The 56,504-nt window shown below is 48.7% G+C and overlaps 4 protein-coding genes across 5 annotated transcripts; 3 read left to right on the top strand and 1 right to left on the bottom strand.

The window, feature by feature from the left end:
• The first annotated feature begins 14,695 nt into the window (after positions 1–14,695).
• On the top strand, positions 14,696–22,758 carry LOC120674556 (serine/threonine-protein kinase ATM-like). The gene is made up of 11 exons (XM_039955722.1): positions 14,696–14,876; positions 14,961–15,957; positions 16,074–16,182; positions 16,495–16,584; positions 20,115–20,194; positions 20,282–20,360; positions 20,454–20,500; positions 20,630–20,729; positions 20,824–20,955; positions 21,065–21,157; positions 22,738–22,758. The coding sequence occupies exons 2-11, from the start codon at positions 15,800–15,802 to the stop codon at positions 22,756–22,758; spliced, it is 909 nt and encodes a 302-aa protein (XP_039811656.1). The 5' UTR covers positions 14,696–14,876; positions 14,961–15,799.
• Positions 22,759–24,486: 1,728 nt separating this feature from the next.
• LOC120675575 (serine/threonine-protein kinase ATM-like) lies at positions 24,487–25,379 on the top strand. Its single transcript, XM_039956772.1, has 4 exons — positions 24,487–24,534; positions 24,616–24,681; positions 24,908–25,048; positions 25,133–25,379. The coding sequence occupies exons 1-4, from the start codon at positions 24,496–24,498 to the stop codon at positions 25,208–25,210; spliced, it is 324 nt and encodes a 107-aa protein (XP_039812706.1). The 5' UTR covers positions 24,487–24,495; the 3' UTR covers positions 25,211–25,379.
• Positions 25,380–38,257: 12,878 nt separating this feature from the next.
• On the top strand, positions 38,258–42,073 carry LOC120676393 (RING-box protein 1-like). Its single transcript, XM_039957657.1, has 5 exons — positions 38,258–38,495; positions 38,596–38,646; positions 38,729–38,788; positions 41,470–41,541; positions 41,628–42,073. Exons 1-5 carry the CDS (start codon positions 38,342–38,344, stop codon positions 41,663–41,665), a joined length of 375 nt encoding a protein of 124 aa, XP_039813591.1. The 5' UTR covers positions 38,258–38,341; the 3' UTR covers positions 41,666–42,073.
• Positions 42,074–42,698: 625 nt separating this feature from the next.
• LOC120676392 (1-deoxy-D-xylulose 5-phosphate reductoisomerase, chloroplastic-like) lies at positions 42,699–49,192 on the bottom strand. Of its 2 annotated transcripts, XM_039957656.1 has the most exons (13): positions 48,917–49,192; positions 48,710–48,845; positions 47,466–47,647; positions 46,989–47,075; positions 46,716–46,841; positions 46,567–46,629; positions 45,650–45,799; positions 45,379–45,446; positions 45,192–45,303; positions 44,994–45,098; positions 44,632–44,753; positions 43,918–44,064; positions 42,699–43,285 (listed from the first exon to the last, which is right to left on the bottom strand). In XM_039957656.1, the coding sequence occupies exons 2-13, from the start codon at positions 48,735–48,737 to the stop codon at positions 43,117–43,119; spliced, it is 1,359 nt and encodes a 452-aa protein (XP_039813590.1). In that variant the 5' UTR covers positions 48,738–48,845; positions 48,917–49,192; the 3' UTR covers positions 42,699–43,116. The 2 variants fall into 2 exon arrangements, with proteins under 2 accessions (XP_039813590.1, XP_039813589.1); XM_039957655.1 differs by lacking the exon at positions 48,710–48,845 and having other exon boundaries at positions 48,917–49,190.
• Between the last annotated feature and the right edge of the window lie 7,312 nt (positions 49,193–56,504).

The raw sequence follows: 56,504 nt of genomic DNA, 5'->3' as shown, positions 1-56,504 counted from the left end.
AAAGGTTTGCTCTCGTGGCTGCCTGTTCACTAGAGCATTGGCCAGTGTCTCCAGTATGAGAGTCTGGTTATGGATTACTTGTGCCAGGTCCACGAAGGGTGGTGGTGGTGGTGGTGGCAGCTGTGCACCAAGATTTTCTCCTCTGCCCTGGCTCACTTCTTGCTCTTCTTGAGGATGGTTTTGCCCGTCAGGGTGTACTCCGGCATCAGCGGCTGCAGGGTCCCTGACGCGGGAGGCCCTCGTGATGCTCCGGGAAACCATCTGCAGATCGAGTGGGGTTTTTGTGAGATTGGGATTAGATGATGTTTAAGTTGTTTAATTCGCATTTTCGAAAAGGCAGAATTATCCTTCTGCCGAAGGGCACACACAACAAGCACACAACAAGGTAAACAAGCAACCTTCACTAAAGCAAGGCAGGGTACAACACGGAAACACGACTAGAACGCGTACTACACGTCCGGGTACAAAGCTTCAAAGAAAAAGGGGCACAACACTTCTTCGGACCACACGGCTTCATTCCTTGTCGGTTGCTCGCGCTTCAGGCAGACTCATTGGCTGGAGTGGGTTCCTCCCTTGGAAAGGAATTCACATCCTCCGGGGAAATGAGGGGTCCTGGCTCGCCGTCCTCTAGATCTCCATTTTCCTGGGGTTGTGCCGTGGCTTCTCTTGCGGCGGCGGTCGTAGACCTCCCAGGGTTCTCGGGTGGGGCTAGTGGGTTTCCGAACGAGCGGTCCCCATCCTAAGACGGGCGTCCCGAGCAGAACATGGTCTTCTCCTATTGCCGGGACTGGGGTTCCACTTCTAGTCCATTCCAACATGCGCTGGTCCCGGGCTTGTCTGAGGCTCTCCTGAGCAACTGCTTCACTGCTGGCCGCGGCTGCGGCCCTTGCCTCGGCTTGGACTGCTCGGATCTGCTGCAGTCTTAGCGCGAGCTCTGCTTGCTCGGCTCGATGGGTCTGCTCCCTCAGCAGGTTGGCCTGTTCGTCAAAGAGCTGATCCAAGGAGGCTAGGTAGGTAGCTACTTGGTACAGGAGGACTTCTTCATGGCGACGCCGTTCCAGGCTTCTCATTCGAGCTTCCCAGATTGGTGTTCTGATGGCTGGTGGGAAGAACCTCATTGGTGTGGGGGTGAGGTGTCTTTCAAAAATCCGGCACAAGTAACGAAGTGCTTTCCTGACGGCTAGGGGATAGGTGTCCTGGTGCCTAAACCCTGTAGCAGTCACTCGCCATGACAGGATGTCGGGGTAGCGGTCACTTCTGGCGACGACTAGGATCACCCTGCAGCGGAGAGTACCATGATGCTCGTACTCTCTGCTGTAGTACCTTGGGCGTTCCGAGACTCCAAGGCTTTCCAGGGCGTTGATCAACAGGCTGGGGAAACCAGGTGCAGCTTGGCAGTCGCCCTGGGTCCATCCTTCCTCAGCCATCTGAAAACAAAGATATGGTGAAAACTTGCACAAATATTTGAGGTACACAAAGAGGGTGGATGATTTTTATTTATGGCAACATAGTGGAGTACAACTTCATGGGTACATGATTATTATTAGAGCAAAGGTTCTAGCTTGGAGACAACTCCTATCATGGGGATTCTTCCTCAATCCTAAGGGAGCGCTTCTTCAGTGGAAGGTACTGATCCATCAAGTTATCCTCGGTCTGAGTACCTTTGTCCCAATGGGTTTCCTCGGGTTCTTCTTCTTCAGTTTGAGTTCCAACATCCCAATGGGTTTCCATGGGCTCTTCCTCTTCGGGTTCTTCTTCTGCGTCTTCCTCTATCCATCCTCCTATTCCCCAGCGAGCCTCATACCTCCGCATACGAGCTTGGAGAGCGGCTAGCGAATCCTCGGCGCGTGCGGCTCTTGCTCGCTGTTCTTCCAGTTCTTCTTCCTTTTCATCCATTTGAACTTGGAGGGCGGCTAGGGAATACTCGGCATGGAAAGTCCTCGACCGTTGTTCCTCCATCTCCTGGGTTGCTTTTTCTGCTCTGTGGACCTGCTGTTTCAGTTGTGCTGCTTGCTCGCGATAGAGCTCATCCAGGCCGGTGAGATAGATGGATAGGTGAGAGACTGTGTCTTCCAGGTCTTCTTCTTCTCTTCCAAGTCCTCTCATCCTGGCAATCCATGTGCGTCCTCTTCCTTCAGTCGGCGGGAAAAATCCCATAGGAGTACGCTGAAGGTGATGCTTGTAGATCACTCGGAGCCGTCGCAGGGCCTTTACGGGCGGCTTTCCGATAGGTATCCGGGAAACGGAATCCAGTGGTGGAGATGAACCAAGGGTCCACATCAGGGTAGCGGGTGCTCCTTGCTATGAAGATCATCAGGTCACACCGAAGAGTGCCCTTGGAGTCGTATTCCCGGTAAAGAAACTCTGGCGGATCCACAACTCCAATGCGTTCCAGGCTGAGTATCAACAACTTAGGAAGGCCGGGCTCTGCGAAACAGATTCCGCCGATCCATCCATCGTCAGCCATCTGGAACAGGGCAAGAACCAAGGTAAGTGTTTGTGTGAGGAAAGGATTAAGGATAGAAACGTCCTAGAGTGAAGGGTCCTGAAAACGGGTTTCGCTCCTAGGGTCACGTCCTACGGCCAACCTACGGCTCTGATACCACCTGAAGCGTCCCCTCATAAGAGAGAACTTAAATGTGATACAAAACACCAGTCCCAGGAGGCTGATGCCACATTTATTACATCAGATGGTTCAAAACCGTACAAACCTTGGAGGACACTCGATACAGATAATGATAACAAGGATTAACCAAGCTACGACAATACACCAGAGTGCTACTAATACGGGATCTAAATCAGGCTCAGAGTACTGCGACAGCGGAGGCATCGCGACAGGGCCGGTACCACAGGCAAGGTTGGGTGTAGAACGATAACCCTACTCGGCGTCGTCTGGCACGAAGTCTGGGTCTTCTTCTGTAAAAAGTAAAAGTGGGGTGAGTACAAACGTACTCAGCAAGTCCAACCACACCCACGGAGGGGGTTATAACAGAATAATATGCATAGGTAAATCAAGGATAAGGTTACGGTTTAATTTGCAGAAAAACGACATTTTATGCAGGGGTTTAATTTACGAAAAACCTTTTAGAAATCAGTTTTTGCAGTAACACAGAGTTCAGGTTTTAAACTGCTACCGGACTCCCCGTCCGTCGTAGCACACGGCACAACTGCCGGAACCAAATCCAAAACAACTCACACCAGCCCATCCCAAAGAAACACTAGTTATGTGACCACACCATAACTCGCCCAATACCGTGGGCACGGACTATTCGAATAGATTCTTAACTCTGCAGAGGTGTGCAACTTTACCCACAAGTAGGATACCACAACTCGAACACCGTCGTGTCGGTGTAGATCCCAACATAGCCATTACCCACCATAGCTAAGCCTGACTAGCCATCACGGGATGCACCAAGGGGCCATCGACCATTCACTTAGGTATAACCGGGCATAAGTCACTCTGGGCTTATCCCTTCTCCTTAGTCACCCGTTGCTCTCAGCTCTCCTGATGGCTATCACACCAACTAGTGGGATTTATGCTACGCCGTTGCCCATACAACGGTCGAGTGGTTTGCACGATAGTGGAGTTAGGTGAGATGACACACCAACTCGGTCCTTACATGCGACAAGATGGATATCTCCCTTCATTGCCCTGCCACACAGGCATAAGCACACCAATCGGCAATCCACGCAGAAATGCCGTCCATCTCGCCCATACTCATCTTTCGAAAATCCACATTTTATCCCTTCCCATACGCACACATTTTCTTTATAAAATAAAGCATATTATGAGTAAAGTCCTGAGTGTTCTAATATCGATTAACGTCCAAGCAAAATCAGACATTAATCTAGGTGGTCAAGGAATGGTCATCACAAATCAAGGGGTGGCTATCCAACCGTGTTTTCATGCAAGCAAAACATATGCAATTTATAAAACAGGCCATTGGGTTGTGTTTATAAAAACTAGGACAGAAACATGCATCAAGGGATGGGATTGAACTTGCCGTCTTCGTAGCCTTCGGGGAGGTCCTGTCCTTCGGGCTCGGGGTCGTGGAACGGGTCCTCGTTCACCTGCTCACAGCACTGCTCGTCAACGGGTTCTCCTTCGTTCACTCCGTGGTCTACAGCGCACACAAACAAGCACTCAATCAGAACAAGGATTTGTCGTCGAGCTCGAAACGGGAACACATGAAATATAGAGCATAGATTGTTATTTTTGAATGGTTTCTGAATGGTATGGCCAGAACTGAGTTAGGAGAGGCGGGGTAAAATTTTAGGTTAAGCCGAGGTCATTAGGCGCATAAAATGATAGGTCAGGGAAGCGCTTAGGCCCTAAACAGGGGTCCAGGGACCTAATTGTAATTAGGATTAAGTAGGCAGGGGCTTTGTTTATAATTTAGAAATTAGTTGGGTCATTCTAAAAGAGTCAGGGGTTTATTCGTAATTAAGTTTATATGGAAAGGGGGCTTATTTTGAAATAAGGTGAAGGGTGGGGTTGTTTTTGTATAAATGCCAAAGGGTGGAGGGATTCTTTAATGAATCTAAAAGAATGGAGGGGGTTTAAGGGCAAAACGCCCTTTCTTCCTCCTCCTCGCGTCCAGAACAGGGGAGGGGGGTGGGGAGCGCCGGCGGCGGCCGATTCGGCCGCCCTGGACCTCGACGGCGGCCCGGGGTAGAGGGAAAAGGGGGTGGGGGCCCTGCGGGGTTGATTCCCGGCCTCACCTTGGGCCGGGGCGGCGCTCAGGGGCGGGGCGACGCGAGCCGGCGGCGGCGGCGCCACTGAAGCGGGGCGGCGGTGCTAGCGCTGAGGAGGGAAGGCGTGGGGTGGCGGCGCGGTTCGAGGCTGTAGGTGTGGTGCTCGGGGAGGGCTCTACGGCCTCTTTTATAGGCGGTGGCGGGGTGCTGGCCGGCGGCAAGCTTGCAGGCGGGTTAATGGCGGTGGGGGCCGGCGTCAACGGCGGTCGGGCTCGGTGAGGCGACGTGACGCCCCAGGCAGGCGGCGACCGCTGCAGGCGCCACTGTGCCGAGGTCGCCGCCGCCTGTTCGGCGTCAACGGCGGTCGGTGGCGTGGCGTGAGCGCGCAAGGCTGGCTCGGGCGGGCGCGTGTGCAGCGGCAGTGCGAGCGGGGGGGAAAGGCAGTAGCGGCGCGCGCGAGAGCGGGGTCCCGGGGGCGTGCGTGCGCACGGGCGCTCGTGTGGGCACGGCCCGGGGGCGGTGTGCGCGGCGAGCTGGGCGCCGGGCTGAGCGGCGCGCGGGCGGGCCGAGCGGGGCGCGAGCGCGAGGGGGAACGAGGCAGGGCAGGCTGGGGTGCGCGCCCGGTGCGCGTGGCGAGCGGCGCGCGGGGCGTGCTCGGGCCAGCGCAGAGGGGGGGGGGGTGGTGGCGCGGCCGAGCCGTGCCGTGCAGGAGGAGGGGCCGGGGTGAGCGAGAGCGGAGAGGGAGGAGGGGCCAGGCGCGCAGGGTAGGAGAAAGGAGAGAGGAAGGAAGAGGGAAGGAAAAAGAAAAGAAAAGAGAAAGGAAATGGGAAAAAGAAAAGAAAAGAAGAAGAAAAAGGAGGGGAGAGAAAAAGGGAAAAAGGGAGAGAGGGAGAGATTTGCGGTGATCCCGCCGGTGGCGACAGCGACGCCGGTCGGGCACGCGCGGCTGTCGCGGCCGCGGCCGCTGCCAGGCGTGATGCACGGGTTGAGGGGAAAACAGGGTTCTGGATGCGGGTGTCGGGTCTTTGGGGAATCGGGAGATCTGGCGGAACAGGGAAGATTCCGGAAACTGGGGTTAGGGTTTCAAGGAGGGATCTCGAGCTCAACGACGAAGCAGAATTTTAGCGCACGATTTATTTAGGTAATTTTCGGGATGTTACACCTTGCTTGTCAATCCCACTCTTGGGCGGCTCGCCTCTCTCCAGAGAGAAGTGATCTCTCCAAGAACCATTCTTGACACTCACTTGAAACGAATTTAGTTGATTGATCAAACAATGGACTTGTCATAATGAGTAATTTTAGAGTCTGCTCTAAGTCCTTTTCTTTCTACTTGAGGTTGGTCTTGATTCTCAACTTGAGTACCAAAAGTGTGCCAAAAATACTTCTCAATCAAATGGCCTTGTACCCAATACTCATCATGCTTCTAGATCATTTCAAAACCAAACCTAGGTTCCTCAATCACTTGTAAAGATGATTCCAACTTGAGGACCTTTGTAGCTCATGATAAGTCTAGCTACCAAGACCCTCATGAAAACAGTAAGAGCGGACGGTCCGCTTGCCTTGGGCGGACTGTCCGCTGTTTACATTCTGATTTGGATAGAGTAGAGTTTGTTTCTGAGCAGATTCAACTTATCTCAGGCGGACCATCCGCGGATACTTGGCGGACCGTCCGCGCTTGCATAGTGGACACATCATCGGTGTAACCGAAGCTTACCGGTGCATCTGGCGGACCATCCGCGGTCTATGGGCGGACTATCCGCGCTGCAATTTTCTGCTGATCATAGCCTCTGGTGAAACACTTCATGAATGGCGGACCGTCCGCCTCTTACACGCAGACCGTCCGCGCTACCAAATTTCAGACAACCCAGAATTTTGCCAACTTTCATAATTTCAATTTTGAATTGGGATTATTGCTCAAATAAAATTCCTAAAATCTCAAAACTAGCATGAACACCATCCAAAGACTCATATGAGTGAGTAAGAATGAGAAATCAAAAATAAAACAAGTAAAATCAAGGAAACTCATAAATAGCCCATAAAAGCTTTGAAAAATCAAAAATTTGAAGCAAAGAGTGTACATAAGAACCAAATGTCATATGTACTAGTTTTCAAACCACATTTGAGAAGTAAATGACATTTAGCTCATTTTTCAATTTGCAAAAAGATTTTTCATCCAAAAGCAAGATTTAACACAAATAAGTTTGCAAGCCATCAAATATTTTCAATGAATCACCCACAATATGATAATTGCACTTGTATGTTGAAAGCACTTGGGACTTCATAAGCTTGTCATGGCATTGGGTTGTATACATGCAAAAAGCTTCAATTCCTTGATTCAATCATAAGATCAAAAATATGAATTTTATTTGAATCAAGCCTCCAATGCATTTGGTACCTATACACATTCATCCACATTTTGATGGTACCCAAACTAGGTTGGGTCCTCTCAAGTTAGGAGCAACATACTTTGGAAATGCCTTAGTATGAATAGCGGGATGTTTTGCAATAGTAACAAATGAGGTACCATTACCATCCTTTATAATCATAATATTTGCATCAATTGAAATAGTCTTAGAATTGTTACCTAAGGGACATGAATAAGCCATGTATCCCCTTTTCCGGCATAAGTAGATCTTCTCTTTTGTTGAGCCTTTTCTTCCTTACTCATTTGATGCTTCTCATTGTCTTGCTTCTCATTGTTTGTTTGAGCCTTCTTCTCAAGCTTGTTTGGGCAACCCGAAGCTAGGTGACCCAATATTGCACAACTATAGCACTTGATGTGAGCATGTGGATTCTTCTCTTGAATCTTGTTCTTGCTCAACATCTTGGCATCTTGAATATGAGTTGGATGCCTTGCTCTTGCCTTGCCACCCCTTCTTGTTCTCTTTTTCATCATCTTCAAGTCATCAACTTGATCATCATGGTTGCTCTTGACTTGAGGTTGGGGTGCCTTCTCTTGCTCAACTTGTGGCTTTGATTGAGGTTCTTGTTGCTTCACCAATTGCTTGGTTGGGCACATTGAGGTGAGGTGACCCCAAGTGCGGCACTTGAAGCATTTGACATGTTTAAGCTTCTCTTCTTCCTTCTTCAACTTAAGCTTTTTTTTGTTGGGGCAACCATTTGCAAGATGTCCCATCTCATGGCATTGAAAGCACATGAAATGAGATAGCTTCATTTCTTCTTGCTTCTTCATCTTCCTATTATATTTATTCTTGCCCCATTTCTTGCCTTTGGCTTTGCACTTGTTGGAACCAATGCCACTCATGTCACCGAAACTTCTTTGATTTTTTATTATGCTTTCAAGGGTGACTTTTGATTTTGTCCACCTCTCTATCTTGTTGCTCAAATACTTCACTTCATTTTTAAGTTCATTGTTCTCCTTCAAGAGTTTAGTCTCACAAGACATAGAAGTAGTACAAGCATCTAATTGTGAAGAACATAGCATAGATAATAGATCATCACATGAGGTGGATACATGCTTCTTGCCTACATCACAAGGGTTAGCAATATTTTGCAATTGATCCTTTGATCCATGTGATGAGCTCTCACTAGTTTTAATTCCTTTACTAGAAAATTTGTTAGTGAGTAAAGCATGGTCTAGTACCAAATTCTCATGAGCAACACTAAGCTCCTCATGAGTCAATTTTAGCTCCTCATGTGAACAACTCATGACATAAAGTAGATGCTTTTGTTGTTCACATGTGTCTTTGAGAAATAAATTTTCTTTTTCCAATTTGATTGTTTTGACTAATACTTTCTCAAATAATTTGGTCATGCTAGCATGTCTACTCAAGATCTCATCATATGAATTAAGATCAATCACATTGCAATTTGATACCTTTGTGTCACCTTGTGACATGAAGCAAAGTGGCGATGGAGATGAGCTTGACGTAACAATATCATCCGTGCATGAGCCAACTTGATCATCAAGTGTGCTTGGAGTAGAATTATAATTTGCAACAATTGAATCATCATCATCATCAATCATGTGAAGTGAACTTGTTGTAGATTGATTATCATCATCATCATCACTTGACCATGAGGAGGAGCAATCTTCCACAACCACCATGTCATGGATGTGCTCATCATCCTCATGCACTTCCTCCTTGGTCTTATAATCATCATGATCATCGGAGGGCGCCCCATATTTCTCATTTAGATAACTCCAAATCTCATGGGCAGTTTCCTTGTCCATGATCTCACCAAGAATGCAATTATGCAAAGATCTAAACAAGATGTTAGTAGCTTGGATGTCTAGATCTAGGCATTTTTCTTGTGTTGGAGTTAGATTTCCTTCATCTAACACATGAGAAAAACCTACATCCACCATCCACCACATTTGAGTGCAAATAAATTTAAAATTGCATATCATCCAATTTTTCCACCGTGCAAAATGTGTGCCATAAAAAATATGTGGACACTCAACATCTAGCCCATAAGTCGCCATCCTCTCGGGACGGTAAGTACCACAAATGAGAGACCTCGGCTCTGATGCCACTTGTAGGGTCGAGATAGCGGACTAGAGGGGGGGGGGTGGATAGTCCTTTCTTAAAACTAATTGCGCGGGCTAACCGAAACTTAAGCGGAATTGAAACTATTCACTTAGCCAAGACTTCACCCCTCTAACTATGACTCTAAGGCACTTCCAAAAAGATTCTACACAAAGAAAATGGAGTGCCAAGCTAGCAAGAGCTCTCCTAACAATTCTAATGCCAAGATACACAAGTCTAAGCATGTAACATCCCGAAAACTCACTAATTTAAATCGTGTGCTAAAACTGTTTTGCTTAGTCGTTGAGCTCGACTCTCTCTTAAACCCTGAACCCTAGATTTTCTCCTGAACGACCGACACCCAAATTCATTTTGCGTCCCATCTCTTCCCATCCAACGCGACGCGTCGCGACCGGCCGCCGCGAATCCCGCTCCCTCTTTTTCCTCCTTTTTCCCCCTGGCCGCGTGCCCCGTTCCCCGTGGCCCGCACCCGCGTGGCGACGCCACGCGTGGCCGACCGCGGCTGCAGTCGCCGCTGGCGCGCACCGCCCCCCTCCTTTTCCTTTCTCTTTTTCCCCTTTTTCCCCATTTTCTTTATTCCTTTTTCCTATTTTCTTCTTTTCCTTCTTTTCTTTATTCCTTCTTCTCTCTCCTTCTTCTCCGACGCGCGCCAGAACTGCTCCCAGCCCGGCCCGCCTACCCCGCGCGCGCCTCACCTCCCTCCCGCACGCACACACCCGCTCCCGGCTGATCACCGCGCCGCACCGAGCCGCCCTGGGCCACGCCCCCTTCCCCACTTCGGCCTGCCCTGCTCCACACGGGCACATCACTCCCGACCGCCCTCCCGCGCGCGCGCCCCGGCCCCAGCTCGCCTGCCTCGCCGCTGTGCGGGCACGCACGCACCGCGCCCCGGCACGCCGAAGCCGTGTACGCGCCCCGGGTCGCGACGCCCGCCCACGCACGCCGCTGCACGCCCCGCCGAGCCAGTCCACGCACGTGGACCGCGTGCTCGGAGCGCCGCCGCGCCGCCTGCCGTTGCCAGGCTGCCCGCACGCGCACGCCGCGGCCTCGCCGCCCGCGTCTCCCCGCTGCGCCCCGCCCCGCTTAGCGTCGCTTGTGCGCGCATGCACACGGAGCGCCGGGCCGTGACGAACGCGCTGGGCCGCAGCGACGTGAGCTCCGCCGAGCCCACGTGCACGCCAGGCCACGCCGCGCGACGCCCGCCGCTACCCTGTCCGGCCGCACAGTGCGCCACTGCTCGCCGCCTCGTTGCCCGCGCTACCGCCGCACGCGGCTCCACGACGAACGGACGCGGCCGGAGCACCATTACTCCGACCCGTGCCACTCGCCGGCTGCCTCACCCACCCTCACCTACCCCGCTCCGCCTCGCCGACCTAGCACGCCAATAAAAGAGGGCGCCGGCGCCGCTCCTCCCCACACCAAGTCGTCACAGCCGCCGCCCGCCTCCTCCCAAGCCGCAACCGCGCCGCCGCCGCGAACCGCGCCGCCCAGTGCCATCCGCTCCCGCCGAGCCGCCTCTGCGCAACACCCCAGCTAGAGGTGAGGATGGGGATCGATCCGTCGAAACCCTCTCTCCCTTTTCCCCCCGGTCCCGGCCGCCCCCGAGGCCCGGAGCGGCCGGATTGACCGCCGCCGATGCCCCTAAGCCGCCTCCTCTGTTCGGCATCGGGAGGAAGGGGATGAGTGGCCGTTTTGCGTCTAGGCCCTCCCTCTTCTCCCATTCTATTAAGGAACCCTTTCCCCTTATAACCCTTTTTCAAAAAGAACCCTGCCCTTTGTTCTAATTTCAAGTAAACCCTTTCACATAAAAACATAATTCTAAGTATACCCTTGACCCTTCCAGTTTAGTCCGAAGGTTTCTAGAAATTTCAAATAGGCCCCTGCCTTCTCAAGAAATAATTACCACTAGGTCCCCGATTCCTAATCTAGCCCCTGAACCCTCACAAAACCTATCATTTCATGCGCCAAAACAACCTCGATCGACCCCAAACTTTATCATACCATTTCTAATATAATTTTGGACCGTGCCTTTAGCAAACCACTCATAGATGTTACTTCTATTTCTATATTTTATGTGTCTCCGTTTCGAGCTCAACGATAAAACTTGTTTTTTCCTGTTTCTTGATTGTATGTTTGTTTGTTTGCGTCGTAGACCACGGAGTGAACGAAGGAGAGCCCGTCAACGAGCAGTACTGTGAGCAGGAGAACGAGGACCAGTTCCGCGACCCCGAGCCCGAAGGACAGGACTTCCCCGAAGGCTTCGAAGACGGCAAGTTCAATCCCATCCTTTGATGCATGTTTCTGTCCTAGTTTTTATAAACACAACCCAACGGCCTGCTTTACAAAACTGCATATGTTTTATTTGCATGAAAACACGGTTGGATAGCCACCCCTTGATTTGTGATGACCATTCCTTGACCACCTAGATTAATGTCTGATTTTGCTTGGATGTTAATCGATATTAGAATGCTTAGGTCTTTACTCATAATACGATTTATTTTTTTGTAAAGAAAAGGTGTGCGTATGTGGGATGGGATAAAAGTGGTGTTTTTGAAAAGAGAGTTTAGACGGGATGGATGGCATTTCTGCGTGATTTGCCATTTGGTGTGCTCGTGCCTGTGTGGCAGGGCAAAGAAGGGAGATATCCATCTTGTCGTGTCTAAGGACCGAGTTGGTGTGTCATCTCACCTAACTCCTCTATCGTGCAAACCACTCGACCGTTGAATGGGCAACGGCGTAGCATAAATCCCACTAGTTGGTGTGATAGCCATCAGGAGGGCTGAGAGCAACGGGTGACCAAGGAGCAGGGATATGCTCAGTGTGACTTATACCCCGGTTATACCTCAGAGTTAGGTCGATGACCCCTTGGTGAATCCCGTGATGGCCAGTCAGGCTTAGCTAAGGTGGGTAATGGCTATGTTGGGATCTACACCGACACGACGGTGTTCGAGTTGTGGTATCCTACTTGTGGGTAAAGTTGCACACCTCTGCAGAGCTAAGAATCTATTCGAATAGTCCGTGCCCACGGTATTGGGTGAGTTATGGTGTGGTCACATAACTAGTGTCTAATCGGGATGGGCTGGTGTGAGTGTTTTGGATTTGTGTCCGGCAGTTGTGCCGTGTGCTACGACGGACGGGGAGTCCGGTAGCAGTTTAAAACTTGAACTCTGTATTACTACAAAAACTGATTTTTCTAAAAAGGTTTTCCGTTAAATGGAACCCTGCATAAAGTATAGTTTTTTTGTAAAATTAAACCGTAACCTTACCCTTGATTTACCTATGCATATCATTCTGATATAACCCCTCCGCGGGTGTGGTTGGACTTGCTGAGTACGTTTGTACTCACCCCACTCTTACTTTTTACAGAAGAAGACCCAAACTTCGTGCCAGACGACACTGAGTAGGGTTATCGTTCTACACCCAACCTTGCCTGTGGAACCGGCCTTGTCGAGATGCCTCCGCTGTCGCAGTACTCTGAGCCTGTTCTAGACCCCATGTGGTTTGCGGTCTGGTGTTATGTTGTAGCTTGGTTAATTATTATCATTATCTGTATTGAGTGTCCTCCAAGGTTTGTACGGTTTTGAACCATCTGATGTAATAAATGTGGCACCAGCCTCCTGGGACTGGTGTTTTGTATCACATTTAAGTCTTCTCTTATGAGGGGACGCTTCAAAGCACTAGTACTTCACAAACCAGTGGAGCTCCTACACAATTCTAATGAGCAAAAACACAAAGCCAAACCTAAGCTCACTAGATGTTCAAAGGACAAGGATATACAATCCAAATCCAAGAGCTTCAACTTGCTTAGCTACATAATCTAAGCAAGAGCAACTAATTAAGCTACACAAGCTAACTAGTTACACTAGAGAGCAACTACACAAGCACAAGATATAGATGAATGTAAATACAAGACTTGTGATTTGGAGAATGCAAACCACCGAGAAGAGTAGACAAAATTGACACGGTGATTTTTATCCCAAGGTTCACTTGGTTGCCACCAAGCTAATACCCGTTGAGACAAGCTCCAAGGTTGCCGCCGATCCTCTTGCTAGTGGTGACTCTCAAGTCACACTCTCCCACATGGAGTGCTCACACCGAGCTCTAGCACATGATCCGGCCGAACCACTTGTTGCTCTTCAAGTCTCGCTCAACTAGAGTTGCTCTTCGCGGCTCCCGCGGGGTGAGCACAATACCCCTCACAATCTCTTCTCCGGAGCACCGCACAATCTTCTTGCGGTTTTCAACAGAGCCTATTGCCACCAAGCCGTCTAGGAGGTGGCAACCTCCAAGAGTAACAAGCACACAGGCTTGCAACACGATCACCTAGTGCCACTCGATGCAAACTCTCAAAGCAATTGCACTAGAATCGCTCTCTCACTCGATCGGATGATTACTATCAAGTTAGAGTGAGTAGAGGGCTCTCAAGCACTCTCACACATGGACACCAAGTCCCCAAGGTGCTCAGCTACCTCAAATGGCCAGCCACACCCTCTATTTATAGAGGGAGGCCCAAAACTAGCCGTTATACTCAAATCCCGTGAAAACAGAATTTTTGCAGACTGTCCGCCTCACAGAGACCGGACCGTCCGCCTTTCAAAACCAACGGCTAGAACAACAATGATTATGTGTCAGAGTCGACCGTTAGAGCCCCTGGCGGACTGTCCGCACCCCACCGCGCCGCCTCGTTCTGCCGCCTCCTTGGCCGCAATACCGCCAGGGTCAAGCCCGGCCACGGCCACCTCACGGGAGGTCATCAGTTCGTGCATTTTGCTTCGCTTTTGTCGCATCATTGCCTGATGATCTCTCGCTTTTGTTTCTGATGATGGCTGATGGTGTTTGTTTGCAGCCACCACGTGGCCACTCCTCATCCTGGCGCTCCTCAACTGCGTCAAGGAGGACATCTCTGGTAAGAAGTGTGGTGCAACCAAAAGTGCCACTGCCCGAATGCTCCGTGTCGCCATCCAGTGTGCCGAGGACGTCAAGCTATCAGGTTTTCTCTGATTTGAAGGGCTTCCCGTCTTCTGCAGTGCTGTATAATTTGCTGGTGTTTTGCCGTGATTTGATTGATTGAACTTCACCATCAAGGCGCTGCACGGCTTCCTCGGGCTCACGGGCTACTACCGCCGCTTCATCAACGGATATGGCGTGATCACGGCGCCGCTGACGGTGCTCCTCAAGAAGGAGGTGTTCATCTGATCGCCACTCGCCACGGAGGCCTTCCTCAATGTTGGTGTATATGTGTGAGTGGCCCATGTATAGCTTACTATATACCCACCCTTCTATGGTTTGGAGGAATATACAGAAATTCTCTCCTTCATGGTATCTAGCCTTCCTCTCCCTCCCTCCCTCTAGCAGCCGCCGGCACCACCCGCCACCGCCTCCCCTCTCTTCCTTCCCTCCCCTCCCCTCTTCCTCTCCCTCCTCCTCTGTTCCCGCTCGGGCAGATCTGGGCACCTGGGCCTTGCCGCCGGCGCCCGGCCGCCGCCACCCGCCGCCTCCTCCCTCCCGCCCTGGTGCTCCCCGGCCGCCGCGCTGGCCGTCATCGAGGCAGCTTCGTCCACATGCTTCGTCCACATGCTCCGGCATCGAGGAACCGAAAGGTTGTTGTGGACGCTTTTACTGGCGTCCATTATCAGCGCAGGCGCAAGAAGCAACAGGCGGCTGGATCAGGTTCTAGTGGCTGAATAATAGGAGCTGTTAGTCAGTCTATTAGTCATTTTGTTATGCGCTGAGATAAGCGTTCCTTTTTGTTAGGAGTCAGTTGTAAGTGCTTTGCTATATAAGCAGCACAAACAAGTTTGTTGAGGTTAAGCAAAGAGATAATTCAAGCCACATAATCAGGTTGTTCAGAGCCTCCGCAAGGAGGGCGAACACGCCTCCATTATCTCTCTGCAATCCCAACTTACCACAACAAGGTGAACACTATCAACCCAGCTAAGAAAGGTCTGTCATTTGTCTTCCTTGATTCTGTGAGCTTGAAGTCTTGCCTCCCCTGTAAAGTTTGAAAACCAGCCCCGGACTGTTGGTCTTTTCCCTTCAAAGATTAGATTGTTTCTTTGCTTCCATATGTGCCTGGTGGCTATTATGAATGCTTCCATGAAGAACCAGTGCTGAAAGTCCTGTTTAGCTTTCTTCATCATTGGTCCTCCAGTGCATGTACTAATTATCCTCTTGAAATGGCCCAAATGCCATGTTAGAGTATATTTGGTAGTATGGGAAATATATCGGGGAGTTGTCTTGCAAGTCTTGTACTTTATATATTCGTCTTCGAGGCTCAATGCAAATCTTCCCACACAATCTGTCCTTCCTACAAGCGCTCTGGTTTAACTCACTGGGCCAACTCATGTGCATGCATGCTCATGTAAAGCACAGGGGCATTTTTAACCAAAAACACAAAATTTACACTGGGAATCAAAGCACGCCTAACCATTCTGGATAACTCAAGCAGAAAATATGACCAACATAAGTGGACAGAGCGAGTATAAACTAAGAAGACAATTTTTTTACCTGAAAAATTTGCGGGGTGCATAACTTACACAAAGACAATAAATTGAGCATATGTCTTCATTATTTTTGTTCTTTACTTGAAGCATATGTCCCCATTTCAAATCATTATAGTTTGCATCTTTCTTTCATTTTCTCTTTGGCTTTATCAGGTTCCCGTTGTGACTGCTACAGTCCCAGTCGACCCTAGTTGTCAGTATGAAGTAGGTTCCTTTCCACATTTCAGTGGGTTGGCTGACTCTATTATGTAAGTTGGGTTTTATATTTTACGCATGACTTGAGTTGGGTTTTATGTTTTACACATGACTTGGTCATTGCTGATGATGAGTTGGGTTTTGTTGACTGTTGGCATTCTTATGGCAGGATAATGAATAGAATTAATGCCCCCAAAGTTATAGAATGTTTTGGCTCAGACGGTAACAAATACCGTCAACTTGCAAAATCTGGAAATGATGACCTGCGACAGGATGCTGTATGTTCTTCTCTTTCATTTTGAATAATGAGATTTCTACAATATATGTTTGGTATAAAGATTATTTTGGCATACTTAAGTAGTAATGCTTTATTAGATTCTCATACAAATCAATGATTTATTCACATCAAGTTCACTTAGCCTTCTCTACGATGTCATGTAATCTGATAAAGTTCCCCTTAAAGAATGTTGCCTGATAATGTCAAGTGAGTTGAATTGGCAGGAAAGAATCTCAGTGAGTTGCTAAATGAGAATTTATTTTGTACAGCAGATATTTTGGGATGACTGAGTAACGCCAATGTGAAATTGCAGGTGATGGAGCAATTTTTCAGTTTGGTAAATACTTTCTTGCAAAATCACAGAGATACTTCTCAAAGGAGATTGAGAATCCGTACATATAAGGTAGCAGTGAATGCCATAAATTTTATAAAGTCCTCTATTTCCAATCATGTTTTTTTAATATTTTTGTCTTTCATAAATTCACCATTGCTTAGTGATCCAGTGAGGTGATGACTCTTGCAATTCCCAAAATGTTATGTAATTCTAGTAAATTGTAAGAACTTTAATCTAGGAGCACTTGTGAATGACTCATGACTAGTGCATGGCTTGTTCATTTTTATGAAATATAAGTAGGGGAGAGTGTTGGTGTATATGTGAGCCCATGTATAGAGTCCCGTCTAGAGGCCCATGTATAGGATCTATATATCCCACCCTTCTAGGGTTTGGAGGAATACAAGTCATTATTCTCTCCATCATGGTATCATTAGCCTAGGGTTTCCCTCTCTCTCTCCTCTCTCTTCTCCCAGCCGCAGCAGCCGCCGGCCGCCGGCGCCGCCCCCTCCTCCTCCTCCTTCCCTCCCCTTCCCTCCTCCTCCCCTGCGCCGCGCGCCGCCTCTGCCTGGGCCGCTGCCGCCGCTTGGCCGCAGACCGCCTGGCCGCAGATCCGGCCCGTCGTCGCCCTTGCCCTGCTCGTGCCCGTGCCCGCCGGCGCCGCTGCTGGCGCGGCCGCCGGGGCTGCGGGCGCAGGGGCTGGAGGGGGCGCAGGGCCCCGGCCGCTGCCGCCTCTCCAGGCGCCGCCGCCGCCCCTGCTGCAGATCGATCCGGCAGGGGCCGCGCGCGCCGGGGGTGCAGGGGCCGCTGCCCCTGCTGCAGATCGATCCGCCAGGGCCCTGCAGGTGCCGCCGCTGGCCCTGCAGGCGCCGCTGCCGCCCCTGCAGCACGACCCGACCACCGCCGCGGGTGCTGGGGGCGCGGGGCCTGCGCAAGGTCCCCTGCAGCCGGCCCCCCTGTAGCCGGACGCCGATCCCGTAGCCGCTGCTGCCGCCGCTGCGGCCCACCGCGTCGCGGTCACTGCGGGCAAGCGGGCCGTCGACACCGCCGTTGCCAATCCCGCGTGGTCTGGCCTCGGAATGGCCCCCGCAGATGCGCCGCTCGCCGCCGCCGCACTCCGTGGGCAGCAGGCCGACACTGCACTCGCTGCGGCCCTCCTCGCCGCCAAGTCGGAGGCTTCGGCGGCCCAGGAGCGGGTCCGCATGGCTGCCCTCGCCTGGGAGCGCGAGCGCGCCACAGCCGACGCCCTCGCTCTCCGGGTCGCCGAGGCCGAGCACTTCCTCCGCGTCTCCTCCGGCCAGCCCGTCGACCCCGAGCCCGGCGCCTCCTCCTCCCGCCAGGCCCCGCCCGCTGGATCTGGAGCCCAGTATGACCCGACCGACCCCATGGTCGCCCAGCTCCACCTCCAGGCCGCCGGCGTCCAGAACATCAGGGCCCTGGTCACCGTCCTCCTCGACCCGACGTCCTCCTCCTACGGACGCTGGCGGGACCAGGTCCTGCTCGCCCTCCGCCGCTACGCCCTCGACGACCACGTCCTCCTCGACACGTCGATCGAGGCGCAGGACGTGACGTGGCTGCGCCTCGACAGCATCGCCATGTCCTGGATCTTCGGGACCATCTCCCTAGATCTTCAGGACCTCGTCAGGACCCACGGAGGCACCGCGCGGCAGGCCTGGGTGGCGCTCGAGGGGCAGTTCCTCGGGAACGCCGAGTACCGCGCCCTCCAGCTCGACGCCACCTTCCGCACCTTCATGCAGGGGGACCTCTCCGTTGGTGAGTACTGCCGGCGGATGAAGGGCATGGCCGATGCTCTTCACGACCTCGGGGATCCGGTGTCCGATCGGGTCTTGGTGCTCAATGTCCTGCGTGGCCTGAGCAGCACCTATGACCACCTGAAGAGCTGGATCGCCCGCCAGAGGCCCTTCCCCTCCTTCCTACAGGTTCGGGACGACCTCGCCCTCGAGGAGATCACCAGGGGTCTCGCGCCCGGATCGCCCTCGTCCACCTCCACCGCGCTCGTCGCTGCTCCACCGGCTTCCTCTGCCGTATAGAGGCCCATCTAGAGGCCCATGTATAGGATCTGTATATCCCACCCTTCTAGGGTTTTGAGGAATACAAGACATTATTCTCTCCATCAGAGAGATGTACATAAGTGACTATATCAAGGAAATTAAGGATTAAATTATAATTTAAAAGAGAATCCATTTGATCACGTATACCTCTGACCCAAAAAGGATGTCTTAAAATGGCAGGTACAAAGCTTGCTTGGTACATGATAATACCTATATGCTTCTAACTGATTCGTGGTTGAATTGAAATAAGGTTGTAGAAGTAAAATTATTATGTTCAAAAAGATAGAACTCGGCATATCGCTATCTTCTATAGTACATTGAGCCGTAGGCCCTCTCCATGGTAGTATCCGTAAACTTCATTGTTCTGAACTTGGAACATATTAAACTTCTACAGATTCCCCTTAATTGCAGGACAAAGTATCAAAAGAATTTCATTCAAACAATTTTTTTTTGCACCTTATTGAATGTATATGATGGTACCTAATTAATTTTCTTCTGTGGTTATGTGGAATTAAAGTTAGGTACCTAATTAATCAAGTTTTTTTTATTTTTTTTCTTTTTGAAAGCTATACAGCGGGGGAGACCCCCACTGTGGTAAGATATATTAAGAAAAAGTGAAAAATGTACATTGTTGACCCAGTTGAGAAAATCCTGTTTTTTGCTATCCTTGATTCTGTGAGCTTGAAGTCATGCCTCCTCTACAAAGTTTGATGTCCATTCTCTAACTGTAGGCCTTCTTCAAATATGATATTGTTCCTTTGTTTCCAGATTATTTTTTTTTTGAATTTTCAGGACACCTGATGTTTTGTACTTCCTTAGCCTTCTAGATAGTCCTTAACAATTCATAGATTTTTTTGCTCCTCAAATTCTGAGCCGTCAACAACCATTATTAGCGAAGTATTTGTTTATTTTTAACTCTTTTTAGTCTTAGGTTTTATTAGCAGCCCCTCCCCCAACTAGATTTTTAAAAAAACATCCCCTTTTTTGTCAAACCAGGGGCCTTGTCATAGCAAAATTGGTCTCCAACAACACCATGGCAGGAGTGGCAAGGATTGGACCACTCCACCGGCCCCAAATGGGCAACCACGCCAAGGCCCTTGATGTGGCCAAACAGGCGACCACGCCAAGGCCCTTGGCATTGCAATGTTGCCACACAAAGGCCGCAAAAGGGTTCTTCAAAAATTGTTTTTTTGGAGGAGTTGTTAATTAAGTATTATATTAAAAGAGTTAAAACTCCACAACACTTTTTTCTTTTTTTTTCTATTTCTTCCGCAATTTAACCCTCAAGTTCTGGTATGCTTTGTTTCCATTTATTTTCTAACTTCCTGATATATACTTAGCACATTGCTAGGCACTCACTAGCTACATATTTCTAGCCTGTTTAGAATAATCACATTATAAATGTATAATGGCACCTTTTGGTGACCATGTCAGGTACTTGTAATCTTGGTAAAGCCTTGTTAATCATACTTAGCCTTGCTCATTTTGCGAGATATGACAAATTTCTAACTACTTGCTCCTGTATCTTAGGTTGTTCCTTTTACCCCAAGTGCTGGTGTTGTTGAATGGGTAAATGGAACCGTTCCACTCGGTGACTATCTATTGGGGAGGTCTCTTTTTACATGGTCTCAGTTCTAACATGTAAATTGTATTCTGAGCACTTGGTATTTATTTGCCATTTTCATGGGTTTATACAGTACTAGAATCAGTGGAGCACACGGACGATATGGAACTGGTGACTGGACATATCTTCAATGCAGAGAGTATTTGATGAGTGTATGTTCAAATGTCACGGAGCTTTTCGAATTCAATTTTTTCTAATAGATCATGGTGAATGTACACCTAATTTGAAGGATTTATATTTTATAGGAGAAGGACAAAAGGAGGGCATTTCTTAAAATCTGCAACAACTTCAGGTCTTTTCTTGATCTATACTTCCATTTGTCAATATTCTGATATGTACACATATGCAAGATGGGAACATGAAAAGCATATCTGGTGTTTCTCTTACACTTCTTTTCCCCCTCTTTCCTTCAAATAACCAGGCCTGTAATGCACCACTTCTTTCTCGAGAGATTCTTGCTGCCCGCTGATTGGTTCCAAAGTAGACTTGCTTACACAAGAAGTGTGGCAGCAAGCTCAATGGTAATTTCTTTTAGTTGTCAAAATGCAACTCACTTCATTGTCTTGGATAACTACTAAGAATACTGCATGTTGCCTATTATTTTCATGTGTTCAGGTAGGATACATCGTGGGACTTGGGGATCGCCATTCCATGAATATTCTAATTGACCAAGACACAGCCGAGGTTGTACACATTGATCTTGGTGTTGCATTTGAACAGGGTCTCATGCTTAAAACACCTGAACGGGTATGTAATGAACCATAACCATTACATTTGTATATACTGATCCTCTGTGAGTAATGATTGCTAGTTCTTCCTATGTGAAACCCTGTTCTTTTTTTCGCTCTGCTTGTAGGTTCCATTTCGACTGACAAGGGACATTATAGATGGCATGGGCGTTACTGGTGTTGAAGGTGTGTTTAGAAGATGCTGTGAGAAAACTCTCTCAGTCATCAACAACAACAACATAGCTTTTTTTCCTAAACAAGTTGGGGTAGGCTAGAGATGAAACCCGAAAGAAATAAGTTCAAGATTCAGACACATTGATAGCTAGTCTCCAAGCGCTCCTATCCAAAGCTATCTCTTTAGAGATATTCCAATCCTTAAGGTCTCTCTTAACCGACTCATCTCACGTCAATTTAGGTCTACCTCTACCCCTCTTTACATTATCGACCCGTTCAAGAACCCCATTACGCACCGGCGCCTCAGGAGGCCTTCGTTGGACATGTCCAAACCATCTCAGCCGATGCTGGGTAAGTTTCTCCTCAATTGGTGCCACTCCGACCCTATCCCGAATAACTTCGTTACGGACTCTATCCCTCCTTGTGTGCCCGCAAAACCACCGCAACATCCGCATCTCTGCTACACTCAGTTGCTGGACATGTCGCCTTTTTGTAGGCCAACATTCAGCACCGTATAGCATCGCCGGACGAATTGTTGTCCTATAGAATTTGCCTTTTAGCTTTTGTGGCACCCTCTTGTCACAAAGGATGCCAGAAGCTTGCCGCCATTTTCAACCAGCCAGCTGAAATTCTATGCCTAACATCTTCATCAATGTCGCCATCCTTTTGTAGCACCGATCCTAAATACCGAAAAGTATCCTTCTGGACCACCACTTGTCCATCTAGACTAACGTCTCCCCCCTCATGCCTAGTCGCGCTGAAATCGCACATCATGTACTCAGTCTTGGTCCTACTAAGTCTGAACCCTTTCGACTCTAACGTGCGTCTCCACAACTCTAACTTCCTATTAACTCATGCCCTACTCTCGTCAACTAGCACCACATCATCAGCAAAGAGCATACACCAAGGGATCTCACCTTGTATATCCCTTGTGACCTCATCCATCACTAAAGCAAATAAATAAGGGCTCAATGCTGACCCCTAGTGTAGGCATATGTTAATAGGAAAGTCAGTGGTGTTGCCATCACATGTCCGGAAAAAGTCGTCGCATCCTTGTACATATCCTTAATGAGGGTAATGTACTTAGTTGGGACTTTGTGCTTCTCCAAGGCCCACCACATGACATTTCTCGGTACTTTGTCATATGCCTTCTCAAGGTCAATGAAGACCATGTGCAAATCCTTCTTCTGTTCTCTATATCTCTCCATCAATTGTCGTATTAAGAAAATCGCCTCCATGGTTGACCTTCCAGGCATGAACCCAAATTGGTTTTGGGTCACACTTGTCACTCTTCTTATGCGATGCTCGATAACCCTCTCCCAAAGCTTCATCGTATGTCTCATCAGCTTAATCCCACGGTAGTTAGTACAACTTTGAACATCACCCTTATTTTTGAAGATAGGTACTAATATACTTCTCCTCCATTCTTCCGGCATCTTGTTTGACCGAAAAATGAGATTAAAAAGCTTAGTTAACCATACTATTGCTCTATCTCCTAGGCATCTCCACACCTCAATGGGGGTACCATCAGGGCCCATCGATTTACCTCCCTTCATCCTCTTCAAAGCCTCCCCGATCTCTACCTTCTGAATTCTCCTCACAAAACGTCTGTTGGTATCGTCAAAAGAGTCATCTAACTCAAGGGTAGGACCCTCACTCTACCCATTAAACAACTTGTCGAAGTACTCTCTCCATTTATCCATGATCTCCTCATCCTTCACTAGCAGTCGATCTGTCCCATCCTTAATACATTTGATTTGGTTGATGTCCCTTGTCTTCCGCTCGCGGATCCTAGCCATCCTATAAATGTCCTTCTCCCCTTCTTTCGTGCCTAGCCGCTGATACAGGTCATCATACGCCTTACCCTTTGCTACATTCACAGCTCGCTTTGCAACCCTCTTTGCTAATTTATAACCCTCGATGTTGGCTGCACTCTTGTCAAGGTGGAGGCGCTTGAAACACTCCTTCTTCTCCTTAATAGCCCTTTGCACCTCGTCATTCCACTACCAGGTGTCTTTCCCCTCCTGTTTGCCTCCCCTACTCACGCCAAACACCTCTGAGGCCACCTTCCGAACACATGTTGCCATCTTTAGCCACATGTCATCTGCGTCTTCTCCTTCTTCCCAAGGCCCCTCACCTAGCATCCTTTCCTTAAACGCTTGTGCCGCTTCCCCTCTAAGCTTCCACCACTTTGTTCTCGCAATCTTGGCACGTTTGTCCCGGTGGACACGTACCCGAAGACGAAAGTCCGCCACCACAAGCTTGTGTTGAGGGACAACACACTCCGCAGGTATCACCTTACAATCTAAGCAATTACGTCTATCCTCCCTCCTAGCAAGGATAAAGTCGATCTGGCTCGAGTGTTGTCCACTACGAAACGTCACAAGATGGGATTCCCTCTTCTTAAACACGGTATTCGCTATCAACAAGTCGTAGGCTAACGCGAAGTTCAACACATCCTCCCCCTCTTGACTCCTGCTACCATACCCAAAACCCCCGTGCACTCGCTCGAACCCTACATTAGTCGCACCCACATGGCCGTTGAGATCTCCTCCTATGAAGAGTTTCTCGCTGGTAGGCACGTTACTAATCATGCTATCTAGATCTTCCCAGAACTGCATCTTGGTTCTCTCACTAAGGCCTACCTGAGGGGCATAGGCACTGATCACATTCAAAACCGAATCTCCAACTACCAACCGGATTAGGATAATCCGGTCGCCTTGCCTTCTAACCTCTACGACTCCATCCTTAAGGCTCCTATCAATCAAGATACCTACACCATTTCTACCCGGAGTTGCTCCCGTGTACCAAAACTTGAAGCCAGTATCCTCAACCTCCTTCGCCTTCTGGCCCTTTCATTTAGTCTCCTGAACGCATAGAATATTTACACGCCTCCTAATTGCTACATCAACTAGCTCTCGCAACTTACCCGTTAGGGACCCTACGTTCTAGCTACCTATACGAATCCTAATTGGCTCGGCTAGCTTCTTACCCTTCGCACCCGTCGAGGGAAGTGCGAAGACCCTTGCTCATTTTTCACTACACCCGGGCGTAGATGTAGCGCGCCATTCAGGTGACGACCCGACCCTTGCTCACTTATCATCATACCCAGGTCATGATACGACGCGCCCTTGGGGGGATGGCGACCCGGCCCTTGCCCATTTATCACCACACCCGGGTTCCGATGTAGCGCGTCGCTAAGAGGGTTACGCCCCAACGAGTTTCTTATGGGTTTCAAATCCATTAGAGTGGCTATTTTTATGCTGGTTTGCCAAAACCTAACGCAACCCTCCTCCTTTATCCGGGCTTGGGACCGGCTATGCTGAGACGACTCAGGAGAGAGAGTCTTCCAGTCAGCATAGGCGGAGTTAAAACTCTCTCAGTCATGAGGGCAAATAAAGAAGTGTCGCTCACTATTATCGAAGTATGTACATTACCAGATTTTTCGTAATTTTAAGGGTGTTCAATACTTTAGCTCCTCCTAAGACTGGGTTGAATGTATCAGGTTTTTATTCATGATCCTCTATATAAATGGGCACTCTCACCACTGAAAGCTTTACAGCGTCAAAAGGTAAGTAAATTTGCTTAACTTGTTTTCATAAAGCTCTGTTCATACAGCTGGAATTTGCTAGTATGCCTGTTAGGTATCCCAAGTTTTTTATCCCAAGTTTTTTTTTGTGCCACTGATATTTGCATACACTGGTCTTTGACCACGCTGTTGAACACGGATATTCTGTCGGTAGAGATTAGAATCCTCCTGCAAGGCAACCCATTAAACTAGTATGCATTTTTTGCAGGAAACAGATGATACTGACTCATGTTTGGATGACTCTCAAGAGGCTTACGAGGGCAACAAGGATGCAGCTCGTGCTATACTCCGTGTTAAACAGAAGCTGGATGGGTACGAAGATGGTGAGATGAGAAGCGTGCAGGGCCAGGTAACCATCTTGGTGACGCCAAGGCCTTAAGATCTTTATAATTTGCCAATCAAAATTACATTCATCTTTATGTTTGCCTTTTAGGTCCAACAATTCATACAGGATGCAGTAGATGTCGATCGGTTGTGCCAAATGTTTCCTGGTTGGGGACCTTGGTTGTAAGCTCCATGAAAATGGATGTAAATTTTGATCAAAGGCAAGAGCAATTTTGTGACTTGTGAAGCTTTACTCTTATGGGCTGTTTTTCCGCTTAACCCCTTGGACCCTCCTTCGCAACTTTCTACGAGGGACGTGACTTTGCTGCCTTCGGTGCCTGAGCAATTGTTGGGAAGGGAAGGATGGCATCTGGATGGTCAATGGGTTGTACAGTTATACCACTGCCGATAGCAGTTTGAACTTTGAAGGCCTGTGCTGAAGAGGGCACTGACGTCTGGTACCAAAAAAAGCGAGACCGTGTACCAAAACTTGAAGCCAGTTCGACAAGCCTGCTTAGCAAATGGGCCACGGTCTCGCTTTTTTTCTTCTTCTAAACTTCATTAGTTTAAGATCACTAGAAACATAGGAGCCGCGTCCTCGTTGAAGTGACTGGTCCTTGTAACCTTTGATGTCTTTTAGAATTTCTGAATTTGATCCCCTGGCTAATATCTAAATTTTGGGAACAAACTTTTGGTAGCTTCAGCATCACAAGCAAGTAGTCTCGTGAATTATTAAGAGACTGATTAAACACACAAAGCTCTGATTAAACACTCAAGTTCGGTGAAATGGTATATGTGGGAAGCTCTTGAAATTGCTGGTGTATAAAGAAAGATATAACAATGGAAGTTTTCATGGCAAAGAAAAAATCATTGGTGTGTACAGATGCAAGAAATATCTTATTTACAAATAAATCGAAGAATGAAATTTGATTCATGGTTAGAATATCAGATACAGATGCTATGGTTATGCAGGCTGGACATTTACCACCGTTGTGTAGTCATGAATTTATGATAGGTGAACATAAAACTCGAAATATTTGAACATATGGATCAACAGTTTAATTGCTGGAACTGAGGTAAGCACTGGGTAGCAAAAAAATGACATCAGATTCAGTTGCTAAATTAGCTCCGCAAGTGCTACTCAGCTACAACTCCTGAAAACAGTGTCCAGGTAATACCTTCCCTTGGAGGCACCTCGAGCAGCTGATGGGCTGCTCCAAATGCAGGGGCTCTGGCGGGTGTGCTTTGCCGCTCTGCAGCATGGTAGATCGCATAGAAGCTCGGGGGAGCTATGCAGCGGAGGCGCTGCTCGTCTTCTCCATCGCGCGGGCGCCTTACGTGGCCTAGGTGCGGACACCGTGGCTCCTCCGCTTGCGCAATGGAGGCGGTGATTCCATGGGGTGCCAGGATGGCAGAGGAGAGGACCAGGGCCGTGGAGGCGTGGAGCTTCGCTGCTGGAGCCTGGCACAATCCCTCGCTCTAGCTATCGCCATGGGCGAATCCAGCGACTTGTCCCTGCACACCGATGTGGCCACGGACGATCCACATCGACGAAGATGGTCTCTGGAACAACATCAAGGTGTCGTGGCCATTGCCCCCTCACGCCCCCAACCCTCACATGAATCTGGAAGCGTAAATGTGCAGCTTCTCCAATAGATGAGGCAGGGAAGGGAGGAACAGGACGAGGGAAGCAATTGTGCTGACGACCGAGAACAACCAAGAAGCCGCTAGGGAGTAGTGAGGGACGGACGGTGAGGAAGAAACAGCTCGCACTGCCGAGCGACGGTGAGAGAACGCAAAGGGTCGAGGTTGAAATCCTGGGTGCCCGCGCCGTGGTATTGATCATAGATAGGTGATCGAGTGGCTGATGTTTTCGGGTGACGTCAGTTGCGGAGCTAGAAAATTCAAGCGAAGTTGCAGAATGTTACCTCAAATTCGAAGAACAAATTTATAGTCATTGCGCCAATACGCTATAAAAAAATTTCATCATCATAGTAATAATAAACATATGCCTGCTACTACTAGTAGTTCTCCCACAAATTGTGTCGCACCTTCTCCGTAGTATCCTCCCATAGCTGGCGGTGCCGGTGGAGCTGGATGTCCCTTATTCTTGTGACAAGAGCAGTTGTAATATGGATTAGTGCACGGTTCCTCCGGTGACCCGACACCTTTGTTGTTATCATCCTCCTCGTCGTTGTTGTCACTGCTCACTTCCATTTCTAAATCGAAGATACGATTCTGCAGGTAATAGATGTACTCCGCATGAGGATAAATTGGGGAAGGATCGACCCACCTAACGAACCCGCAATTCTCTTGAGCATTGGATGCCTAAAACAGAAAATCTAGTGCAAGTGATACAATACATGATAAACATATTCCACACACAATTAGTAGTCAAAATTACCCATGCTCGGGGCCACTTGAAGAAACGACGATCTCCATCCGTTCCCTCGACGCACATCTGCAACAAGCAGTCCTCACCATGTATGCATTTTGGCCAATCTTCTTTGTGGTTATCGTACCCTCTCAGAGGTGTCTCCTTGGTGAAATCACTCTTGCTCTCAACTGGAAACTCATACACTGCTTCTGAAAAAAAAATGGAACCCTCCCACACTATCGGTGCTCCCTTCATACACTCCTTTCCTCTCCCTAAGCCGAAACCCTTCCCACTAGACATTATTACTCCACCGAAATTTTCGTTTTGAGCACTGCCCCAAGGGAAGGGTATATATAGGCAAAAGGGATCTAGTCGACTCTCCAATAGCCGACAGGTCCTTGTCGGCTACTAGAGCCGAAAGTTTCTTGTCGGCTCCTGGACAACCAATATGCTTATTTGGGTCGACACACGCGTCATGCCAGATGGGCCGATAGACAAATCAGCCCGATTGGAACCTGTCGGCCTTTCACGGGCCGACAAGCCCTCTCGGAGCCGACAGCCGGCGAGCCATGTTGGTCGCCACGTTGGATGACGACCTATAGGAGGCCAGTCGGCTCTTCCTGGGCCGATAGACACCTATATTTGCAATTCTTTCATTTTAACTATTATTTCTATGATTAATTATTAAAATAATATTATTTTAAAAAATTCATCAGATCAGCACCTCTCCATAAGAGATGGTTTCTATATTTATCTAGTTGATTGATTAAGTATATGGATCTCTACTGTTTTTCCCAAACAAATATGTCCATGAAATATTTTTCAAAATTCTACATTTATAAAAGAGTAAATTGCATCTCAAATCCCCAACTTGTCTCGAAGTTTCCACCTAGGTCCCTAAATTCTCAAATCGTGCATATGGGCCCGTAAACCGTGTTAAGTGTTCCATCCGAGGTCCCAAATGTACCATGCGAGCATACGAACTTGACGTGAAATGCCATAGTGGCAAAATTTGAAAAACAACCCTCCGAATTCTATCATGATTCACTTAACGTCCTCTCTCTCTCCTCCCCTCCTCCCCCATGCTTCTGCCGAGCTTTCTGAGGGTAACGTCGGCGCGGCTGCTCCTCACCCTTCGCTCTCCCTAGCCCGCGTCTTAGCTAGCGAGCCTTGGGCTCAAGCCCATGAAGGGAGCGAACAACGAGGAGCTACCATGATGAGACGGAGCAAAGAAGGGCCGCAAAGCTCGATCCGGCTGTAGAGCTCGATTTGGAGGTGGCGGCGAGCTCAATCCGGTGGCGGCGGAGCTTGATTTGGCGAGGCGGCGGGAGGCGGCGGTGCGACTACTGCCAGGGGAGGTGACGCCCAAGGCCGCCGCAGGCGCTAAGCCCGAGCGCGCCAGGGCCTCCCTCCCCGCCAAGCTTTGGAGGTGCGGCTCCACCCAGGCCGTACCCTCGTATCGTTTGACAACCTCCACCTCTCCAGCCTCAACCCGACGAACTTCCTCACTGCGCTTTGCCACACCAAGAAGTCAATTCGGTCCCTCTTCAAGTCGATGCTCAACTTGTGTAGTCCGCCGGGTGGGATCTCACTGTGGCTGCCACCACTGTCGACCAGAGCATCCCTCGGCGTTGCGCCGCGGCGCCGCTCAGGGTTAGACCGCGAGATAGATTGGAGAGGGAGAGAGCGAGGTGCAAATAGGGAATGATAAGATTATGCATGGAGTCTTTTATAAATATTTGCCACGATGGCATCGATTGCAGGCCATGTTGACTTTGGATGCTCACATGGTGCGTTTAGGATCTCGAATGTAACAGTTAACACGATTTAGGGACCCCAGATGCACGATTTAAGAGTTTAAAGATCTAGAGGATGAAACTTCGGGATAAATTTAGGGGCTGATTGGTTTGCGAATGGCCATAGCGTGGCTCGCATGCCATGGACAGACCCGCTGGGGCCACGCTCGCCAGGTGCAAGAGGTGCTTGATTGATTTGCATATGCAAGCATACACACCAATTCAGATGCTGTTTGGTTGCTTGCACATCTAACGCAAAAGTAATTTCTTGTGTTTGCACGTTCTCCAATGCGCATGCCCACATGCTCGCTCTTGCACCCTCGCGCTTGCACCAGTGGAGCCTGGCTCTAGGGAAACTGCCAATTCTCTCATTCCTCTAGAGCCTGGCCGAGAGGGATCTTTTGCATGCTCGCAGCCTGGCTGAGGAGGTGGACCTGTAAACCAAACATGTGAAACCTATATCTGACAGGCCTACCAAACACGCCATTAGAGACCTAGAATGCAATTTAGGCCCTATTTGGCAGGGCTCCAAAAGTGACTCTAGTAGGAGCTCTGCCAAACAGTGCATTTTGCACCCTTAGAGACCTAGGATGCAATTTAGGCCATGTTTGGCAGGGCTCCAAAAGCGTCTCCAGTAGGTGCATTTTGCACCAACTTCGGGTCAAGAACCGCCTATGGAGACCCTCGCAGCTTCCATAAGCGAGGAGGAGTCGAGAATCGTGGCTCCACGCGGCTTCAGACCGTTCTTTGCCAGCTCTGCTATTAGAGTGTGCTGCGGAATCCGGCCCCGCTCACTATACCCACGAGCTGGCATCCTACCAGGCCTCAGGTTCATTGGAGCCCAACCAACCAAAGCCTCGCAGCTTCCACAAGCGAGGAGGAGTCGGGAATCGTGGCTCCACGCGGCTTCAGACCGTTCTTTGCCAGCCCTGCTGTTAGAGTGTGATGCGGAATCCGGCCCCGCTCACTATACCCACGAGCAGGCATCCTACCAGGCCTCAGGTTCACTGGAGCCCAACCAACCAAAGCCTCAGACCTAACTCAACCCCCAAAGACTAGCTTAATGAGTGAGTACTGCCCACCTATATGTTGTGCTCCCCCACCATCAACTTCCAATGTGGGACTAAATCTAACAATCTCCCATGTCACATATCAGGCCCAACTTTTCTGTCACATACAACTCATGTGATCTTCTGGAAGACGTTCTCCATGCCTGAGTCCAACTCTCCAGCCACTGTTGGCATTTCTTATGTCCAATAGAATAGATATTCTGCAAGCGCATAAAATCACCGCTGTAGCACTTCACCTTGGAGTATTCCAGGGTATCATATTTTTCCTCAGGGAAGCACTATGGTAAAGAGTATCATAAATCGAGTGATAACCGTACTAGTTTAATCGTCCGACTACTAGACGGGGGTAAGCCAGATAGGTAAGTGAGATAAATGGCCAGACAATGACCGAGTGAAACACGGAGATTATAATTCCTTAGAGAGGTAGCAGCTGGGAGGACAACGAGTGAGATAAGACTCCTGATACACTTCTGAACTATCGAGCTAGCCTCTCTAGATCAGACTAAACACCTAACTAGTTCTCGAGAAAGCAGAGCTTACTTCGGCGGCTGGAAGAGGAAGGACTTCAGAAAGGGATGAAAGGGGAGTCCAACGGCAACCTGCACTACTGCTATGAAAACACCCGAACATGGTGGACTACAAAGGACGGATAGGGCTGTCGCCACCTACCGACTACCACAATGGTTCCGTGGGGTGGAACACACTTTCTAGCTAACACTAAGGTCATACACCACGTTTGCACTCGGTGTTAGGATTTCTCTCGAGGCCTTCGAGAGAAATCCCCCTCAACCTAGAGCACTAACTTGAGATACTCTAGTCCGGGCGAGAAAACCCGTAAGATAAGATCCCGATTACTAAGAAAGATAACTTAGTCTAAGCTAAAGGAAAACTCCAGTGCTCAAGCTGAACACTCAGACTCGAGTAAATAAAAGACAACGGAAAGTAAAGCTGACTCAAAAAAGTAAAGAAGATAACTTATATTGATAATGTCAAAAGAAAGATACAAAAGTTATACCAGACTTCCGACGACTCCGGAGTCCCAAGCAAGCTCGACTCGACTCTAACTCCCAAGCTACTAACCTACTCTAGAAAGTACAAGTGAAGAGAGAAGAGCTCCAATGGTGTGTGTTGAAGTGATGGATGGTGCCTTCTATTTATAGCCTTCCAAGGTCGGTTCATGGCCGGTACTGCAGTTGGCGTCGGTTGTAAGCAGGTAAGACAGTTGAGCTTAGCTTCCACGCCAAGACCCAGCCTGAGGGGCTTCCAAGTGGAGTCGGCCGGCCTCCCCTAGGCTGGCCGGCCTAGGGGTCTCGCCATGTGGCCACCGACTTTTGGACAGCGGCTCTGATCTTCTCCTGGAGGCGGTTGACAGTTGCTTTGGATCCACGCGTGCATGTGCTAGGCCGGCCGGCCTCCCTCTGTTGCGCCGACCTTGCACTTGTACGCTTGTGATCGTCCCTGGGTGCTGGATTGCTGACCTGGACACGAGTTTGTACTGAATGGTGGGTCCTTTGATCCTTGTGCAAGCCTTTCGGTCCATTCAATTAAACCAAGACCCTGTCCTTGACTCAAGGCATCATGGTTGTGCCGCATTGCCACTGGATCGAAGCCGGGGCCGTGTTTTTAGAGGTGCCAGGCCGGCCGGCCTAGGAGAGGCCGGACGGCCTAGGTTTTTGCCCAAATTTGCTCATTTTTGGTACACCTGCTCCTGAAATCAAAACTCATCCAAAACTTGTGGAACTCATTAGAAATAAATAAAATATGAATGGAACATAGTGTAAAGCTCATGTTATTCCCGAGAAGTTGGCGGCTAGAATGTGAATTTATGGCCGTCAACAGCCACACACAACCCGTGCGACCTTTCGGAGACGTTCACGGGCTCCCTCGTCACCATGTGACCAATAGATATTCCAGATTTTCCGACCTTCGGCTCTGATATCACTTGTTAGAGTGCACAGCGGAATGCGGTCCGACCCGCTATACCCACGAGCCAGCGCCCTACTAGGCCTCAGGTCCACCGAATTCCAACCAACCAAGGCATTGGTTCTAACTCAATCCAAAAGACAAGCCTGATGGGTGAGGATTGCCTCACCTTATATGTTGTGCTCCCCCACCATCAACTTCCAATATGGGACTAAATCTAACATCTGCCCGCGGGTGGGACCCGTAGGCACAGCCCGCAAGAATGAGGTGGCCGACGGCAGGAGCAGGGGCGTGGCTTGCGGAGCCAGGGAGAAGGTGGCCGCCAGCAGCGGCAGCAGGCAGGGGCCGCAAGGAGGTGGTGGCGCGGGCCGTCGCACTGAGTGGAGGAGGAGGCGCAGTCCACCGTCGGTGTGGAGGAGGCGCGGGCCGCCGCCGCTTGATGAAGGAGGAGGCGGTGGGTTTGGGCGATGAGAATGCGAGGAAGAAGACGAGGCTAGGCGAATGGATAAGAGGAAAGGAGGAAAAAAATAAAAGCGAAAGAAAAAGGATAGGAGATGAGAAAAAGAAAGAAAAGAAAGAAAAGAAAAGAGAGAGAAAAAAAGAGAATTTAGATATTTTACAACCTCAATTCAACATGTGAATTTGTTTTGCCTAACGTTTTCCAAAATAGGTGAAGCTCCACTAAATATGACATTCCACTAGAGGAGTCGTAGTTAGAGCTATTTTTAGGGTGCCTTTGGTTGGGTTTTTGGCTGTGGCTTTTGCCTCCAAAAGCCAAAAGCTCAACTAAAGAGCCCAAAAGTTAGATGTGCTTTTGTCCAAAAGCAGCTTTCATTGTAGTACAAATCAAAAGTACCTCTCCCCCTGCTTTTACTAGCTTTTGGGTCAAAGAATTGCCCACCTGCCACTGGTTATGAGATTCTGGTTCACGTTTCTATTTTTTGCCGCACCTCTCCACTGCGAGCTCGCCTAGCGCTACCGCGAGCTTGCCCTGTCGCCGCTCGTTTGCACCGCCGCAACCTCGCCCTGCGGCTGCCTCGCCGCTGCTCCCTTGCACCGTCGTCGCCGTGCCGTCGCCGCACCATCGCGAGCACGCCTCGCTGCCGTCGCGAGGTCGCCGCACCACCGTGAGCTCGAGCTCGTCGCGCCACCCCCGCGAGCGTGCCCCGCCGCCGCCGCCGTCGCGACCTCGTGCCGCCTCAGCTGCCCGCTCGCCTCACCGCAGCGAGCACTCGACCTCTCCACAATACCGCGTCCTCGAGGCAAGAGAGGGGGAGTTGTGGGCGGGAGAGCGAGCTCCGCCGCTGCCTGCGCACAGGTGGAGGAGAGGGGAGGCGTCGGCGTGCGGGAGGAGAATGGGCCCCTTAGTGGTGAGAGAGAGATAGGTGAGAGAGAGAGGAAGAAGATTGTTGAGATGAAGAAGAAGATGGGTGTCATACCCGGTTTCAAAGGCAAAACCAGATGCATATATTACATGTGCATCAGGATCAAAGTTTACACACATGTAACGACTCAGTGAATACCAAAAGACAGTGCCAAAATGTAAAGAGAGTTTTATAATTATTACATGACCGAAAGTCTCATAAACTAAGCAAATAAGTGAGTACTAGCAGGGGAAATAACACGGACGTTTCCACAGGCAGTCGACTGGAAGCACGCTCGCCTAGAACTCATCGAAATCTACATGGAAATCCTCAAATCTCTCGTCTGAGCAGCAGTCTGGGTAGTGTAGATGCAAATAAATAAACACAAGCGTGAGCACATGTCATACTCAGCAAGAGAAGAATAGTATAATAAACACGCAAGGCTTTATAAGTGGAAAGGCCGATGGGTTTAAGCAGTTAGCATTTTAGTTGGTCAAATTTTATTAAGCAACTTAATTACTTGCAAGTATAAGTGTATACCATCCCACAATTAATATAAAACATCCTCAACATAAATTAAATTCACAATTTAAGTCCATCTTCCATATTTTACTCATGTGAGGGTCCAGGCCACTCATGACCGTGAGCACGGCTAACCTGTTAATTTTACACTCTGCAGAGGTAGCACATCTTTACCCACAAGTCGTGTTTCCCATGTTGCCTGGGTTTGCAAAGCCCTTAAACACTTCATTTGGTGAGTGGCTAGGGATTCACTACGAGGTCTTTACAAAGATTCCCTAGTGCGGACTGCTCGCTAGGTTACATGACAGCGCAGTGTATAAGGCTCCCTTAAGGGTAACGTATCTTAACTAAGCCCACAACCCAAACGAGCAGGTCTATACACCAACTACCGACACCCCCTAGCCTTTTTCAGGTAAAGCATATCGCATACTAAGGTTTCTAATTAATTGACCAAGTCAGAGCCATATAGCCTTGTGGTTGCACTGTTGTCCTGGGTGGTCGCTCCATGTTCCGATTAATATTTATGGTCTTGTAATTGAATCATCACAGTTGAACATAGAGCATAAATAAGTATTCATGTTGTTTAATACCATCCCAGTTAAACAAACTAAGCAGCATCTACCATCAAAATTAATTAAGTAACCCGGTTACAAGGTTAGGGTAAAAGAATCTAGTCATCCTTAGTAGGAACCCATCAAAATTAATGCAAGTAATAAATAAAGAATGTAATTGAAATACATGTTGTATAGGTAAAGCGGGTATGCATCAAGTACACTTGCCTTCCACAGGATCCGGAAACTGCTCAGAGTCTTCAAAGCCTTCACCTTCAGCAAACTCCTCGAACTGCTCGTTCTCTACGCATCACACAACGGTACATACAAGCACACAAAGAATAAAATAAGAAAACAGTAAACCAATCAATATGAACAGTACAAAAGACATTACAAAACTGTTGTACGCGTTACAACGATCGCGTGAGCGCAAGAATCGCTCAAAACGGATTTAAAACGAGAAAGATACGCTAAAAACGGTGTTACAGGGGCTTATTTGTGAGAAAACCCGTTAAAAAGGGTTAAACAGAAATAAACCAAGGACTAAAATGCAATTTTATATAAAACCACGAGGGCCAACGAGTAAAAAGGCCAAACTGGATGGCGGGTTCTAATTTCACTAAGCTCAGGGGGTTTTTTGCAAGAAAAAGGACTAAAACGGAATTAGTTTTGAATGCACATGGACTGCAGGTTGATTTTCGGAAAATCTAGGGGCTTAAGTGAAACACGGCCAGGGTTGACCGGTGAGTCTCCTATTGACTTGGGTTGGATCTGTTTCTAGCCGTCAGATCTCGATCGGGCGGCTGAAAAACAAAGGGGCGGCCGGCGGCGGCGGAATGGCCGGCGCTGCTCGCTAGCGCGGCGGGGCTCGCCGGAGGAGCGCCTAGATGACGCTTCGGTGCGCCAAAAATCGCGCGGAGGGGCTCTTGAGCGGGGGCGCGGCACGGGGATGCCGAAGCCGGGGTCGAGGGCGGCGGCCGGCGACGTAGAGGCGCGGCGGCGGCGCTCCGGCGAGCGCGAAGACGCTCGTCCGAGCACGGAACCAAAGGGAAACGGAGGGGTTCGAAGGAGGAGCTCACCGCGAAGCTTCCTATGGTGTCCAAACGGCCGGAGAGAGGGTGAGGCGGCGGATCGACGGCGGCGAGCGAGCTCGGCTAGAAGGCGGCGGCACATGTGGGGTGCAAAGCGAAAGCAAAAAGGGCGGCTAGGGTTCGGGGACCGAGTGCTCAGGGGGGTAAAGGCGCCGCGGGCCGCGGGGCTAGGCCGAGTTGGCCTCGGCGTGCGGGTCCGCGGGCCCAGGTGCAGTGGTGCACGAGAGAGTCCGCTCGGACTCGGCTGGAGGTGGGGGATGACGGGCGGCCCCCACCCGTCAACGAGAGACCAGGGAGAAAAACGGAAAAAAAGAAAAGGCTTGTAACGGGCCGAACTGGGCCGATAGTGAGGAAAAGAAAACGGGAAGTGGGCCGGCGGGGAAAGATTAGCGGCTGGCGGCCCGGGTTTTGATAGAAAAAGAAGAAAAAGAAAAGAAAAAGAAAAAAAGAAGAAGAATTTCGGGCATCCAGAAAATGAATTAAATCATAGAAAAAAGAATAAAACCTCAAAAAATTAAGAAAATTTTTTGGGAGCTTCAGAAACTCGAACACATTCATACAAAAATAAAATATGCACCAGCATGAATGTAAAAAAAATCAATTTAAAGCCTATGGTGAGTTTTAAATATTACAAAATTAATTCCTTTTGACTCCAAAAATTAAATAGCTACTATGAACAGTTTCAGAAGCAAAATTTAGGGTGTTACAATGGTGAGAGAGAGGAAGAAAGTAATTTGCCCCTATGACATATGGGGTCCGCTCGTAAGTGAAATTAGCTTTACCCAAAAGCCACAACTGCTCAACCAAACGGACTTCCAGACTACAGTCCACAACAGTTTTTTCAAAAGCCACAACCCACAACAGTTTTTCCAAAAACCACAGCCCAACTAAACACACCCTTAATGGAGGCGAAGTGTTGCGACCCTTGCTATTTATAAAACTAGGAGATTCCCCACGCGTTTCTGCGGGATTTGAGAAAGCTTTTCGATAACTATGATAAAAAACACAATAATTCTTTAAATAAAAGCTATGAAGAGCATGTAGTAATATAAATAAGCACTTAGATCGAGTTTGCTAAAAATAAAAAATGATATATTTTCTAATAAAGAAAAGTTCGTATAATTTTGGTTAAATTTGAAAAATTATAGTGTAAAATCACCTTGATTAGGGGGCCAGGCCCCTGCCTGCCCCCTGTCTCCACCACTGCCCGCGCCCCTGCAAGGGAGGGCATAGCTATGCCGAAGAAGAGCACAACAATGGGGAAGGTGAAGAAGGCCGCAAAAACCACTGACAGCATCTTGTAGGTTAGTGCTTCCATGACGAGGCGCAACGCGAGAAAATTTGAGGCGAAGCAGAATGGTTCAGGGACAGATGGTTTTCGATCTTCCTCCAGCGATGCAGATGTTTTATAGAGAGTTGGAAAGGCGGATATTCTCGACCCCGACGACCCATTTTATTGCCTTTGTGACCATTTATATTTTATTGCCTTTGTGACCATTTATTTTGAGTGGAGCACTTGATGTAGGTTAAGGAGAAAGAAAGACATGAGAATCAATTTACTTTGAGTGGAGCATTTGTTGTAGGGGAAGGAGATAAGAAAGACATGAGAATTAAATCAAAGTGATTATTTATTTTGAGTGGAGCACAGAAGATGTGTGTACTAGGTGCAGATATGAAATTGGTGTAAGGATAATGTGATGTGATGTTCATGTGTAAGCTAATTAAGGTTTTGTTTCAATTGTTTTGCTTCCTACATGCATGCATGACGATACATGTGTGACCGGAAATAATCGACGTGCAACTTTTAAGCTTGATCATGCATGACGATACATGTGTGACTTTGAATAACCGATGTGCAACTTTCATGTTTTATTATATTGATTGCCGCGAGCCGGTGGAAAAAGTCCATGGGTTTTGTGATCATTTATTGAGTGGAGCACTTGTTGCAGGGGAAGGAGATAGAAAGATACGAGACTAAGGCCACTTTAAGTGGATGTTTCATGAAAGTTTTATGCACATTGAATAGGGTGTCATGTCACTATTTTAGATGATGTGACACTAGTTTAATAAAGAGAAAGATTAAGTAAGTTTTATCTAGATGAAACCATGTATGTACGGTTACCAACTCTTGAGGAGTCTTAGAATTAAATAGGATGAGAGTCTATGAAATAGCAAATATGAAACAATACATTGTAGAGTGAATTTCATTCAAGTTTCATTTGTATTTTGGTGATGTCGCACTTTTGTTGGTGATGTCGCATTTTTGGAAACAACAAAATGAAAATCCTATTAGAATTAACCTAAAGCAAAGTGATCATTTATTTTGAGTGGATAACCGAAGATGAAAAAACATAAGCTAAAATAAAAGTTAATGGCTTGTGGTGGCCGGTGGGGGTCTATAGATACGATGAAAGGGAGCCCAAACCTTGCGATCCAGCGGCTGTTGCGACGCGCAGCACGGGGATGACGACATCGAAGAGTCGTACTCACAGACGGAAGGCACTTCATTTTCTTTTTCCATAAAACCCCTGGCCTCAGAGAGAAATTGCGCAAACCAAACAAACACCCTCCACCTCCAGCTCCTTTGCCCCCAATCGAATCGAAGGCTCCCGAGACCTAGCGCGATGTCCGCCATGGAGACCGACATCAACGCGCCGCCGCCGCCCGCACCCGCCGGCGAGGGCTCCTCCGCGGCCGGCCCGTCCTCATCCTCCTCCCGCAAGCCCAACAAGCGCTTCGAGATCAAGAAGTGGAACGCCGTCGCGCTCTGGGCATGGGGTTTGCACGCGCGCTCGTCCTTCCACCCTGGATTTCCTTCCTGTAGATTAGAATTTGGATCCAATCTGATCTGCTGTTTGTCCCGTTTACTCCCCTGCAGATATCGTCGTCGATAACTGCGCCATCTGCCGCAACCACATCATGGATCTATGTACGTTCTGGGGGTCCTTCGGCACCGTGTTAGTCAGGGTTAGGGTTCTATGGGTTTGAGCTTGTTCGTTCATTGGGTGCAGGCATCGAGTGCCAGGCGAACCAGGCCAGCGCCACCAGCGAGGAGTGCACTGTCGCTTGGGGTACGAATCCGATCTCCTATACCCATTCGTTGTATTTTGCTTATGTTTGTTTCCGCTTAATATAGAAATACAAACATAAAAGGGAGTATAGAGCACTGTTTGCCTGCATGGCCGTTTCGCAACAGTACCACAATGGCTTACCATTTACCATTTGGGCGCGAACGGCCGCTAAGCCCGACTAGCTAGCCGGCTCAGTAGCACCCCCTGCCTGCCGGCCAGGGTTCGATCCCCTTTGGTGGCGGATTTTCCGGTGGGTAGTGCAGGGGTAAAAAAATCCTTCGTTTGTCCCCATGTCCAAAGCATTGTCTGGGTCCGGCCTAACTCACAAGGCGACGGGCCACTATGTATGGGTGGGGGCAGGGGTTCGGGGGATTTCTTGACCTGTGTGAGAAGGTCTTCTTCTTAATACAATGCCGTGGGGGCGGTCTTTCCCCCTGCAGGTCAAGTTTTTTTATTTATTTACCATTTAGGCTTACACTGGTATAGAGGATTGGCTCATAACATAAATATAAAAGACATGAAAATAACCATAGTGTCTTACCCTTACCTCTCGTCATGTGGAATAATTAGTAATGAATTATAGGTTACACATAGTACTATTTGCATGTCTCATTGTGGTAAGTTTTGGGATATCAATTTTGTGTGCCAATTTATATAGTTGACAATTATGCATGGTTTAAAAGGCGTTGCCTATTCGTCGCCTTAGCGTCTAGGTGCTAAAAGTTTCTGGGCGTCAGGGTCGCCCAACTCTGCATGCGTAAGGTGTCTTCCTTGCTCGATTTGTCGTCCGAGTGTTGCCAAGTCGCCCCTGGCATGAAAAAACAGGGGGTGCACGGGAGAAGAAGCGGGGGTGCGGGAGGAGATTGGAAGAAAATCGCTCCTGCGTGGAATTTCGTGCCTTCCGCCTGCCGCGCGGGAAGAAATTGAGGGCGAGAGATAAGGGCCGGAGGTAGGGAAGAGAAGGGGGAGAGCGGAATCAGACCTTCTAGAGGCTAGACGTGCCGGAGTTCGCACTTTTCCTGCCTGGCGAGATCCTACTGGCGCATCCAGCCGCAGCAGACCAAATCCCTGCCGTATCGCGGGTGCGCGAGCGCAGCCCAGCCAGCGACGCCACATATGTCTCCCTGTCGCTCTTCGCATCCCCTCCAACAGCTCGATTGGAGCCCAGCAATCCGCTAGATTGAGCAGTACTGCTTGTCTGCTCCACCCTGCCTCCTTGCTGTCCACCTGCTTCAAGTCACCTTCCCGCAGGCCCTTAGTTCTGACCTCTGTTCCTGCAGGCCCCATCCCTTCCCACTAGGCATTAGAGACTAGTTTATGGCTATTGGCTTTTGAGAGATGAGACATCAAACATTTTAGATTTGCTATCTTACTACCAGTAGTCTAGCACTCTGGTAGCACTACAAAGATATTTTCTGGATACTTATGCTAAGTATTGGTAATATTAAAGTCCGATTAGCTTCTGAATTTTAGTGGCATTATATTTTAAGATGTTTGTATGGCACCGCCTAGGCGAGTAGGCGTCCGGAAGGGCTTGCCTCGCCTTACCGCCTTTTAAACCAAGCAACTATGATTACGGTATTGCTCTAGCTGAGTAATCTCATTGGACAAATTGGTTTCAACTCCTTTTAACTGAATGCTCTTTCCAACAAGTCAATGTGAACTCAGTTACTTTATTTTGGTTCAATGTGCAAATCAATAAATTAGTTCCATAGTTATACTGAAGCAATGCTAGTAATTTGAAAAATCTCAAAATTGCAACCCAATTGCCTTTGCCTCTTTAGAAATGTGAAGCTCGTATTACTTGAAATGCTGAAAATGTAGCACACTAGGAAGAAATAATATAGCAGTGAACTCTCATTTATTTTTAATCTTAGATAAGTGGCTGATGTGTTGCTTAACCTCATTAGGCTTTTTTTATTATACCTGACCTGGCTTTCATCTGTAAATGACTGTTGCTTAATTTAACATGCTGAGCTTACTTGAAATGCTGCAAATGTTATGACACTAGGTAGCATGTGTATCTCTTAAATTGCTAGATACCTGACATAGTGGTGAAGTATTATGGCATGTCTGTTGAAATTTTGATTTAGTTGGGAACTTTCAAATATAAATATAATCTTGGATAAGTGATAGATAATGCATAACCTCCCAGTATCAGGCTTTTATCTTGAAATTACTTTTTGTAGCCAAATACAAATGAACCTTATTAACAATTTCTTGCAACACACATGGCCTAATTAAACATTCACACTCGATGCATGCATGTACTGCGCTCCTATCTGAACTAAGACCATTGCAAGCCCATCACAATATCCACGTTAACACGTTTGTGCTTTGCTCTCATAGCCTCTGCTCATATGTTCTTTGAATGTTCCACTTGGGCTCCTGTTCAGTGAACTTTTCTCTGTGTAGCGCTGATGTTAGAAACTTATCTCACCCATGTCCACAGTTGGAAATAAAGAGAATTGATGCTGGCTCAAAAAATAAGTGGAATGCTTGTATAAAGCTTTTGCATATTGTCTGTACAAATGAATTATTGGAACATTTGACGTGGTTCCTGCTCATTAATGACAAGTGAAGTTTTTTAGTCATGGTTTTGCATTATGTGATGATGATATTTGGCTTAATTGATTCTTCAGCTTCATTAGGTCTAATAAGGTATGTTTTGCACGCTGCAGGTGTCTGTAATCATGCTTTTCACTTCCACTGCATCAGCAGGTGGCTTAAGACTCGCCAAGTGTGCCCATTAGGTAGCTGCAGCTCCTCCTGTATATGATTTGATTTTTTAATTCATTCTTCTGAGCATCGCATACTGACAAACCACACTATCTTGCAGACAACAGTGAGTGGGAGTTCCAGAAATATGGCCACTAGAGCCTGGGTCACCCGCATGTGCCGTTGGAGCTTGTTTCTGGCTACTGCTGCTGCAATCTAAGTGTTTTGTCTGCCAAACAGCTCGTTCTTTTGCTGCTTTCAATGCCTGCATCTATCGCCCGTCAATTATCACTGGTAGTGCGTCCATCCTGGGCTTGTATTTGGATGATTCATTGAGGACCATATTATAGTAGTTCCTTATCAATGTTATGTGGATCTGCATAAGTGAGCTTGAATTGTGCTGTGGTACATTTCTAAAGTCTGGTGCTTTTACATGCTTCTGCCTCTTAAAATCCGTGTATACCTTCTCGACTTGAAAGAAGTGGGTCGGCTAACTTTCGGCTGATTGTGTTAGTTTTAGGGGAGGTACCAGATTCTGGTGGAATGATACTTGTCGAATGCCGCCCATATGTACTAGGATTTCAAAAACTAAATTTTGAATTTTAACAATCGATTAGCTGTTACATATATGTTTTGTATGAAGCTTGTATATCTATATATCTATATCTTATAATTAAATTATAACACAGATAATATAATGTAAGACATTGATGGTCACATTAAACTTGTGCAAATAAAACATACCAATAAGCATTTCGTAGAGCTTTTTAATGGTGAAAGTAAACTTCTAAACACTCCAATTTTATCCCGTGGGTCAAGTTCGTCCCAACTCTTTCAAATTGGACAATATAGCCCTCAACTTTTGTTTTGAGGTCAAACTTATCCTTATGTTGATATTATACTTCATAGTAACATGATAAATGTAAAATGTTCCTTTTATCCTTGGTTTCTTTTTCCACTCCTCAATTTAGTGTCACTGTTTGCTCAACTTTCCACATCATTTTATGACTTTGTTCGGCTAGCTTGTCAGCCAGCCAGCAGCGATTTTTTTTCACATTAAATCAGCACCAGCCATCCATATTTTTCTTAAATATGATGCATGCGTAAATAAATTTTATACTTCAAATTAAACACTTTGTGATGTTCAGCTCTTAAATGAATTTAGAAGAGGAAGAAGTCAGGGGCAAAGGACTTTTTGCACAAATCTTATGTTATTATGGAGTATATAGTATTAGCATAAGGATGTGTTTGACCAAAAAATGAAAGTTGAGGGAAAGTTGAGGGATGAATTTGACCATCGAATCAAAGTTGATGGACTAAAACATCTATTTTGCCAAAAAAGAAAATGGAGGGAGTAAAGATGGAAAGGTGTAGAGTTGAGGTCGAGCGTCGGGGCTACTCTGTGCACGTCATACTGCACCTGAAGGGACGCATCTGATTCCGCCCAGACTTTCCACACTTCAGGCATCAAAATTTATAAGGAACACATGCAATTTATTCATGCGAAGGCATGATTTACGTTCCGGAGGGGAGCTAGATGGCCACTAATGCTTCATCTAGCTCCAGAATGACCAGTGGACACGTCGCCTACCCGCGCACACTTCATATACTTATGCAAGGACAGGGCTCCGGCCAGATGATGTCTGTAGGCTCGCTGCATATCTCCTCGCCCACAGATCATAATGGATGATCTCCTCAAGCGATGGCCTTGTTACCAGCTCGTTCCTATGGGCGTCACATGTAAGCTCCACCACCTTGAAGATGTCCAGGTAGCTAATCCTGCAAATCAAGTGAAACGGGGGAATGAATTAGTTGTATGCATATGTAAAACAACGATAGCAAATATTTGTTCTTGAATGCTGAATGCAGCAACAGAATTTCTCCTATTTGAACTAATTTTGTAAAAGTAAAGCCGTGAACTTTAAATCATGATCGAGTACTCCTCTTATTAAATTCCCCTAATGGAGTATGCATGTAGATCAATATCTTTTCAATTTCCAGACAGAGAAACCCATCTCTATGATTGACATTTTATCTCAATGCCAATTCATCATAAATGGCTATAGCGCTATAGGTTGGCAATAGCAACAGCAGGTGGCCCATTGTTACAATAGTTTAGATAAAGATTGATTCTATAAAGTTATTCTAATCCATAATGTAGGTTCAAGAGGTGCTTGAGAATAATAGCTTTAAGAACATACATTCTCCTTCCAACTCACATTTTTTTAAGTGCAGCAGATGTCTGGGCTTTAGTTGGCCCAATTTTTTCCAATTGCAGCAATCAACATAACATATCTTGCCTTATAAATTGCAGAATATTTCGCAAGCCAAATCAAAAGATGGCAATAAACATGCAATGCTTATCTGGAAGAAAGCGGACAAAAGTTGACAATATGCAGAAAGAATCATACTTTTCATCAATGAACAACTCCACAGCCTTCTCGTTAGCAGCACTCAGGACACCTGTCATGGTGCCCCCAGCCCGCCCAGCTGCATAGGCGAGGTCCATTGAAGGGTATTTTACATTGTCAGGAGCTTTGAACGTCAGTGAACCCAACCTGCATTAGCCAATTGGAAATCAAATCTGGGTGCCCAAAAATTGTTAACATGTCCTGCTTACAATTTAACTGATTGTTTGTAGTTCCCTTAATTTCTCAACCAGTTCTTGTTTCACATCATCCTTAAAGAAGCATATTCTTGTTTCGCAGCCTAACCATGGTTATTACTAGTAACCAGACGTAGGTTAGTCAACCAGTTCAAATCATATAATCATTGGAAATTATTGCAGTAAGTTTAGGTCAATGTCCAAGCTAGATGAGTTAAGTGGAAATTCATCTAAGTACATTCACATATTTACTTTCTGTGGCTGTCATAATATTTGCTAGTTATAGATTCATTCTTAACTTGTACAAAGCCAAGCTTCTCATGGTGGACCACTTAGGGCATTCCCAACCCTCCATGTAGGATGGTGTCCGTGACATTACTTACATTGCCACATAGGACTCTTAGCTGATGAGGCACTATACTTTTAATCAAGAAAATAGGACTCAAGTTCTTGGATGTCATTTCCAAATAAAAGTATCAGCTGTATTGCAAAGAGCAAAGGAGTTGTGGAGATGTCATACTTGCAAAGATCCAGACGGGGCCAGGTGACCTCAGAGCAATAAATTCTATCTGGCCAAGATAAGGTGTACAAGATTGGTATTCTCATATCTGGCCATCCCAGCTGAGCTAGGACAGACGAGTCCTGCGAAAATAGAAATCCATGAATGCTAAAGCCATTACAGAAACATATGCACCATAATGACCTGAAACAATCATAAACTTGAGATTATGCTCAGATGCTGGCATGCAAGGATGGCAGCTGGAAATAAAAATCCAAAGAAGGAATAAGCAGGGATATGTTACAGGGGTAGGAAGCACTACATCTGACTGAGGAGAATACCTAAACAATTGCTTTTTAGTAAAGCTTATAACAAAAGCTCACCTGGGTTTCAACCATAGAGTGTATGATAGACTGTGGGTGAATCACAATCTCAATGTCATCGTATTCAGAGCCAAATAAATAATGTGCTTCGATAACTTCTAAGCCCTAGAAGAATCAAGTTGTCACTTCAGTGTTTAATAGGAGAAAATACAGGTTCAGTAAAGTTTTCAAAAGAAATATGATAGAGCTCTAAGTCACCTTGTTGAATAAAGTTGCAGAATCTACTGTGATCTTCTTCCCCATATTCCAGTTTGGATGCTTTAATGCGTCAGCGACTTTTACATCTTTCAATTTGTCAACTGGCCAGTCTCTGTAATGATCAATTGATATGAGATGGATTCGTATGTTTCTAGAAGTACATAAACACATATGGGAATGCACTTGCCTGAAAGCACCACCTGATGCAGTTAGAATAATGCGACGAAGTGCTCCTTCAGGCAAACCTTGTATACACTGGCACAAGAGAAGCAGACTCCAATAAGCAAAGAACATCATAAAAACATAAAATGCAACTCCACACTGAGAGAGATAACACCACCATTGCATTATAGTTTGTTTAAGCATCCAAAGCAAGTACATACATTTCCCAATCTCACACCAAATATGCATATAGTAATGAAAATACAGCTACAACAAGTAATCATTTTGTGATATACCTGAAATATTGCAGAGTGCTCAGAATCAGCAGGAAGAATTTTCACTTTGTGTTTGTGTGCAAGGGGAAGAACGAAAGGGCCACCTGCAATAAGCGTCTCTTTGTTCGCCAACGCAATGTCTTTACCAGCTTCAATTGCAGCAACTGTAGGCTAAGAGAACAAACGATACAGAGTTAAGGAGTCAGCCACATTTACTGACAATTTAGCTTGCTATCTTTTATTTTGGTACACTGCACTTGTTCACATCTACCCAAAACAGAAGAAAGAAATTGTAATAATAATTAAAAAACAAAACAATATGGAAATGTAAAAATTATATTAAGATATTTGGCAGTCTGAAAGTAAAAGTAAAACCATCTAGTTATGATTCCTCCACTTCTCTTGATACTGCAGTATAATAATATAGGGGGCCATGGAACTTTGTGGGCATGGAACTTGGTTCTCGAACAATACAAATATGACAAGCAATAGGATAATGACATATAAAACCACTACTAATTGAATTGTTGCATCAAATCTGGGATGCCAAAGATACCAGCCTATGCCTGGTAACAAAGTAATGCTCTATCTTCATATTGTATATGATACTGTTGTAATTTTATCTGTACAACTTTTAATTACCTTATAAACATATAACTATATCAACCCAAAATAGTTCAGATATCTAGACAAATCTTTAGTAGACACTTTTTAACTTCAAAATAAGTTAATTTCATAACTTGCCATGAGGTCATCCAATTCAAGCTTATACCCAGTGAAACATTCATGCAACCAAATGACATCAGAGTAGTTCTCTCTTTTTTTTGCAATTTTTTTTCCTATTACAGAGCTTAGTGCAGATAAATTTATTGACCTAAAAGAAAGCACAACATAAAGGAAAGCACCAAGATAAATATACTAAATAGAAAGTACATTACCTTCAGCCCTGCACACCCAACTATCCCTGTGACAACTGTAGCTGCATCTGGGTGTCGAGCGACCTAGTATTCAAGGGTTGAATATTTGAGAAACTTCAAGACCAAACCTCTAGTTATTCGCTGATATAGGATAACTAGAAATGCCTTACCTCTATGATGCCTTGCTCCCCAGGAATAATTTCTGGCTTCTCTTCACAATCAGCTAAGGCTTCTTTCAGCTCATCAACTAATGATTCGTTTCTTACAGCAACTAGTTTTGGTTTGAATGTTTTGACCTGTAAAACAGTAAATAACATACAGAATACTCAAACGAGTGCATAATTTTGTCTTACAAGTTGCTCAAATGAGCTCAAAATTTTCTCTTTCAAGTTTGATAAAAGAAAAGGTAAAAAGGAAAGAATCTGCTTGGAAGATCACTGTACCTGATCAGCTAGAAGAGTCACATTGGAGCCAGCAGCAAGAGCAACAACTTGGAACTTATCAGGATTCTCCGCAACAATGTCCAATGTCTTTCAATTATGCAAAAGATGGAATATTAGTGCTGCATAATATCAATGTCCATCTGTCCCTAGTTATAGCTATTATTCGGTGCATTATTAATAGCTAATTCCAAAATAAATTGTTATTAGCAACACAGGTTCATTAGACTTGAAACCTAAATAAAGCCGACAAGTTACAGAAAGAAGAGAAATTTATTACATCAAACTACTACAAATGGTCTGAAGGGAAAATTCTAAAGTAACATGAAAAAATACTAATCTTACTGGTTTCACACAGATGCATGTGCAACAATTCACCAAAGTTTTGATGTATCAACTACCAACATTATTCGCAGAGCAACCAGAAGATTGTTAAGGACTAATAAATTTCATCCGTAAGCCACCAGTTACTCTCTTTACCTGTGTTCCTATGGAACCAGTTGATCCAACAATCGAGATAGGCTTCGGGCCATCCCACAACCTCCGGCCAGGTTCAGCTACAGCTCGCCCAGGCCATGCTGGTGGTGGAGCCTGTTGCATAGAACAGCATGTCCTTCTCAGAGAATTTGCTCTTTTGCCCTTCCTTTGATATGTAAAATCCACTACAATGAGACAGATCAAAGTAAGAGTGCAAGACTACAAAACAACACTACTAACCAGAAATCACACAAGAAGTATCTACAACCAAGAAAGACCGCTGCAAAACAAGCACGACTGGAATATGGTCAACAAAGTCAACGAATTTAAATCCTGAATCATTGCGCCTAACTTTGACCGATTTATCTTCCTGTTGGCCATGCTGCTCGTGTGCTCATTCATGTAAACATCAATTCCATGTGTACCAGACTAATTGGCCTATCAGTGTGTGACGACAGCGTTGCTACTACCTACGGATCATATCAAATCACTAGAAAGTATAACTGAATTGGAATCTAAGGAGAATATATTCTAAGAACATCAGATATTCCATCTGCTGAAGTAACAAAGCACAAGTTGAGGCCCAGATATTTCAGGATTTAATGCACCCAGCCTTGTTTGCCTTGTTTAGATTCCAAAACCCAAAATGCAAAAATTTTGTAAATCGCTTGTATGATGTTTTAAATGTAGTCAAAAAATAAATTCGTCTCGTAGTTTACAGACGAGATCTGTAATTAGTTTTGTGTTTAGTCTACATTTAATACTTCAAATATTGAAGATTCCATCCAAAAATGCAAAAATATAAAATGCAAAGTGAACTAAACACACCCCACATTCTCGAAATTTCAGCCTTGGAACCCGTGTTGGAGAGAATTCTGTCTGTTATCTCAAAGTAAGGTAAAAGAATTATAACTTTTTTTCTCAGATAACCGAAAATTCTGCCTTTTAGGATGTCAAAATCATAACAGTTAGAATCAAAGTTTGCAACTTTACAATGACTAACTATACCCTCCAAAGTTCGCAGTTCCCATGCACTCTATACGGGGCCGGGCCCCAAAAATAACTCCAAATAAGAAAATCACGAACCATACTAATCCAACCCAATCAACGCAGGCTCACAGTCACCAAACTTCTGCACCGCTATTAGTGTTTTCTAATTGCAGATGACGCATAGACGCCAAGGAGGGAATAGACCATCGAAGTGAACCATGAACAACAGGACGGCAAAAAGACTAGTCTTTGCTCACCGACACTAAAAATTTCTCTCTCTACCATTGCAATCCTCTTGGAACCCAAAAGTAACTGTTTGAGTCAATCGGAATGGATCAAGAAAGCATCAAAATGGCCGAAAAACACGGGATACCAAAGGCGAGGGCATCAGGCCTGAAAAGCAAGAAGATAAGCTCATGCACCGATCGAGGAAGAGGAGGCACCGAAAGAGGCAAAGATCCAACCTTTGTGCTGGCCGAAAGTACCCCTGCTGGAGTCGAGGAAGGAGACGGCGCTGAGCTCCCCCGGGAACGACGCCTTGAGTGCAGCCATCCCGGCCGGCTTCTTGGAGAGGCTGCGGTAATGGCCGGGGGATGAGCGGGGAGAGGAGGAGAGGGAGGGGAGCTGTGGTGCCGTGGTGGTGGCCGTCGCTCAGGTCGACCGTGGAGGGAGCGGTGGGAGATTGAGCCGAGATATATAAACAGGAGGGAGAAATGTGTGGAGATAAGACGAGGTGGGAATATGAGAGTCCATTAGGCTGTCCACAATGGCAAGAGCAAGAGCAAATTTGTTCTTGCCTCGTTTCCCACACTCTCTCTGTCTCTGTCTACAGTGCCAAACAGTACATCTACAGTGCCAAACAGTAGATTTACTCCTCCATTTCCTCCTATCGCTGTGGACGGTCTTGGGTGCCACCGCAACCGGCCGATGCTCGCTCTCTCCCTCTCGCTCTCCATCGTTTTTGTATTGCACTATTGCTTGCTTTGTGAGCTGTGACTAGTGTGGACAAAATAATGGGCTGGTGGTAGTGGCTAGTCGCCTAGGCCTTTGCCGTCTCACTACTCATGACTGGGTGGCACTGGGGGATAAGTGAGTCGTCAAAAACTACTACTTTTGGAGTCTTCTACTTTCCTTGTGCATACGCTGATGGTAGATCCCAGAATTTAAATTCTAGTGTATGGGACGTCAAAAGATCCTTCTTGGATTACTTCGTGTATATGCCATGTATATAAAAATTTGTTGTATCAGTAGATATACAGTCAAACTATTTTGACCTAATATTTATTTTAAGAACATTTAGATCGGCACATATAGAGATATTATGAGCGGTGGACTGCTGCGTCAAGCACCTTCCCAATTCTTGTTTTGTTCCGTTTGCATCAACATATATCTAGCATACGTTTTCAATCATTCTTGTTTTAGTATTTGCATTTTTTATTTTAAATAATTTATACTACGCAGCAAAACGGGGACAGAGGGATTGTATAGTGTTGGTGTCCTGACCCGATGGTCCGGCACCAACTAGTGATGATACTGCGTGTCCCTAGTCCCAAATGGTTGATGCAAGAGGCAACACAGTAACACACGTGTTTATCCTGATTCCGGCCGCGGGGCCGTACGTCCAGCAAAGGGGTGTGCGAGTGCACTGTACTGTCGTGCACCGGGAGTGCCTGTAGTAGGGGTACAAGCGAGGCGAGAGAGGGAGGGAAGCTCCCAAGTCTCTACTAGATGAGAAGTTGATTGAGGCGAGTGCTAATATCGGGGCTCAGAAGAGCGTGTGTACTCTTGTGAGTTGTGCTAAGTAGGGTTGGAAAAATAGCTCGAGGCTCGCGAGCCAGCTCGAGCTCGTTTCGGCTCGGCTCGGCTCGGCTCGGAGCGGCTCGCGAGCCGAGCCGAGCCTACTTCTCAAGCTCGCGAAAATGACGAGCCGAGCCGAGCCGAGCCGGCTCGCGAGCTCAGTCTACTGAGGCTCATAATGGCCCATAAGCTATTTTGAAACACTCTAACACTAATATGTGGTGTGACAATATCAATATTAATCTATATCTATGCTTAACATGATTATTGTTTATTGATTACTTTCAACATATGTATACGCTTTATATATATATATATATATATATATATATATATATATATATATATATATATATATATATATATGCACTAGTCATATACTAACTGCATAATATATATTTTGTGCCAGGCTTCAAGCCGAGCCGAGCCTCCTCGGCGAGCTCGCCAAACTGCCGAGCCGAGCCAGGCTCGGCTCGCTCATGCACCGAGCCTAGCCGAGCCGAGCCGGGCTCGGCTCGGCTCGTTTCCAGCCCTAGTGCTAAGTGTGTAGAACAGCCCAAATGGATAAGATAGAGCCCGCCTTCCTCTTTTATAGACACAAGGAGGGGCGGTGTACATGCACGGGAGGAGATTGTGGAAGTCGTCGTCTTTTCCCCGAATCGCGGGGGTGCAGTGGTCGAGTACTGTAGAAAGTACACTGTAGGGTATGGTGACTGGCGTGGCAGTCGTCCTGGGCGTCGTCCTTGGCTCTGCGGAGATCGCGCCGGCGTCCTGGCAGCTCCAGCAGGTGGCGTGGCGGTCCCTGTGGAGAGTACCGTCCCCCGCGTTCGACGTGGCGGCGCTCCGAGGGTCCTGCAGGTGGGGGTCCTACCCTGGTCAAGGTCGGGGCCGCTTCCGAGGGTCGTGCCCATGCCGTTCGAGGGTTCCGCGGAGGGGAAAGTACAAGGGAAGTACGGGGATTTGGCAGCACAGTGGCTGGAGCAGTGCCGAGCACGTCTCGCACAGCGTCGCAGGTTCCCACAGTGTCGCCACAACGCCGGAGATGGCCTGAGCAGTGAACGGAGTTGGCGGATAAGACCTTGGTCACAGCCATTGTGCGGAGTGGAGGCCTAACGCCGTCTGATCCGAGAGCTGCGGCGGAGTGGTTGGCATTTAATGCCTCCGTACGGCGGGCGGGTGAGTGGAAGGGCCGCTTGTCCTTTCCGTCGAGGGGTGGCCTCGAGCGAGGTGGAGTCAGTCCGCTCTCTCGAGGGTAGGCTCACTACCCTCGAGCGAAGCGGAAACATGAGGCGTTTGTCGAGGGTCTCGGCGGGAGGCCCTCGAGCGAGACGGAGATTGCCCCGCGGGTTCGAGGGGCCTCGGAGGGGCCGCACTGTGTACATGGGCCGTGGATTGGGCTTCTTTGAGTCCTTTCCTTTCTTCCGGATTGGAAGGAGGGCTCGATGCTCTCCCTCGATGGGATCCCCCTGCTAGGCACCCTCGACTGGCCTTGAACACTGCGTAGGATGTCTCGAACTCCGCGTTCGAGGGTAGCTTGTATGGCACATCCATGCAGTCCCTGACTCTGGCGATCTGGGGCGCCTGTCGAACCCTCGACGGGCCAGGCTTCGAACCCCTGATTAGTAAGGCCTCGAAATTGATTTCGTTCGACTATAAGGAATCCCCGGAGAGAATATTCCGTAACGGTTCGCTAAAATGGCGCGGAGTCGCCGGTTGTTCGCGCGAGTCTCTCGCCAGTCGTGAGCGACGTGGCCTAGTACGCGCGGGTTGTGTGGGCGCGCCTTTTCAGGCGGCTGCCTTGGGTAGGCTGAGAGGCGTGGGCGGCGGCTGGCGGATGGGACGGTGCTACAGTCCCGCCGCGCCTGTCGGTCACTATGCTATAATTATTGCCAAGTGCGCACATGGGGGACTCCGCGGTCGTGGGGCCCAGCTGTCAGCGACAGCAAAATCTACCACATTCAATGCGGTGGATTCGGGCTGCGGCGGCGAATCTGTCCGTCTTGATGGATAAAAGCGGGGAAGGGGGATCGTCTGGGCTCACCTGGCCATCTTGCCTTCGTCTCCCCTGCCTTCTCCACCTCCCCTACATCCAGAGCCCAAAGCCGAGAGCGAGAGGAGGAAGAAGAAGGAGAGAGCGAGAGCGCACCTTAGCCATCATAGAGCTTGCTTCCCCGCATTCCCCGACGGTTCGAAGCGATGTCGGATGTCCAGGAGCTGTTGCCGTGGGGGAAGTCCACCGCCACCGCGGCGGTTTTGGAGCAGCTAGTCGCAGATAGGCTTCTTCCGGTGAACAACAACTCGGAGCGGCTGGCGTGGATTCCCCCGCGGCCGGAGGAGACCGAGCCGAATCCCCCCGACGGCTACATCGTGAGCCTCATACGGCTCCACGAGAGGGGATTCGGCGTCCCCGTCAGCAGATTCATGCGGGCGCTGTGCAACTACTACGGAGTGGAGTTGCACAACTTCGGCTCCAATTCTATATCGCAGGCAGCGGCCTTCATCGCCCTCTGCGAGGGTTACCTGGAGATCGAGGCGCACTGGATCTGTGGATCCACCTGTTCCGCGGCGAGCTCTACATCGAGAACGTGCGGGCCAGCCGAAGATGTTCGCCCGCGCCGGTGGTCTGATGCTCCACTTGCGCACAACTCAGTCGGATTTGTACATCCCTAACAGGATGATGATGAACAATGCCGGGTGGTCCTGGGGGAGGTTTTATCTGCGCAACTACGGCAACTGGCTCCCGGCGTTCACCAACAAGGTGCTCCGGGAGAGGCCGGAGAAGTGGGGCTGGGGGGGTGTCGCCCCAGAGCAAGCAAGCCAAGCTCGAAGTGCTAACCAATGCACTGCAGCGTCTGGCAAGGAAGGGACTGACGGCGGCCGCCGTCATCGCAAATTTTCATCGGCAGAGGGTGATTCCTCTCACGGAGAGGAACCTGCCAATCTTCGACCTCATCCCCGAGGCCCCGTACGCGGGCTCTAGGACGTCGAACGTGCTGCTCCCCCATGACGTCGCTACCCGGAGGGCGAAGAGTGCGGTGGCGGAGTTCCCCGACAACCCAGACAATCTCTGGGAGGTCAAGATGCGCCCCGAGATGGGGTACATTTCTGTGGTGAGTTTAAGTTTTTATTCGTTGATGATTTGTGCCACTCCTCTCCCCACTCCTTGATCCTAACTTGATCGCATTTGCAAGGGGTGAGCCACAAGGGCCATGTTCAAAGCCCCCAGTCCCAGAGGAACACGAAGCCAACCGCCTGCATGGAGAGGCGGTGAAGAAGAAGAAGGATGCGGCGAAAGATGCCGCCACCAGGAAGAGGGAGAGGAAGGAGAGGCACGCTAGAGAGTGCAAGATTGCGGAAGCAGAGGGTGCTCTGCGGCCCGCCACGCCTGAGTCCACCGAGGAGGAGGACTCCTCGGACGTGGAGCTCAATTTCTCGGATGACGACGAGGCAGCGACGGGCGCGGGTTCCCCGCCGGTCTATCGAGGGGCTTGCGGCGAGGGCTCGATGGTGACGCTGGGCAAGGCGACGCTTGCGCCGGGATCGTTGGTGGATCCGCCCCCCGCGAGGGCGGAGCAGAGGTCGCCCACGCCGGCAGCGGGTCAGAGGTTGCCCGCGTCGATAGCGGGCAGGAGGTCGTCCACGCCCATGACGGGGCAGAGGTCGCCCCCGCCTGCGACGGGTAGGAGGACACCCATGCCCGCGGTTTCAACGGGCGGCGGAGGGTCCGCGGCGAGTGCGGAGACGCCCGTGCAGACGGCCTCTAGGCGCCAGGCCGACCAGAGGGCGGTGCCCTTGGGTCAGTCTTCGGGAGGCGTCATCGTGCCACGGGCCCGGAGGAGCAGCACGGGCAAGCGCAGCATGAGCGCTCGATCGGAGTAAGCGATCTCAGTTTTTTTTCGTTTTTACTCAACCCTACAATTCTTCTGACTTCAACATTTCTTCCCCGATTGCCCGTCTGTAGGGCCGCCTCCAAGCATTCGGCCCGACTTGCGCCGAGCAAGGCCCTCAAGACCAGGGCGCATGCGACGCCGCACACGGCGCCGCAGCCCCCGATCGGAGTGGACCCAGTCTTAGAGGCAGGGGCCGAAAAGCTCCGAGAAGCGGTGGCTCGGGGGACCCTGGAGGCCCAACTAGCCCGAGCACTGGAGAGTGGGGGCGACGCCGGCCAGAGCGGCGTTGTAACGGCTGCTCGGGCTGACGCCGAGGAGGAGGCCGGCCGGGGCGGCGTGGGTGATGCCGCCCGGCCGGGCACCGAAGTCGAGGCCGGTCGGGGCGACGCGGAAAGCGCCGCCCAGCCGGTCGCAGGAGGAGGAGCTGGTGGGGGCGCGCAGGAGCGCCCCGCCAGCCAAAGAGAGGTGGAGACCCTCGTCCCCGAGCCCCCGAGGGCTGGGGTTGAGGGTGCCATGGAACAGGAGTCGGCTCTAAGGGCGCTTGCAGTGGAGGAGACCCGCATCCCAGAGCCCACGAGGGCCGGGGACGAGGGTGCTGCTGCGGCGATGATGGAGCGAGCAGCGCCGGAGGACGCGGTGCCGTTGGTGGAGCTGCCGCAGAGCGGCGAGGAGTATGAGGACTCGGGGGACATCAACCCTGCTGCTGTGGCCAACACCGCCGACCAGGTCTTCGAGTTCGTTGCGGCCTCCGAGGAGGTCCTCGGCACGCAGATGTACGAGGAGCTCGGTAGTGATGACAACTGGGCGATCGTTCAATCCAGGGGCCCCTCGGACATCGCTCACACCGAGCAGGGAGGAGGCGGCGACTGGCGGGCCTACACCATCCCCTCAGACTTCGCCGACACCGAGCAGGAGAAGGGCGACGCCTGGCGCAACCATATGGCCGTCGGAGGCCAGATCGAGGAGGGGCTTTCCCGGATTGTGGATCTCTTTTTGAAGGCGTACCACGATTCCAGTAACGTAAGTGTTCTATTCGTCCACTTTCGATATTGCAAGTTTGCTTTCCTCTCATGTCTCTTAACACGCCTCCCTATTTACGGCAACTGCTGTCCATGTCGAGGGAGAAGAACAAGAAGCTGACGTGGCTGCACTCCAGGGTGCACTGGCTTGGCTCGCACAATGACACCCTGGTCACGCGACTGGAGGAGGCCAACGCACGAGCTGACCAGGTGACACCCCTGGAGGCGCGCATCCGCGAGCGGGAGCAGGAGCTGGCCCGAGCCACCGGTGAGCGCGACGCCCAGCGAGCCGCAGCTGACCAGAAGGCCCAGGAGGCCGAGGCATGTGAGGCCGAGCTGCGGCAAGCCAGAGTGGCACTCGAGCAGAAGGAGCAAGCCCTCAAAACGAAGGAGGCCGAGCTCCAACGCAAGGAGACCGAGCTCCAACGTGAGAGGGCGACTGTCGCCACACTCACCGGGACTCTCGAGGAAAAGGGCAAAGCCCTCGAGGAAAAGGTCGTGGCCCTCCAGAACGCGGAGGCTGCCCTCAAGGAGAAGGAGGACTCCTTGTCCACGCTCGAGGAAGCCGCGCGGGTCCAGCAGGAAGAGCCGCAAGGAGCTATCGCGGGTAAGTATCTGGGGTTTCGTTGTTGTTCGATTCTTTTTTATCACAACTTATCTTGGTTCCCTTGTTCAGAGCTGAAGAAGGCGGTGGCAAACGAGACCGCGGCGAATGAGGCTGTCAACACCGCGCTCACGACGGCGCATGACGAGTACGTAGAGTTGGAGCGAACCGCCGTGAGCGTGTGTCAGGAGCTCGAGGGGGCCGGTGCCTTGTCTGGCAGCTCGGTGGCCAGCCGCCTGCGAGCGCTAGGCGGTCGGATCACCGAGCACGCCAAGAGCACTTTCCACCTCAGTGTCCTACGAGCCCTCGCCGTGGCCTCGACACACTACGACATGGACCTCCAGTTGGTGTCGTCGGGGTACGTCATCCCGACCGACACTGATGCGGATACTGCATCAGCCATCATGGATGACGTCGCCGCCGCCACCGAGGAGTTCGCCACTACCTTGACCAAGAAGCTCGAGGCCGACATCCCCCCGATAGCTGAATTTGATGTTGTTGAAGATCCGCCGAGGGGGGAAGACAACCTGTAGGGAGTCTGGGCCTCGGAGCCCATGTAATAAGTTAGTACTTGTCGTAATCATACTTCTAGATTTAAGAAATTTGTTATAGTAAATCGACAGTGTGGCCCATCGAGGCCTTGTGCGTTCGAGCCTTTGTTTTTTCCTATTTAACTTTCGTGTTCTCGTATGCATCTTAGATAGTTTTCAGCGAGGAAGTTTGCGTTCACAAATGACTTAGG

The sequence above is a fragment of the Panicum virgatum genome, chromosome 5N (genome assembly GCF_016808335.1).
Source record: "Panicum virgatum strain AP13 chromosome 5N, P.virgatum_v5, whole genome shotgun sequence".
NCBI lineage: Eukaryota > Viridiplantae > Streptophyta > Magnoliopsida > Poales > Poaceae > Panicum > Panicum virgatum.
This window is presented reverse-complemented; position numbering and strand designations above follow the sequence as displayed.

Excerpts from the sequence above, each read along its gene's own strand:
- LOC120674556 (XM_039955722.1), top strand. The coding sequence starts at position 15,800 with ATGTCCCCATTTCAAATCATTATAGTTTGCATCTTTCTTTCATTTTCT. Across the intron at positions 16,585-20,114 it reads TGAGAATCCGTACATATAAG|GTTGTTCCTTTTACCCCAAG; the intron begins GTAGCAGTGAAT and ends CCTGTATCTTAG. Across the intron at positions 20,730-20,823 it reads GTGTGGCAGCAAGCTCAATG|GTAGGATACATCGTGGGACT; the intron begins GTAATTTCTTTT and ends TCATGTGTTCAG.
- LOC120675575 (XM_039956772.1), top strand. The coding sequence starts at position 24,496 with ATGAGGGCAAATAAAGAAGTGTCGCTCACTATTATCGAA. Across the intron at positions 24,535-24,615 it reads TGTCGCTCACTATTATCGAA|GTTTTTATTCATGATCCTCT; the intron begins GTATGTACATTA and ends TGAATGTATCAG. Across the intron at positions 24,682-24,907 it reads AAGCTTTACAGCGTCAAAAG|GAAACAGATGATACTGACTC; the intron begins GTAAGTAAATTT and ends CATTTTTTGCAG.
- LOC120676393 (XM_039957657.1), top strand. The coding sequence starts at position 38,342 with ATGTCCGCCATGGAGACCGACATCAACGCGCCGCCGCCGCCCGCACCC. Across the intron at positions 38,789-41,469 it reads GGAGTGCACTGTCGCTTGGG|GTGTCTGTAATCATGCTTTT; the intron begins GTACGAATCCGA and ends TGCACGCTGCAG. Across the intron at positions 41,542-41,627 it reads TCGCCAAGTGTGCCCATTAG|ACAACAGTGAGTGGGAGTTC; the intron begins GTAGCTGCAGCT and ends ACTATCTTGCAG.
- LOC120676392 (XM_039957655.1), bottom strand. The coding sequence starts at position 49,004 with ATGGCTGCACTCAAGGCGTCGTTCCCGGGGGAGCTCAGCGCCGTCTCC. Across the intron at positions 46,630-46,715 it reads GGGAGCAAGGCATCATAGAG|GTCGCTCGACACCCAGATGC; the intron begins GTAAGGCATTTC and ends CTTGAATACTAG. Across the intron at positions 44,754-44,993 it reads ACTCTATGGTTGAAACCCAG|GACTCGTCTGTCCTAGCTCA; the intron begins GTGAGCTTTTGT and ends CTATTTTCGCAG.